At 43.5% G+C, this 72,089-nt stretch overlaps 1 protein-coding gene across 2 annotated transcripts; it reads right to left on the minus strand.

Annotated features, from left to right (window-relative positions):
* Positions 1–16,844: 16,844 nt before the first annotated feature.
* Positions 16,845–38,133, minus strand: LOC109898327 (very-long-chain 3-oxoacyl-CoA reductase-A). Of its 2 annotated transcripts, XM_031833036.1 has the most exons (12): positions 37,830–38,125; positions 37,424–37,505; positions 30,036–30,082; positions 29,295–29,370; positions 26,559–26,666; positions 25,051–25,115; positions 24,651–24,695; positions 23,972–24,006; positions 22,961–23,042; positions 21,688–21,753; positions 20,871–21,020; positions 16,847–18,485 (listed from the first exon to the last, which is right to left on the minus strand). In XM_031833036.1, exons 1-12 carry the CDS (start codon positions 37,866–37,868, stop codon positions 18,330–18,332), a joined length of 951 nt encoding a protein of 316 aa, XP_031688896.1. In that variant the 5' UTR covers positions 37,869–38,125; the 3' UTR covers positions 16,847–18,329. The 2 variants fall into 2 exon arrangements, with proteins under 2 accessions (XP_031688895.1, XP_031688896.1); XM_031833035.1 differs by lacking the exon at positions 37,424–37,505 and having other exon boundaries at positions 16,845–18,485; positions 37,830–38,133.
* Between the last annotated feature and the right edge of the window lie 33,956 nt (positions 38,134–72,089).

Here is a 72,089-nt window from a genome sequence, read left to right on the forward strand (position 1 = left end):
TCCCTCTCTCATTCCCTCGCCTCGCCTCTCCCCTCTCTCATTTCCTCGCCTCGCCTCTTCCCTCTCTCATTTCCTCACCTCGCCTCTCCACTCTCTCATTCCCTCTCCTCTCCTCTTCCCTCTCTCATTCCCTCTCCTCTCCCCTCTCTCATTCCCTCTCCTCTCCCCTCTCTCATTCCCTCTCCTCTCCCCTCTCTCATTCCCTCTCCTCTCCCCTCTCTCATTCCCTTGCCTCGCCTCTTCCCTCTCCCCGCCTCTTCCCTCTCCTCGCCTCTTCCCTCTCCCCTCTCCCCGCCTCTTCCCTCTCCTCGCCTCTTCCCTCTCCTCGCCTCTTCCCTCTCCCCTCTCCCCGCCTCTTCCCTCTTCCCTCTCCTCGCCTCTTCCCTCTCCCCGCCTCTTCCCTCTCCCCTCCTCTTCCCTCTCCCCTCTCCCCCGCCTCTTCCCTCTCCCACCTCTTCCCTCTCCCACCCTCTTCCCTCTCCCACCTCTTCCCTCTCCCACCTCTTCCCTCTCCTCGGCCTCTTCCCTCTCCCCGCCTCTTCCCTCTCCCACCTCTTCCCTCTCCCTGCCTCTTCCCTCTCCCCTCTTTCATTTCCTCGCCTTGCCTCTTCCCTCTCCTCTCCCCTCTCTCATTCCCTCCCCTCTCCTCTCCCCTCTCTCATTCCCTCGCCTCTCCCCCTCCTCTCCCCTCTCTCATTTCCTCGCCTCTCATTCCCTCTTCCCTCTCCCATTCCCTCGCCTCTTCCCTCCCCTTTCGCCACTTCCCTCCCCCCTCTCGCTCTCCTCTCTTCCCCCCTCTCTTTCCTCTCTTTCCCCACTCTCTCTCCTCTCCCCCCCCTCAATTCAATTCAAGGGGCTTTATTGGCATGGGAAACATATGTTAACATTGCCAAGCAAGTGAGGTAGATAATATACAAAAGTGAAATAAACAATAAAAATGAGCAGTAAACATTACACATACAGAAGTTTCAAAAGAATAAAGACATTACAAATGTAATATTATATGTATATATACAGTGTTGTAACGATGTACAAATGGTTAAAGTACAAAAGGGAAAATAAATAATCATAAATATGGGTTGTATTTACAATGGTGTTTGTTCTTCACTGGTTGACCTTTTCTTGTGGCAACAGGTCACAAATCTTGCTGCTGTGATGGCACACTGTGGTATTTCACCCAGTAGATATGGGAGTTTTTCAAAATTGGGTTTGTTTTTGAATTCTTTGTGGATCTGTCACGTTCTGAACTTAGTTATTTTGTTATGTCTTTGTTTTAGTTTGGTCAGGGCGTGAGTTGGGTGGGTTGTCTATGGTCCTTTTTCTATGTTGTGTTTTGTGTTTGGCCTGGTATGGTTCTCAATCAGAGGCAGGTGTCGTTAGTTGTCTCTGATTGAGAATCATACTTAGGTAGCCTTTTTCCACTTGTGTTTTATGGGTGATTATTTTCCCTTTCAGTGTTTGCACCATTCGGGACTGTTTCGGTTTTAATTTTGATTCTCTTGTTCTTTTGTATTTTGTATTCAGTCTCATTCAATTATACTATGGAAACATACCACGCTGCATTTTTGTTCCTACTACTCTTCCTCTACTCCTCCTCCTTGTCTCTAATATGGTCATACATTGGGCAGGAGGTTAGGAAGTGCAGCTCAGTTTCCACCTCAGTTTGTGGTCAGTGAGCACATAGCCTGTCTTCTCTTGAGAGCCAGGTCTGCCTACGGCGACTTTTCTCAATAGCAAGACTTTGCTCACTGAGTCTGTACATAGTTAAAGCTTTCCTTAAGTTTGGGTCAGTCACAGTGGCCAGGTATTCTGCCACTGTGTACTCTCTGTTTAGGGCCAAACAGCATTCTAGTTTGCTCTGTTTTTTTGTTAATTCTTTCCAATGTGTCAAGTAATTATCTTTTTGTTTTCTCATCATTAGCGGGTATCGGCCTAATTCTGCTCTGCATGCATTATTTGGTGTTCTACGTTGTACACGGAGGATATTTTTACAGAATTCTGCAAAATTCTCTCTCTCTTCTCCTTCCCCCCTCTTTCTTCTCTTTCCCCCCTCTTTCTTCTCTTTCCCCCCTCTCTCCTCTCTTCCACCACCCTCTCTCCTCTTCCACCCCCCCTCTCTCTTCTCGTTCCCCTCTCTTTCTCTACTCTCTTCTCCCCTCCTCTCTCTTGCCCCCCTCCTCTCTCTTGCCTCCCTCCCCTCCTCTCTCTTGCCCCCCTCCCCTCTCTTGCCTCCCTCCCTCCTCTCTTGCCTCCCCTCCCTCTCTCTTGCCCCCCTCCCTCTCTCTTGCCTCCCTCCCTCCTCTCTTGCCTCCCTCCCTCCTCTCTTGCCTCCCTCCCTCCTCTCTTGGCCTCCCTCCTCTCTCTTGCACACCCCTTCCTCTCTCTTGCCTCCCCTCCTCTCTCTTGCCTCCCCTCCTCTCTCGTGCCCCCTCCTCTCTCTCTTGCCTCCCCTCCTCTCTCGTGCCCCCTCCTCTCTCTTGCCTCCCCTCCTCTCTCTTGCCCCCCTCCTCTCTCTTGCCTCCCTCCCTCCCTCCTCTCTTGCCTCCCCTCCTCTCTCTTGCACCCCTTCCTCTCTCTTGCCCTCCCCTCCTCTCTCTGTGCCCCCCCTCCTCTCTCTTGCCTCCCCTCCTCTCTCTTGCCTCCCCTCCTCTCTCTTGGCCTCCCCTCCTCTCTCTGCCTCCCCTCCCTCTCTCTTGCATCCCTTCCTCTCTCTTTGCATCCCTTCCTCTCTCTTGCCCCTCCCTCCTCTCTCGCCCCCCTCCTCTCTGCCTCCCTCCTCTCCTTGCCTCCCTCCTCTCTCTTGCCTCCCCTCCTCTCTCTTGCCTCCCCTCCTCTCTCTTGCCTCCCCTCCTCTCTCTTGCCTGCCCCCCTCCTCTCTCTTGCCTCCCTCCCTCCCTCCTCTCTTGCCTGCCTCCTCTCTTGACTCCCCTCCTCTCTCTTGCCTCCCTCCCTCCTCTCTCGTGGCCTCCCCCTCCTCTCCGTGCCTCCCCTCCTCTCTCTTGCCTCCCCTCCTCTCTTGCCCCCCTCCTCTCTTGCCTCCCCTCCTCTCTTGCCTCCCCTCCTCTCTTGCCTCCCTCCTCTCTCTTGCCCCCCTCCTCTCTCTTGCCCCCCTCCTCTCTCTTGCCTCCCTCCCCTCCTCTCTCTTGCCTCCCTCCCTCCTCTCTCTTGCCTCCCTCCCTCCTCTCTCTTGCCTCCCCTCCTCTCTCTTGACTCCCCTCCTCTCTCGTGCCCCCCTCCTCTCTCTTGACTCCCCTCCTCTCTTGCCTCCCCCTCCTCTCTCTTGCCCCCCTCCTCTCTCTTGCCCCCCTCCTCTCTCTTGCCTCCCTCCCTCCTCTCTCTTGCCTCCCCTCCCTCTCTCTCTTGCCTCCCTCCCTCCTCTCTCTTGCCTCCCCTCCTCTCTCTTGACTCCCTCCCTCTCTCGTGCCCCCCTCCTCTCTCTTGACTCCCCTCCTCTCTCGTGCCCCTCCTCTCTCTTGCCTCCCCTCCTCTCTCTTGCCCCCCTCCTCTCTCTTGCCTCCCTCCCTCCCTCCTCTCTTGCCTCCCCTCCTCTCTCTTGCACCCCTTCCTCTCTCTTGCTCCCCTCCTCTCTCGTGCCCCCCTCCTCTCTCTTGCCTCCCCTCCTCTCTCTTGCCTCCCCTCCTCTCTCTTGCCTCCCCTCCTCTCTCTTGCCCCCCTCCTCTCTCTTGCCTCCCTCCCTCCTCTCTTGCCTCCCCTCCTCTCTCTTGCCTCCCTCCTCTCTCGTGCCCCCTCCTCTCTTGCCTCCCTCCTCTCTCGTGCCCCCCTCCTCTCTTGCCTCCCCTCCTCTCTTGCCCCCCTCCTCTCTTGCCTCCCCTCCTCTCTCTTGCCCCCCTCCTCTCTCTTGCCTCCCTCCCTCCTCTCTCTTGCCTCCCTCCCTCCTCTCTCTTGCCTCCCTCCCTCCTCTCTCTTGCCTCCCTCCCTCCTCTCTCTTGCCTCCCCTCCTCTCTCTTGCCTCCCCTCCTCTCTCTTGCCTCCCCTCCTCTCTCTTGCCTCCCCTCCTCTCTCGTGCCCCCTCCTCTCTCGTGCCCCCCTCCTCTCTCTTGCCTCCCCTCCTCTCTCGTGCCCCCTCCTCTCTCTTGCCTCCCCTCCTCTCTCTTGCCTCCCCTCCTCTCTCTTGCCTGCCCCCCTCCTCTCTCTTGCCTCCCTCCCTCCCTCCTCTCTTGCCTGCCTCCTCTCTTGACTCCCTCCCTCCTCTCTTGCCTCCCCTCCTCTCTCTTGCCTCCCTCCCTCCTCTCTTGCCTCCCCTCCTCTCTCTTGCCTCCCCTCCTCTCTCGTGCCCCCTCCTCTCTCGTGCCCCCCTCCTCTCTTGCCTCCCCTCCTCTCTTGCCCCCCTCCTCTCTTGCCTCCCTCCCTCCCTCCTCTCTTGCCTCCCCTCCTCTCTCTTGCCTCCCCTCCTCTCTCTTGCCCCCCTCCTCTCTCTTGCCTCCCTCCCTCCTCTCTTGCCTCCCTCCCTCCTCTCTTGCCTCCCCTCCTCTCTCTTGCACCCCTTCCTCTCTCTTGCCTCCCTCCCTCCTCTCTTGCCTCCCTCCCTCCTCTCTTGCCTCCCCTCCTCTCTTGCCTGCCTCCCCTCCTCTCTTGCCTCCCTCCCTCCTCTCTTGCCTCCCTCCCTCCTCTCTTGCCTCCCTCCCTCCTCTCTTGCCTCCCCTCCTCTCTTGCCTCCCCTCCTCTCTCGTGCCCCCCTCCTCTCTCTTGCCTCCCTCCCTCCTCTCTTGCCTCCCCTCCTCTCTCGTGCCCCCCTCCTCTCTCTTGCCTCCCCTCCTCTCTCTTGCCCCCCTCCTCTCTCGTGCCTCCCCTCCTCCTTCGTGCCCCCCTCCTCTCTTGCCTCCCCTCCTCTCTCTTGCCCCCCTCCTCTCTCTTGCCTCCCTCCCTCCTCTCTTGCCTCCCCTCCTCTCTCTTGCCTCCCTCCCTCCTCTCTTGCCTCCCTCCCTCCTCTCTTGCCTCCCCTCCTCTCTTGCCTCCCTCCCTCCTCTCTTGCCTCCCCTCCTCTCTTGCCTCCCTCCCTCCTCTCTTGCCTCCCTCCCTCCTCTCTTGCCTCCCTCCCTCCTCTCTTGCCTCCCCTCCTCTCTCGTGCCCCCCTCCTCTCTCTTGCCCCCCTCCCTCCTCTCTTGCCTCCCCTCCTCTCTCGTGCCCCCCTCCTCTCTCTTGCCTCCCCTCCTCTCTCTTGCCTCCCCTCCTCTCTCTTGCCCCCCTCCTCTCTCTTGCCCCCTCCTCTCTCGTGCCTCCCCTCCTCTCTCGTGCCCCCCTCCTCTCTCTTGCCTCCCCTCCTCTCTCTTGCCTCCCCTCCTCTCTCTTGCCTCCCCTCCTCTCTCTTGCTCTGATGTCCTTGTGCCAGGTTATGCGCTCTATCTTCCTCTAACCTCATCTTCTCTTTTTTGTCAAGCTGTTCTCTTTGACTGGTATTCTGACATTGATTAGGCTTTCTCTCCTCTGCTCCCTCTCCGTCTCAGCCTTCTCTCATTTTCACTTTCCTCAGATCATCTGGCCCTCTGCTTCTCTCTAATGTTCCTTCTCTAATCCATCCTCCTGTTCTCACTTCCCCCTGAGCCTCCAGACTTCTCTCTTTCTTTGACCTGAAGTCCAAAACTGACTTCCTCTCACCTGATGGGTTGAATGATGGAATTGATTAAACCCCATATTTCTGTCCATGGCCTAAACCAGTAACATAATAGCAGTATACTGTAGGCTGTCTACAATTATTAGCTATCAATGTTTTCCTTTGTCTGTATACTGCAATTTTTAGCTGCAAATGTGTACAAGATGAAATACAAGTAAATAAGTCTGCCTATAGGCCTACAAAAAAATATAGAAAAAAATAAAATATATTAAAGGGTCCAGTCACCTCTTCTGTTGCTCCTGCAACACAGCAGCCATTTTGAGTCCAGTAGCTCTTCTCTCTGAGGTTGCTCCTGCAACACAGCAGCCATTTTGAGTCCAGTAGCTCTTCTCTCTGAGGTTGCTCCCTGATAAGGAACTCCTGCCGCAGCTCACTGAAGCGGGCCTCAATGCAGGCCTGAATCAGTTTGTCCTACATCCTATGGAGCTGCTTAAGTATGAAAGCCATAGAGATCCAATTAAATTACTAGAGAAGCTATGTCATAAACCCTCAAAGTGCCATATTGGGGTGAAAATAGCAGCCATCTTGGTCAAGGAGAAATCCAGGAATGGTGTAGTTGGAATGAATGACAGTAGAGCTTTTACTGATGCAGGAAAATACAAGTCAAGTGTCATGTGATGTATCAGAAAGTGTGTAATGTAATTATAGTCAACCTATTGTCATATAATTCTAAATACAGTTTAAACAGCTTTTTCACCAATTTTCTGTATAAATAGCCTCTAAAATATACGTAAACAGACTATAATTTATTTTATTTTGGGGGGGTGGGGGATCTGTGAGTGTTATTATATGATGCAATATCAGTACCTGTGCATTCACAACTTGTCGTATCATCAACTGATTTCAGCCTCTGTATAATTGTCAATTGACTGCATCTTTTCAATCAAATCAATCAAATTTATTATGAAGCCCTTCTTACATCAGCTGATGTCACAAAGTGCTATACAGAAACCCAGCCTAAAACCCCAAACAGCAAGTAATGCAGGTGTAGAAGCACGGTGGCTAGGAAAAACTCCCTAGAAAGGCCAAAAGCTAGGATGAAACCTAGAGAGGAACCAGGCTATGAGGGGTGGCCAGTCCTCTTCTGGCTGTGCCGTTCCATCTTTTCAATGGATTGTTGGCAAATTCACAGTTCATTTGAAAAAGGAATGGAATCATTCCTCTAAAACTGGCTGGCAAGCTAGCTAACACACACAGTGCAGATACATTCTTCACATTCCTTGTTTTAAAACAGTATCTTATCACAGCACTGGCAAGCTATGGTTGACCAACTCCCTGACTAACATGGCTGATCTTAGGACCTTCGTAAGAAAGCTTGTGTTCATTCTAGTATTCAAATTCCTAATTCTATGATCCTCACTCATCCTGGATGGAGTGAACACAGGAGAACATACAGCAAACATTTATTCTCCACTAGAGAAATGAACAGTAGAATCATACATACAGGATCTGCTTGGTAATCCACACCCTAGCTTCGTTAGATTCCAAGCGTCATTGATAAAATCGCAGTTATATGAGCTTAAATGGGACAACTGAACATGTTATTTACCTGGGGTTGTGTTCAGCAGCATGTTATTTACCCGGTGTCGTGTTCAGCAGCATGTTAATTACCCGGGGTTGTGTCCAGCAGCATGTTATTTACCTGGGGTCGTGTTCAGCAGCATGTTATTTACCCGGGGTTGTGTTCAGCAGCATGTTATTTACCTGGGGTCGTGTTCAGCAGCATGTTATTTACCCGGGGTCGTGTTCAGCAGCATGTTATTTACCTGGGGTCGTGTTCAGCAGCATGTTATATACCCGGGGTCGTGTTCAGCAGCATGTTATTTACCTGGGGTCGTGTTCAGCAGCATGTTATTTACATGGGGTTGTGTTCAGCAGCATGTTATTTACATGGGGTTGTGTTCAGCAGGATACAAATAAATGAAAATTAGTCTCTCTTGGACAAGTTCAGGTTGCACCTGTCTGTTGCACGTGTTTTTCTTTTTTTACAACTGAACATGACCCTGAATGGAAAAGGCTCAGACATTCCAGTGGACCATTAGATGTACATGTACGTTTAGGCGAGGGGCTAAAGTCATGGCTACTAGGGTTGGGTTGGGGCTTAACCTAGAACTACATTGTTTTGAATAAATATATAATTTATTTTCTCTATAGAGCTTTGAATTAAGTAACGAAAAGCACTATAAACCTATTATTATTATTATTATTATTGTTGTTCCCTCAGGAAACTGCCTTTATGACATCACATGCTATATGTTCTATTTAGAAAACTCAAATTGCCATGGTAGTCTGTCTCCATGTCATGACCCCTCTGTGACATCACCCACTGTTAGCAGTAGGCCTATGTTAACGGATATTTTTATCTCCTATTTAACCAATGGCATTATCATTCCAACCTACTATAAAACACAGTGTAGTACAAATGTAGGCTACAATACATAGGCTATATATTATTGATCCTCACCCTGCCACCCAATCCTGCTTCTTCAAACTAAATGAGCTTTTACCAATTTTAGTAGCGTGCCTAACATACTTGGAAAACCTACTTTGAAATGTCTTCTACCGCAGCGGCTGCATTGAACTTGAAAAAAATCTAAATACAACATTTAAAGTGTTGGTCCCATGTTTCATGAGCTGAAATAAAAGATCCCAGAAATATTCTATCTGAACAAAAAGCATCGCTCAGATTTTGTGCACAAATTTGTTTAGATCCCTTTAGTGAGCATTTCTCCTTTGCCAAGATAACCCATCCACCTGACATGTGTGGCATATCCAGAAGCTGATTAAACAGCATGATTGTTACACAGGTGCACCTTGTGCTGGGGACAATAAAAGGCCACTTTAACATTTTCAGTTTTGCCACACAACACAATGCCACAGATGTCTTAAGTTGAGGGAGCACTCAATTGGCATGCTGACTGCAAGAATGTCTACCAGAGTGGTTGCCAGAGAATTGAATGTCAATTTCTCTACCATAAGCCACCTTCGTCATTTTAGAGAATTTGGCAGTACGTCCAACCAGCCTCACAATCACAAACCACGTGTATGGCGTTGTGCGGGTGAGTGGTTTGCTGATGTCAACGTTGTGAAGAGTGCCCCATGATGGCGGTGGGGTTATGGTATGGGCAGGCATAAGTTACTGACAACTAACACAATTGCATTTCATCAATGGCATTTAAAAAAAAAATGGGGGGGGGGGGGTATCTGTGATCAACAGATGCATATCTGTATTGCCAGTCGTGTGAAATCCATAGATTAGGACCTAATGCAGTTCTCAATTGAAGGATTTCCGCATAAGAAATCTTTGAAATTGTTGCATTAATAATTTTGTTCAGTAGAATAGGTGGAAAGCCATGTGGATGCTTTGAAATGTCTCCGATTAGACCTTTCAAGCTAAATAATTTTACCCAGTAAGATCTAGGTATTCCTCACACAACTAGACACAATGAAACATTAGCTCATATAATGTTCATGGCAGGTGTTTCATTCAACGTGTCCCTTCTTTAACATTAAAAGTTATTTATAGCAAAAAGTTCAAACTCATATCAGTTTTATCCAATTATTTTCATTTCCGTGTAAAGGTCTCAAATGAAACACAGTAAGAAGCACTAAAGTAAACTTTAAATATCCAGAGAAGTAGAGCCACTTATCATTCCTCTTGACATGGTCTCTGGTCATTCCACATGCAGACAGCTGTTGGTTAGTCTCTGGTCATTCTACATGCAGACAGCTGTTGCTTAGTCTCTGGTCATTCCACATGCAGACAGCTGTTGCTTAGTCTCTGGTCATTCCACATGCAGACAGCTGTTGTTTAGTCTCTGGTCATTCCACATGCAGACAGCTGTTGGTTAGTCTCTGGTCATTCCACATGCAGACAGCTGTTGTTTAGTCTCTGGTCATTCCACATGCAGACAGCTGTTGCTTAGTCTCTGGTCATTCCACATGCAGACAGCTGTTGGTTAGTCTCTGGTCATTCCACATGCAGACAGCTGTTGCTTAGTCTCTGGTCATTCTACATGCAGACAGCTGTTGCCTAGTCTCTGGTCATTCCACATGCAGACAGCTGTTGGTTAGTCTCTGGTCATTCCACATGCAGACAGCTGTTGCTTAGTCTCTGGTCATTCCACATGCAGACAGCTGTCGGTTAGTCTCTGGTCATTCCACATGCAGACAGCTGTTGGTTAGTCTCTGGTCATTCCACATGCAGACAGCTGTTGCTTAGTCTCTGGTCATTCCACATGCAGACAGCTGTTGGTTAGTCTCTGGTCATTCCACATGCAGACAGCTGTTGCTTAGTCTCTGGTCATTCCACATGCAGACAGCTGTTGGTTAGTCTCTGGTCATTCCACATGCAGACAGCTGTTGCCTAGTCTCTGGTCATTCCACATGCAGACAGCTGTTGCCTAGTCTCTGGTCATTCCACATGCAGACAGCTGTTGGTTAGTCTCTGGTCATTCCACATGCAAACAGCTGTTGCCTAGTCTCTGGTCATTCCACATGCAGACAGCTGTTGGTTAGTCTCTGGTCATTCCGCATGCAGACAGCTGTTGCCTAGTCTCTGGTCATTCCACATGCAGACAGCTGTTGCTTAGTCTCTGGTCATTCCACATGCAGACAGCTGTTGCTTAGTCTCTGGTCATTCCACATGCAGACAGCTGTTGCTTAGTCTCTGGTCATTCCACATGCAGACAGCTGTTGGTTAGTCTCTGGTCATTCCACATGCAGACAGCTGTTGGTTAGTCTCTGGTCATTCCACATGCAGACAGCTGTTGGTTAGTCTCTGGTCATTCCACATGCAGACAGCTGTTGGTTAGTCTCTGGTCATTCCACATGCAGACAGCTGTTGGTTAGACTCTGGTCATTCCACATGCAGACAGCTGTTGCCTAGTCTCTGGTCATTCCACATGCAGACAGCTGTTGCTTAGTCTCTGGTCATTCCACATGCAGACAGCTGTTGCCTAGTCTCTGGTCATTCCACATGCAGACAGCTGTTGGTTAGTCTCTGGTCATTCCACATGCAGACAGCTGTTGCTTAGTCTCTGGTCATTCCACATGCAGACAGCTGTTGCCTAGTCTCTGGTCATTCCACATGCAGACAGCTGTTGCCTAGTCTCTGGTCATTCCACATGCAGACAGCTGTTGCCTAGTCTCTGGTCATTCCACATGCAGACAGCTGTTGGTTAGTCTCTGGTCATTCCACATGCAGACAGCTGTTGCTTAGTCTCTGGTCATTCCACATGCAGACAGCTGTTGGTTAGTCTCTGGTCATTCCACATGCAGACAGCTGTTGCTTAGTCTCTGGTCATTCCACATGCAGACAGCTGTTGGTTAGTCTCTGGTCATTCCACATGCAGACAGCTGTTGCTTAGTCTCTGGTCATTCCACATGCAGACAGCTGTTGGTTAGTCTCTGGTCATTCCACATGCAGACAGCTGTTGGTTAGTCTCTGGTCATTCCACATGCAGACAGCTGTTGCTTAGTCTCTGGTCATTCCACATGCAGACAGCTGTTGGTTAGTCTCTGGTCATTCCACATGCAGACAGCTGTTGCCTAGTCTCTGGTCATTCCACATGCAGACAGCTGTTGGTTAGTCTCTGGTCATTCCACATGCAGACAGCTGTTGGTTAGTCTCTGGTCATTCCACATGCAGACAGCTGTTGCCTAGTCTCTGGTCATTCCACATGCAGACAGCTGTTGGTTAGTCTCTGGTCATTCCACATGCAGACAGCTGTTGCCTAGTCTCTGGTCATTCCACATGCAGACAGCTGTTGCCTAGTCTCTGGTCATTCCACATGCAGACAGCTGTTGGTTAGTCTCTGGTCATTCCACATGCAGACAGCTGTTGCTTAGTCTCTGGTCATTCCACATGCAGACAGCTGTCGGTTAGTCTCTGGTCATTCCACATGCAGACAGCTGTTGCCTAGTCTCTGGTCATTCCACATGCAGACAGCTGTTGCCTAGTCTCTGGTCATTCCACATGCAGACAGCTGTTGGTTAGTCTCTGGTCATTCCACATGCAGACAGCTGTTGCTTAGTCTCTGGTCATTCCACATGCAGACAGCTGTTGGTTAGTCTCTGGTCATTCCACATGCAGACAGCTGTTGCTTAGTCTCTGGTCATTCCACATTCAGACAGCTGTTGGTTAGTCTCTGGTCATTCCACATGCAGACAGCTGTTGCTTAGTCTCTGGTCATTCCACATGCAGACAGCTGTTGCTTAGTCTCTGGTCATTCCACATGCAGACAGCTGTTGGTTAGTCTCTGGTCATTCCACATGCAGACAGCTGTTGCTTAGTCTCTGGTCATTCCACATGCAGACAGCTGTTGCCTAGTCTCTGGTCATTCCACATGCAGACAGCTGTTGCCTAGTCTCTGGTCATTCCACATGCAGACAGCTGTTGCCTAGTCTCTGGTCATTCCACATGCAGACAGCTGTTGGTTAGTCTCTGGTCATTCCACATGCAGACAGCTGTTGGTTAGTCTCTGGTCATTCCACATGCAGACAGCTGTTGCCTAGTCTCTGGTCATTCCACATGCAGACAGCTGTTGGTTAGTCTCTGGTCATTCCACATGCAGACAGCTGTTGGTTAGTCTCTGGTCATTCCACATGCAGACAGCTGTTGGTTAGTCTCTGGTCATTCCACATGCAGACAGCTGTTGCTTAGTCTCTGGTCATTCCACATGCAGACAGCTGTTGGTTAGTCTCTGGTCATTCCACATGCAGACAGCTGTTGCCTAGTCTCTGGTCATTCCACATGCAGACAGCTGTTGCTTAGTCTCTGGTCATTCCACATGCAGACAGCTGTTGGTTAGTCTCTGGTCATTCCACATGCAGACAGCTGTTGGTTAGTCTCTGGTCATTCCACATGCAGACAGCTGTTGCTTAGTCTCTGGTCATTCCACATGCAGACAGCTGTTGGTTAGTCTCTGGTCATTCCACATGCAGACAGCTGTTGGTTAGTCTCTGGTCATTCCACATGCAGACAGCTGTTGCTTAGTCTCTGGTCATTCCACATGCAGACAGCTGTTGCCTAGTCTCTGGTCATTCCACATGCAGACAGCTGTTGCCTAGTCTCTGGTCATTCCACATGCAGACAGCTGTTGCCTAGTCTCTGGTCATTCCACATGCAGACAGCTGTTGCCTAGTCTCTGGTCATTCCACATGCAGACAGCTGTTGGTTAGTCTCTGGTCATTCCACATGCAGACAGCTGTTGGTTAGTCTCTGGTCATTCCACATGCAGACAGCTGTTGGTTAGTCTCTGGTCATTCCACATGCAGACAGCTGTTGGTTAGTCTCTGGTCATTCCACATGCAAACAGCTGTTGCCTAGTCTCTGGTCATTCCACATGCAGACAGCTGTTGCCTAGTCTCTGGTCATTCCACATGCAGACAGCTGTTGCCTAGTCTCTGGTCATTCCACATGCAGACAGCTGTTGCCTAGTCTCTGGTCATTCCACATGCAGACAGCTGTTGCTTAGTCTCTGGTCATTCCACATGCAGACAGCTGTTGGTTAGTCTCTGGTCATTCCACATGCAGACAGCTGTTGCCTAGTCTCTGGTCATTCCACATGCAGACAGCTGTTGCCTAGTCTCTGGTCATTCCACATGCAGACAGCTGTCGCTTAGTCTCTGGTCATTCCACATGCAGACAGCTGTTGCCTAGTCTCTGGTCATTCCACATGCAGACAGCTGTTGGTTAGTCTCTGGTCATTCCACATGCAGACAGCTGTTGGTTAGTCTCTGGTCATTCCACATGCAGACAGCTGTTGGTTAGTCTCTGGTCATTCCACATGCAGACAGCTGTTGGTTAGTCTCTGGTCATTCCACATGCAAACAGCTGTTGCCTAGTCTCTGGTCATTCCACATGCAGACAGCTGTTGGTTAGTCTCTGGTCATTCCACATGCAGACAGCTATTGGTTAGTCTCTGGTCATTCCACATGCAGACAGCTGTTGGTTAGTCTCTGGTCATTCCACATGCAGACAGCTGTTGCTTAGTCTCTGGTCATTCCACATGCAAACAGCTGTTGGTTAGTCTCTGGTCATTCCACATGCAGACAGCTGTTGGTTAGTCTCTGGTCATTCCACATGCAGACAGCTGTTGCCTAGTCTCTGGTCATTCCACATGCAGACAGCTGTTGGTTAGTCTCTTGTCATTCCACATGCAGACAGCTGTTGGTTAGTCTCTGGTCATTCCACATGCAGACAGCTGTTGCCTAGTCTCTGGTCATTCCACATGCAGACAGCTGTTGGTTAGTCTCTGGTCATTCCACATGCAGACAGCTGTTGCCTAGTCTCTGGTCATTCCACATGCAGACAGCTGTTGCCTAGTCTCTGGTCATTCCACATGCAGACAGCTGTTGGTTAGTCTCTGGTCATTCCACATGCAGACAGCTGTTGCTTAGTCTCTGGTCATTCCACATGCAGACAGCTGTCGGTTAGTCTCTGGTCATTCCACATGCAGACAGCTGTTGCCTAGTCTCTGGTCATTCCACATGCAGACAGCTGTTGCCTAGTCTCTGGTCATTCCACATGCAGACAGCTGTTGGTTAGTCTCTGGTCATTCCACATGCAGACAGCTGTTGCTTAGTCTCTGGTCATTCCACATGCAGACAGCTGTTGGTTAGTCTCTGGTCATTCCACATGCAGACAGCTGTTGCTTAGTCTCTGGTCATTCCACATTCAGACAGCTGTTGGTTAGTCTCTGGTCATTCCACATGCAGACAGCTGTTGGTTAGTCTCTGGTCATTCCACATGCAGACAGCTGTTGCTTAGTCTCTGGTCATTCCACATGCAGACAGCTGTTGGTTAGTCTCTGGTCATTCCACATGCAGACAGCTGTTGCTTAGTCTCTGGTCATTCCACATGCAGACAGCTGTTGCCTAGTCTCTGGTCATTCCACATGCAGACAGCTGTTGCCTAGTCTCTGGTCATTCCACATGCAGACAGCTGTTGCCTAGTCTCTGGTCATTCCACATGCAGACAGCTGTTGGTTAGTCTCTGGTCATTCCACATGCAGACAGCTGTTGGTTAGTCTCTGGTCATTCCACATGCAGACAGCTGTTGCCTAGTCTCTGGTCATTCCACATGCAGACAGCTGTTGGTTAGTCTCTGGTCATTCCACATGCAGACAGCTGTTGGTTAGTCTCTGGTCATTCCACATGCAGACAGCTGTTGGTTAGTCTCTGGTCATTCCACATGCAGACAGCTGTTGCTTAGTCTCTGGTCATTCCACATGCAGACAGCTGTTGCCTAGTCTCTGGTCATTCCACATGCAGACAGCTGTTGCCTAGTCTCTGGTCATTCCACATGCAGACAGCTGTTGGTTAGTCTCTGGTCATTCCACATGCAGACAGCTGTTGGTTAGTCTCTGGTTATTCCACATGCAGACAGCTGTTGGTTAGTCTCTGGTCATTCCACATGCAGACAGCTGTTGGTTAGTCTCTGGTCATTCCACATGCAAACAGCTGTTGCCTAGTCTCTGGTCATTCCACATGCAGACAGCTGTTGCCTAGTCTCTGGTCATTCCACATGCAGACAGCTGTTGCCTAGTCTCTGGTCATTCCACATGCAGACAGCTGTTGCCTAGTCTCTGGTCATTCCACATGCAGACAGCTGTTGCTTAGTCTCTGGTCATTCCACATGCAGACAGCTGTTGGTTAGTCTCTGGTCATTCCACATGCAGACAGCTGTTGCCTAGTCTCTGGTCATTCCACATGCAGACAGCTGTTGCCTAGTCTCTGGTCATTCCACATGCAGACAGCTGTCGCTTAGTCTCTGGTCATTCCACATGCAGACAGCTGTTGGTTAGTCTCTGGTCATTCCACATGCAGACAGCTGTTGGTTAGTCTCTGGTCATTCCACATGCAGACAGCTGTTGCTTAGTCTCTGGTCATTCCACATGCAGACAGCTGTTGCTTAGTCTCTGGTCATTCCACATGCAGACAGCTGTTGGTTAGTCTCTGGTCATTCCACATGCAGACAGCTGTTGGTTAGTCTCTGGTCATTCCACATGCAGACAGCTGTTGGTTAGTCTCTGGTCATTCCACATGCAGACAGCTGTTGCTTAGTCTCTGGTCATTCCACATGCAGACAGCTGTTGCTTAGTCTCTGGTCATTCCACATGCAAACAGCTGTTGGTTAGTCTCTGGTCATTCCACATGCAGACAGCTGTTTCTTAGTCTCTGGTCATTCCACATGCAGACAGCTGTTGCTTAGTCTCTGGTCATTCCACATGCAAACAGCTGTTGGTTAGTCTCTGGTCATTCCACATGCAGACAGCTGTTGCTTAGTCTCTGGTCATTCCACATGCAGACAGCTGTTGGTTAGTCTCTGGTCATTCCACATGCAGACAGCTGTTGCTTAGTCTCTGGTCATTCCACATGCAGACAGCTGTTGCTTAGTCTCTGGTCATTCCACATGCAGACAGCTGTTGGTTAGTCTCTGGTCATTCCACATGCAGACAGCTGTTGCCTAGTCTCTGGTCATTCCACATGCAGACAGCTGTTGCTTAGTCTCTGGTCATTCCACATGCAGACAGCTGTTGGTTAGTCTCTGGTCATTCCACATGCAGACAGCTGTTGCCTAGTCTCTGGTCATTCCACATGCAGACAGCTGTTGCCTAGTCTGGTCATTCCACATGCAGACAGCTGTCGCTTAGTCTCTGGTCATTCCACATGCAGACAGCTGTTGCTTAGTCTCTGGTCATTCCACATGCAGACAGCTGTTGCCTAGTCTCAGGTCATTCCACATGCAGACAGCTGTTGGTTAGTCTCTGGTCATTCCACATGCAGACAGCTGTTGGTTAGTCTCTGGTCATTCCACATGCAGACAGCTGTTGGTTAGTCTCTGGTCATTCCACATGCAGACAGCTGTTGCTTAGTCTCTGGTCATTCCACATGCAAACAGCTGTTGCTTAGTCTCTGGTCATTCCACATGCAAACAGCTGTTGCTTAGTCTCTAGTCATGCCGCATACAGACAGCTGTTGGTTGTTGTTCTTGGAACTATGACAATGGTGGATTACTGGTTGTGACATCATAAAGTGATAAGAGAGAGTCTTGGCCCCAAAATCTTAGTAAAGATGGAGGCTGGGAGGGGGAACACATTGGTTGTGCCCCCAAACAGTGTACTGTTTCCTATAGTATACTACTTTTGCGTAGTGCACTAAGGGAACAGGGTGCCATTTGGAATGAATCTTACAAAGGAATACCAGAGAAAAGCATACGCCATGTTTTATCAACTGTTTTTTTTAAACACAAGGAATATAAACTTTGCATTTGAATCCCTTTTAAACAGCATAGTACATGTTCATTAATAATATCCAGAAATCATACAAAAAGTTGGAGTGAAACTACAGAGCACATTGCCCAGTATTTTTTTAAGTTATAAAATCATAGAAAAGTTCTGAATATTATACAGGTGCAAAGTAGCAGGAGTTCATGGCAATTCACTGCTCAACATCCCTGATCATGTAAAACTGGTTGAGTTTCACACTGAGAACTCTTCTAAAAAAGGCACCACGGTTAAAGTCTGAACATTGGTCAGAACAAGCCAGAGAGATCCAAGGCCCTCACTGACCAAACCCCCAAACAAAACAGTCAGAAAGAGTTGTGCTCGTTGTACAAAGAGGCAATCTTGCACAATATAATACATACAATCTTTGGTATCTGCAATACAGTGTATGAGCTGTAAGCCAACAGCGTGTATGGTCAGCTTTTCAACTATTAGTGTCACTCGTTCAGAGCTCCATACAAGGACATCAATGTGCCAAAGTCCCTCGTTGGACCAAAACCAACAAGAACTGGATGAGAAAGAGAGAAAAGAATGTACTTTTGTTTCCCTCCATCAAATCCATAAAACAACCTTACAAGATTGCAGTTGGACAACTTAAAACCAGGAAACAAAACAAATCCACAAAAACAACCACAGAAAAAAAAAAGGCCAACAACTCAGCTAAAGACAAGACAAGCTGAGGCTGGAGAGAGATCCTTACATGGGCTAAGGTCTGAAACGTGTACAAGCCATCAACTCTGACTATCCGGGTTCTTGATTCCTCCCTCTGGAAGCTCATTGGAAGGTGTTCGAGGGGTGGGACCTTTGAGCCTGTCCTCCAATGAGCTTAGAGAGGTGTTAAGGAAATTAGGAATCAAGGACAGGAGGGATTAAGATCACCACTTGTACACTTTTCAGCCACAGCGTATAAACACAATTTCGTAAAGTGCCTGAAGATCTAGCTTGCTTTTACGTACATAAAAATATATTTGAGATTCTTATCACCAATTCATTTGTTTACATAGAAAAATAACTATTCCCTGTGCTGAGAACAAAGACCTTTTCCTTTCATTTATTTTGTTCCTGCCACTGTGGCCAGTTACTACTTCATTCAGAGAGACTTGCTAAAGTTACATCAATATGGACTCTGACACAAAAAAAGTGAAAATTCAACAACATTATCTAATGCAGCTTTGCCCAACCCTCTAATCAGGCTTCCCCAGACGTTTCACATGGTTTTAAACCTAAAATGGCACACTTGACACCATTAGTCAACTAAATGGAATCAGGTGTGCCAGTTTATGGCTAAAACTAAACAAACAATGTGAAACGTCTGGGGGGGGGGGGGGGGCCTGATCAACACAGACACAGTCCAGGGTAGTTCTATGGTCAGCTTCTAGTCTCCATTCGTTGCTATGGAGTTGGTTTTACTCGCTCTTCAGCCGGTCACTCTTCCCGTTGCTCTGGTTGGCCGGTTCCCTCAGCTTCCTCCTCTTCAGGTATCCGGTGCGTTGGGCTCGGTTCATCCTGGCCCCGAAGTAGATGACCAAGTTAATAGGCACCAGGACAGTGGTCAGCCAGCCCTGAAGACAGAGGACCAGGTTAATAGCCACCAGGACAGTGGTCAGCCAGCCCAGTAAGAGGTTAATTAGCACTCAGTGTGGACATACTATACAAAACATTAAGAACACCTGCTCTTTCCATGACAGACTGACCAGGTGAAGCCGGATGAAAGTTATGATCCCTTATTGATGTCACCTCTTAAATCTTCAAAAATCAGTGTAGATGAAGGGGAAGAGACAGGTTAAAGAAAGATTGTTAAGTCTTGAGACATGGATTGTGTGTGTGTGCCATTCAGAGGGTGAATAGGCAAGACACAAATATTTAAGTGTCTTTCAACGGGGTATGGCAGTAGGTGCCAGGCACACCGGTTTGAGTCCAGAACTGCAACGCTGCTGGGTTTTTCACACTCAGTTTCCCCGTGTGTATCAAGAATGGTCCACCACCCAAAGAACATCCAGCCAACTCGACAACTGTGAGAAGCAGTAGAGTCAACATGGACCAGCATCCCTGTGGAACACTTTCAACACCTTGTAGAGTCCATGCCCCAATGAATTGAGACTGTTCGACGGCAAAAAGGTGGAGGTGCAACTCAATAGAAGGTTTTTAATGTTTAGTACACTCAGTGCATTCGGAAAGTATTCAGACCCCTTGGCTTTTTCCACATTGTTACATTACAGCCTTATTCTAAAATGTATTAAATAGTTTCCCCCCGCAATGTCACAACTAAAAAAAAAAAAAAACAGGTTAGACAATTCTGCAAATGTATAATAAAAACATTTACGTAAGTATTCAGACCCTTTATTCAGTACTTTGTTGAAGCACCTTTGGCAGCAATTACAGCCTTGAGTCTTCTTGGGTATGACTCTACAAGCTTGGCACACCTGTACTTGGGGGGGTTTCTCCCATTCTTCTCTGCAGATCCTCTCAAGCTCTGTCAGGTTGATGGGGAGCGACACTGAGCAGCTATTTTCACATCTCTCCAGAGAGGTTTGATCGGGTTCAAGACCGGGCTCTGGCTGGGCCACTCAATGACGTTCAGATACTTGTCCCGAAGCCACTCCTGCGTCGTCATGGCTGTGTACCATTGTCTTGTTGGAAGGTGACCCTTCATCCCAGTCTGAGGTCCTGAGCGGTCTGGAGCATCAAGGATCTCTGTACTTTTCTCCGGTCATCTTTGCCTCAATCCTGTCTCCCAGGCCCTGCCGCTGAATAACATCTCCACAGCATAATCCTGTCACCCCCATGCTTCACCGTAGGGATGGTGCCAGGTTTCCTCCAGATGTGGCACTTGCCATTCAGGCCAAAGAGTTATATCTTGGTTTCATTAGATAATCTTGTTTCTCATGGTCTGAGAGTCCTTTAGGTGCCTTTTGGCAAACTCCAAGCGGGCTGTAATTGCCTTTTATTGAAGAGTGGCTTCTGTCTGGCCACTCTACGACAAAGGCCTGATTGGTGAAGTGCTGCAGAGATGGTTGTCCTTCTGGAAGGTTCTCCAATCTCCAGAGGAAATCTGCAGCTCTGTCAGAGTGTCCATCAGGTTCATGGTCACCTCCCTGACGAATGACCTTCCCTCCCAATTGCTCAGTTTGTCCGGGCGGCCAGCTCTAGGAAGAGTCTTGGTGGTTCCAAACTTCTTCAATTTAAGAATGGAGGCCAGTGTTCTTGGGGACCTTCAATGCTGCAGATATATTTTGAAGCCCTTCCTCAGATCTGTGCCTCGAAACAATCCTGTCTTGGAGCTCGATGGACAATTCCTTTTGACCTCACGGCTTGGTTTTTGCTCTGACATGCACTGTCAACTGTGGGACCTTATATAGACAGGTGTGTGCCTTTCCAAATCATGTCCTATCAATTGAATTTACCACAGGTGGACACCAATCAAGTTGTAGAAACATCTCAAGGATGATCAATGAAAACAGGATGCACCTGAGCTCAATTTAAAGTCTCATAGCAAAGGGTCGGAATGCTTATTTACATAAGGTATGGGTTTATTTTTTATAAATGTAAAAATAACATTTTTTTTTTTAAATCACTCATTTTCACTTTGTCATTATGGGGTATTGTGTGTGGATGAGAATAAAACATTTAAATACATTTTAAATAAGGCTACAACTCAACAAAATGTGGAAAAAGTCAAGGGGTCTGAATACTTTACGAATGCACTGTACACAGAGGGTACATTCATTATTCAGTGACGTGAAACAAAATATTTCTACATGACAAACAGATCATATCAGCTCAGAACGTTCTGCACCAAACAGAAGAAAACGTACATAAACTGGGAAGGACTACCTGGACTTGTCCAAAAAGAAACACATTTGTTTGTTTTCAAAAACATTTGAAAGAATTAAAAAACTAAGGGAGATTTGGGGGGGGGGGGGGGGGGGGGGGGGGGCAGTCCGTACCATTACAGCGTGGGGGAAGTAGCCGTTGGTCTGGCCCTGCAGTCCGATGGTGTTCAGCTCCGCGGCCACATAGCGCTCAGGGGTGGGCTTGTCCAGGGTGGGCTTCTTGATACGGGTCATCTTGGTGGCCACAAAGAAGGGCAGTACACTCTAGAAAACAAAATATGCAAGAAAAGCTGAAAATTAAACAATGTATATACACCAACAGTATCCACGTTAAAGACACGACTTGAGACCTGTTGAGTTAGTGTTTCCCAATCTGGGACCTGGGAACCCAAAAGGGGTACACATTTAGAATAGTTGAATCAAGTGTATGAGTGCTAAGGCAAAAACAAAACCGTTGGGTCCTCAGGACCAGGATTAGATTGAGTTTTGTTGAACTGCAGGGCTGCACGGTGTAGCCATAGCTAGCTTTGTAGAACTGTACGGAGAATAAGTCAGACGGAAATAAGTAGCGAACAGGGTCATGTTTTGTATGCAAACGTTGCCGAACGTGGTGCAAACGTTGCCGAACGTGGTGCAAACGTTGCCGAACGTGGTGCAAACGTTGCCGAACGTGGTGCAAACGTTGCCGAACGTGGTGCAAACGTTGCCGAACGTGGTGCAAACGTTGCCGAACGTGGTGCAAACGTTGCCGAACGTGGTGCAAACGTTGCCGCAAACGTGGCCGATAGAAATTCCATGAATAGAGCTGAGGTGATCCCTTATCCTACCTGCTAGAGAGGCATGTTTGTTCTACATAACACAATTGTACCTGAACGTTGCCCAACATGGTGTCCTGCTGAAAGGGGCCCAGGTAAACAGGGAGAGTTCCTACCTGGACAATGATTCCCTTGGCCTTATACTCCTCCTGAAGTCCACGAGAGAAGAAGTCCACAAAAGCCTAAAGGTACCAAGAGATATTATCATCATCATCAACAGACCTTCTACGCCATCAAAAGGAACATGAAACGCAACATCCCAATTAGTATGTGACAAAATATATATTTTTTATTAAATACTTAAAATCAGTTAATGAACAGGTCCACTCCCCAACCAATAATTCACAAAATGGGACAAACACCCAATTGAGACTCTACATGCAGAATTCTGCAAAAATATACTTTGTGTACAATGGAAAACCCCAAACGATGCAGAGCAGAATTAGGCCAATACCCGCTAGTTATCTACATCCAGAAAAGAGCTGTTCAATTCTACATCCACCTAAAAGAAAGTGATACACACATTGCACCACAAAATCCTCACCTACAGAGAGATGAACCTAGAGAAGAGTCCCCTCAGCCAGCTGGTTCTGGGGCTCTGTTCACAAACAGACCCCACAGAGTCCCAGGACAGAAACTATTTTAGACCAAATCAAATTTTGAGAAAGCAAAAAACTATGACACGGGAAAGTATCAATGAAAAAGAGCAAATTGGAATGCTATCTGTCCCTAAACAGAGAGTACAGTGGCAGAATACCTGACCATAGACTGACCCCAAATTAAGAAAATCTTTGACTGTCTGCAGACTGACCATAGCCTCGCTGTCTTCGAGAGCCACGTCTGCCTGTGTCCACTGCCCACAAAATGAGGTACAAACTGAGCTACACCTCCTAACCTGCCAAATGTATGACCACAAGAGACACATATTTCCCTACAGAACACAAACCCATAAAGACTTTGAAAATCAAAACATTGATAAAGTCCCATATCTGTTAGGCAAAATACCAGTGTGACATCACAGTAGTAAGATTTGTGGCCCGTTGCCATGACAAAAGGCTAACCAGAGGAGCACAAACATTTATTTTCCTTTCATACTTTAACACTGTACATGGCCAATAATATAGCATTTGAAATGTCTATATTATTTTAAAACTGAGTGTAAATGTTTACTGATTGTTTATAATTTGCTTTGTAAACATACGTTTCCCCATGCCAATAAATCCCTTAGAATATGTGAGAGAGCGCCCCCTACTGAGCTACAGCTGGAGAACCAAAAGGTTTCGCTATACGTAACAAATCCTACTATGGAACATTTTATAAACACGTGTTGTATCTGTCGGTCTGCGGGTGGTGCAGGTCTGTATATAGAGGTCTATGAGTGGCCCTTGCCTTGGAAGAGGAGTATACAGTGAGGAGTGGGACAGGGTACATGCCACTAGCAGAGGAGATGTTGAGGACCACACCTTTGGACCTGAAACACACAAAACAAAAGGGGATGAGAGGACTTTCCTCTTGTTCTGCTATGGCGCGCTGGAAGGTGCCGTGGTCTGTTTGTCAGAGTACAAGCAGACTAGTTCCACTGTAAACTGCCACACACAGTAATCAAAGTCAGTGTGGGTTGCCATGGCAGTCGCTTGCTGACGTAGTTTGTGCCCCTGTTGCTGCAGTGATGTAGTGAAAATGGGGTTGGTTGGCCCCTCACCTTTCCATTGGCCCAGAGATCCCATGTGATTCGTCCGAGCCAATCCGAGGGCGCACTTTGTGTGAATTGAAAAACAGCTGGTCAGAATGGGGAACAAAGAAAGAGGGCTAGAAAGGAGGGGAGGCGCAGCTGGGTGGTGGGGGAGCTGGGAGAAGGGGAAGGAGGGGAGGCGCAGCTGGGTGGTGGGGGTGCTGGGAGAAGGGGAAGGAGGGGAGGCGCAGCTGGGAGGAGGAGCTGTGTATTAGTGTATCCTCTGGATAACACCCTTGGTCTCCTGTTCTAAACATATCAAGTCCGTCTTCATATCATGGTCCTTCTAATAGAGCACATTTAGGCTTTTCTGATGTAGGTTCCAGCATTGGAATAGCCTGAGTGCCACAGCCCGTTTCTGCCCTCTTGCAAACTCTTTATGGAATTAGAGTGACAAGGAGTGGAATGATCTCTGACTAGTACCCACACTAGCATTAGAGGGGAGGTGGGTGAAAAATCAACCACTCAGGTTGACAAATGATTTTATTTAGAATTTATAGTTTTATGGTGAAGCACCGCATTGTCATGACAAGAATTTGACTGAGACGTAAAACCCCATAAAGAACTGCCTCAGACTACCTAGTTTGGCACTAAGGCAAATAAAAACTGAATGTACGTTTCTTTATGAAATGTGGCAACAGCACTTCTAAAAAAGGAAACCAACTCACCTCTGAACCATTCTGGGCAGGACAAGACGGGTCATCTGAAAAGGCAAAGGTCAAATCCTGAGCAACAGGTCAACGATCTGATAGAACAGGTCAGGAATCAGTGGATGCAGCATATACAGCACCATATAAATCACGGGGGACACTACAGATCACACTTTATGCAAATATTCAATTTCCAGACAAAATTGATTGGACAAGAAAGTTGTCTCTTAATTTATTTTTTAAATTAAAAGTCATTTAAAGTTACAGGACCAGCGATGAACTTTAGATCCCACTACAGATTTACCCCAGTTGCATTATGGGAGATGTATGGCACACTGGTACATTTCAGCCACATGAGAAGCAGGGCAAGAGAGAGGAAGGGTAAGAAAGGGTAGTCTATGGGGGAACAATGACAGTTGTGTAGTTCACCGATGCTCTGGGAACCTGCAGCACAGCAGCAACAGCGAAGGAGGAGAGGAAAGAATGGGTGGGTGAAGAGGACGAGAGAAAGATGGACGCCCGTCTACATGCCGTCCGTGCCAGTGATACCAGCGTGTCGCCAATACGTCGTCTTAACACTGAAATCCCTGAACTTTGCCTCAGAGACAAAGTGCACAGCGTCACTGATTTAAAAAAACACACTAGATGGTACACATGTACACTCATAGAACTTCTCCAGAAACAAGAGAACTCTTACCTGGCAAACAGAGGTCATGTTGACATTGATCATGTTGGTGATGAACTAGAATGTAGAAGAAAAACATTAGTTTAAGTGTAAAAACTCCTCTCAAACAGTTTTCAAAGTGGTTCTGAAGAGCCAAAACGGGTCCCAGTTGTGTACTACGTCATTAACCATGCGTTACCAATTTTGCAAATGGTGTGATATGTTACGAATTTGTTGTGCTTAAGATCCCAGATTGCATCTTTAAATCATTCCGAACGCAAACAGTCTTAATTTATTTTCTACAGCTAAAGTAACGCTAGGAACCTTCTGGAACTCAACTGGTTTCAAAAGGTGTCAGTCCCCCTGAAGTAACTGATGGTGAGCCCATGCTTCACTCAATTTTTTTATTTTATTTTTATTTTTAAATACTCACGTTATCCAGGTCAGGAATATGCAGGAAGTACTCAGGGTAGGGATAGGAGATTCCAACATTGTTCACTGTTGAATAATTGTTTTTATTTAAAAGCAGACGAGACCATAGTTATTGGCAATAAAGAAATTCAAAACTGCTGCTGTTACACTTGAAAGCCACCAGGGGGCAGCAGGACCTTATGAGCGCAAGGTGTTCATAAAAAGTGCACACAACCACACCTTAAACTGGAAGAGCAAGCCAAGCAGCACATGTACTTATGGGCTCTCACACAAAGAACAATGATCTCGTCTGAAAGTGACAGTCACACAGCAAGAATGTGGACTGACGGAGAGTGACATCTGAAAACGAATCAACTCTGTAGGTACATCCTAAGGCATACTAGTAGGCGGTTCATTCTGAATGACCACACTGAGAATAGAGTAACACTACTACTGTTTTAGATTTTTAGGGTCACAACTCCAGGACTCACTGCATCTTATTTTCTAAGGAGTCAAAGTACAGTCCATGGACCAGCGGCACGACCGGACAGTCAAAATCAAATGTATTTGTCACACACATGGTTAGCAGATGTTAATGCGAGTGTAGCGAAATGCTTGTGCTTCTAGTTCCGACAATGCAGTAATAACCAACGAGTAATCTAACAATTCCAAAACTACTACCTTATATATACACACACGTGTAAAGGGATAAAGAATATGTACATAAAGATATATGAATCAGTGATGGTACAGAACGGCATAGGCAAGATGCAGTAGATGGTATCGAGTACAGTATATACATATGAGAGGAGTAATGTCGTATATGTAAACAAAGTGGCAGTTTAAAGTGGCTAGTGATACATGTATTACATAAAGATGCAGTAGATGATAGAGTACAGTATATACATATATGAGATGAGTAATGTAGGGTATGTAAACATTATATGAAGTAGCCGACAGTCCCTGGCCCAGCGGCCCGACAGTCCCTGGCCCAGCGGCCCGACAGTCCCTGGCCCAGCGGCCCGACAGTCCCTGGCCCAGCGGCCCGACAGTCCCTGGCCCAGCGGCCCGACAGTCCCTGGCCCAGCGGCCCGACAGTCCCTGGCCCAGCGGCACGACAGTCCCTGGCCCAGCGGCACGACAGTCCCTGGCCCAGCGGCACGACAGTCCCTGGCCCAGCGGCACGACAGTCCCTGGCCCAGCGGCACGACAGTCCCTGGCCCAGCGGCACGACAGTCCCTGGCCCAGCGGCACGACAGTCCGTTAAACAAGTGTAAACATGCATGCAACCATAGTGTCAGTATGTGCTGCTGGGGAAAACAAATTTAACTTTTTTTTAAACTGACACGTTTACCTCGGTACAACAAACAAAATGCGCAATGTCAAAAGTGTGTTCGCGCGAGTCGTTTATCTGTGTAGATTATGAGACCGATGTCAGTATGTGAGGATGTTTTGTGAAACAGATGAGAACGTGGTGTGTTGAAGTTGTGGTACACAGAGCGAGGCTGACCAGACAAAAGGAACACCTACCCAACACTCCGATCTCCAGGCCTGCCAGTCCAGCTTCGATCTTGGGGTAGATATCCGACAGACCAAAGTCCACAGCGATGGTCTTGGTCTCCACCTTGTATTGCTCCTCTGTAAACAGTTGATGTTAACGGTGGGACATTAGTACAATATTCCATTAAATGATGAGCAGTACATATTGGAGGAGAGATTTATATGGTTGTCTGGCTGTGTTTCAATGCTTTCCTAATCAGGGGCGGCAGGGTAGCCTAGTGGTTAGAGCGTTGGACTAGTAACCGAAAGGTTGCAAGTTCGAATTCCCGAGCTGACAAGGTACAAATCTGTCGTTCTGCCCCTGAACAGGCAGTTAACCCACTGTTCCTAGGCCGTCATTGAAAATAAGAATTTGTTCTTAACTGACTTGCCTAGTAAAATAAAAGGTAAAATTTAAAAAAAGTTAGTTTTAGTGCAGACAGGAGGCAGCAAAGCTAACTTCGCGTTCTAATGTTATGTAGAGACAACCTGGAGAAAAAAAAACACGCCCATCAAGTAGTCTCCACTTACAATGGCCTACATACTCACTCATTCATACGTTATCATCAGTCAGCCCATTCACTGACTGCACTAAGTACGTTCCATGTCCCATCCAACAGGAGATCGATCCCTCTTTCAACAGAAATTCCATTGAAAAAAATAAAATAAATCAGTATGAAAATAGACAACTTTACCGACTCAAACAGGAGTGGGCGATGAATACAAACCCCCAAAAAACCTGTAAAAAAACCTCCTCTCTCTTCTCCTTTAACACTCTTGCCGCAATTAGAATGTAGAATACTCGTTTGTCTGATGTGCGCCCCGGTAAGATACGAGAGAAATTCAGGGGGATGTGCCAATCACAGAGAGGCATATTTCTGAACACAGCCAGGAGTCACTACTGCTGGATAAGGGGTGACATTTTAGTACAAGCCTTGGACAGATACCCTACATGGCCAAAAGTATGTGGACACGTGCTCGAACATCTCATTCAAAAATCATGGGCATTAATATGGAGTTGGTCCCTCCTCTGCTGCTGTAACAGCCTCCATTGATCTGGGAAGGCTATCCACTAGATGTTGGAACATTGCGATGGGGACTTGTTTCCACTTCAGTCACAAGAGCATTAGTGAGGTCGGGAACTGATGTTGGGCGATTAGGCCTGGCTTGCAGGCGGCGTTCCAATTCATCCCAAAGGTGTTCGATGGGGTTGAGGTCAGAACTCTGTGCAGGCCAGTCAAGTTCTTCCACACCGATCGACAAACCATTTCTGTATGGACCTTGCTTTGTGCAGAGGCATTGTCATGATTGTAACAGGAAAGGGCTGTCTAGAATGTCATTGTGTGCTGTAGCGTTAAGATTTCCCTTCACTGGAACTAAGGTGCCCGAACCATGGAAAAACAGCCGCAGACCATTGTTCCTCCTCCACCAAACTTTACAAATGGCACTACGCAGTCGGGAAGGTAGTGTTCTCCTGGCACCCGCTAAACCCAGATTAGTCTGTCAGACTGCCAGATGGTGAAGTATGATTCATCAATCCAGAGAACGCGTTTCCACTGCTCCAGAGTCCAACGGCGGCGAGCTTTACACCAATTCCGCTTGGCATTGCACATGATGGTGATCTTAGGCTTTTGTGTGGCTGCTCAGCCATGGAAATCCATTTCATGAATCACCCGACGAACAATTATTGTGCAGATGTTGCTTCGAGGCAGTTTGGAGTGTTGTAACCGAGGAGACTTTTTTTTACGCGCTACAGCACTCACTGGTGACGTTTGGTGAGCTTGTTTGGTCTATCACTTAGCAGGCTGAGCTGTTGTATCTCCTAGACATTCTCACTTCACAGTAACAGCACTTACAGTTGACCGGGGCAGCTCTAGCAGGGCATCCTGATGGTGCCATGTTGAAAGTCACTGAACTCTTCAGTAAGGCCATTCCACTGTCGATGTTTGTGTATGGCGATTACATGGCTGTGTGCTCGATTCTATATCTGTCAGCGATGGGTGTGGCTGAAACAGCTGAATCCACTCATTTTAAAAGGTGTCCACATACTTTTGGACACGTAGTGTACAACGCAGGCATGCCCACGCGGACATCTTCATCTTCCCACACACCGTGCCCTCAACCCGACAGCTTTCCATGACGATCTGAAGGGATTCCAGGCTTCCACAGACAGGGATTCCAGGCTTCCACAGACAGGGATTCCAGGCTTCCACAGACAGGGATTGTGTATCCCCATGTTATATACAGTTCCTGTAATTATGTACAGGCTAGCCTTTACTAAAGGCTGGGGAAGCTTTTTAAACTGCCCCCCCCCCCCATCTTACACGTCAGCAGACCTGGTGCACACACACACACTATACTCCAAATCAAATTCTCTTGGTTACATACACATGGTTAGCAGATGTTAATGCAAGTATAGTGAAATGCTTGTGCTTCTAGTTCAGACAGTGCAGTAATATTTAACAATCACACACACCTAAAGGGATGGAGTAAGAATATGTACATATAAATATATGGATGACCGAACAGCATAGGCAAGATGCAGGAGATGGTAAAATACAGTATATACACATCTACATATACACATGAGATGAGTAATGCAATATACGTAAACATGATTAAAGTGACGTTATTAAAGTGACTATAGTGATCCACCCATTAGCATTGGGGTGACTGCCAGACAGTCAGAAAGAGGTGCACACACCCCTCATCCACACACACACTTACCAAGCTGCCTGGCGACGTCATCCAGCTTGTCCTGGGAGCGACTGATGAGCATCATGGCAAACCCTTTTCCAGCAAGCTGAGGGGCGAGAAGACGAGGTATACCTGAACACCACCACTCCAGTATACTTGAACACCACCACTCCAGTATACCTGAACACAGTCCCACCAGTTACTGAAGACCATACTGATCTTGAATGGGAGACTCAATAGGAATCAAGCTGCGCTGTTGCACGGGGCCAACTACTACGTCTTGACTGGAGAGAGCTGTCGCACGGGCCGGACAACTACCACGGCTTGACTGGGAGAGAGACCTGTAGCACGGGCCGGCCAACTACAACGTCTTGACTGGGAGAGAGACCTGTCACACAGGCCGACCAACTACCACATCTTGACTGGAGAGAGCTGTTGCACAGGCCAACTACCACGTCTTGACTGGGAGAGAGACCTGTAGCACGGGCCGAACAACTACCACGTCTTGACAATAGAGAGAGACCTGTAGCACGGGCCGACCAACTACCACATCTTGACTGGGAGGGAGAGACCTGTTGCATGGGCCGACCAACTACTATGTCTGTGCTTTTACTACTACTCTAAAAACACATGGCCCAATGACAAGGGTTCTCCAACTCAACATGGAACTGTGTGTGTGTGTGAGGAACTGAGTAGAAGCCTGGGAACCACTGCTCTTGTGTGTTTTTCTATGGAGGAAATTAAATAATGGGCCCCATGCAGGAAACTCACCTTCTCTGCATAGACTTTCCCGATTCCGTCTGTGGCTCCCGTCACAACTGGAGATAAAAAATAAATAAAAAAATGGGGAGAAGTCAGTACAGGTTCTCATAACATTTCAGCCTGGTGCCAAATCACTATACACACCACACTTCAAACTGTATGGACTGCTAACATAGTGGGGAATATGACAACCAATATATTGGGGGTCTAACATACTGAACAAAAATCAACACCACATGCAACTATTGCTATGATTTTACTGACTTAAAAAGGTCATAATGATATCGGTCAAATGAACTGAATTAGACTGGGCTGGGGTGCAGCCATGGGTGGGCATAGGCCCACCCACTGGGGAGCCAGACCCAACCAGTCAGAGCTTTTCCCCACAAAAGAGCTTTATTACAGACAGAAATACTCCTTAGTTTCAGCCATCCAGGTGGCTGGTCTCAGACTATCCCGCAGGTGAAGAAGCCGGATGTGGAGGTCCTGGGCTGGCATGGTTACATGTGGTTGTGAGGCTGGTTGGACATACTACTAAATTATGTTGGAGGCGGCTTATGGCAGAGAAATTAACATTCAATTCTCTGGCAAACTCTCTGGTGGACATTCCTGTAGTCAGCATGCCAAATTGCACACTCCCTTAAAAGTTGAGACATCGGTGGCATTGTGTTGTGCAACAAAACTACACATTTTAGTGGCCTTATTGTCTCCAGCACAAGGTGCACCTGGGTAATGATCATGCTGTTTAATCAGCTTCTTGATATGCCACACCTGTTAGGTGGATGGATTATCTTGGCAAAGGAGAAATACTCACTAACAGGGATGTAAGCAAATTTGTGCACAACATTTTAGAGAAATAAGCATATGGAAAATGTCTGAAATCTTTTATTTCAGCTCATGAAACATGTGACCAACACTTTATATTTTTGTTCAGTATACATTAACATGAAGTGTCCTCATGCTATTCCGGTCAAGGCTTTCAAAAAGAAACTCATTGCAGAGAAAATTCCTTTGTCTTAACTAAATTGTGATGTCATAATTTCTGGTCAGACTGCTTTTCGGATGATCAAAAACAGCAACAGTGGAGCAACAGAGCCTTCACAGCACTGGAGCCTTCACAGCACTGGAGCCTTCACAGCACTGGAGCCTTCACAGCACTGGAGCCTTCACAGCACTGGAGCCTTCACAGCACTGGAGCCTTCACAGCACTGGAGCCTTCACAGCACTGGAGCCTTCACAGCACTGGAGCCTTCACAGCACTGGAGCCTTCACAGCACTGGAGCCTTCACAGCACTGGAGCCTTCACAGCACTGGAGCCTTCACAGCACTGGAGCCTTCACAGCACTGGAGCCTTCACAGCACTGGAGCCTTCACAGCACTGGAGCCTTCACAGGTGACTGGATGGCATTCGGTTCAAATAGAACATCTGTGTCAACAGCAAATCAGTCAAGGAGACACCCAACAACGTTATTAATCCACATGACAATGCACAAACATGGAACTGAAAGAAAATAAACTAGTAGAAATTCTACAACGTTATCAATAAGCTACGCTGACTCATTTTAAAACAAGGCCTCTTGACAAATGGTCTTTACAGTTGGCTGAAGAGAAAGGTCTATTAAACAAGTGGTTATAACGAAGACTAAAGACAGCAGAGCCCAAGCAGGATAGATGGATGTACAAGGAGTCCGGACTGATGTTCTAGTGACATTCTCTGCTCTCCTTGTCAGGAGGGAGCACTGCTATTTTTAGACAGCTTCTGCCCTTCACCCCCTAGTCCCTGCCTGACTGATCAACACACACCTCTCGCTACCCAAAGCCATCAGATGCAGGATGTTCAGGGTAGGAAGTGGGTACAAATGCTTACAATCACCCCACCCCAAAACCATCATGCACCATGAGTAGCACTGTAGCAGAGGAACCAACCCACAGATGATGAAAGATTCATGCAGGCAGTAGCCATTATTATCTAGCACCGAGCTGGAGAGGGGGGGGGGGGGGGGGGGGGGGGGGGGGGGGTGATGACGAACAAGAAGCACAAGAGGGAGGGAGAGCAGGGATCCTAGGGGTGGCTAAAAATAGAAAGAGCAGAATAATGAGAAGAGGGAGAGAGAAAGTGAACAAAAAAGGAGGGAGAGCGCAGCACAGAGTGAAAAGAGAAGCAGATTCCCTGGCCATCTTAAGTAAAACACTCCTGGGCAGAACAGCATCAATGGGCAACTTGACTGCATCACATCAGGTTGACAAAAAAAAGAAAAAAAAAGAGGGTATTCACAAGATGGAGAGGAGGAGGGTATTCACAAGATGGAGAGGAGGAGGGTATTCACAAGATGGAGTTAGAGAAAAAAACACTAACAGATCAGTCCATCCCTCTACAGGAAAAAGACAGAGAATTCAGGGCTCCCTGAAATGATGCAATGTATATTGATCCCATGTCTCAACGTATAGAGTGCAAATCAGTGTGTGTGGAATGATGTTACATTTCAGATGTACTTTTATCACCTAAAATGGTGGCCCGCGTTTGCCCTGGGTCCAATAGAGTAAGGACTGCAACAAACTGGACAGTTTCATCTCAATCTCTTCCTTCAAAAGACGCAAATCATGGAAACTCTTACTGACAGTTGTGGCTGCTTTGCGCGATATATTGTTGTCTATCTTCTTGCCCTTTGTGCTGTTGTCTGTGCCCAATAAAGTTTGTACCCTGTGTTGCTACCATGCTGTGTTGTCATGTGTTGCTACCGTGCTGTCTTGTCATCTTAGGTCTCTTTATGTTGTGTTGTCTCGTCGTGATGTTTGTTTAGTTCTATATTTTTATTAAATTAATTTTGTATTTTTTATCCCAGCCCCCGTCCCCGCATGAGGCCTTTTGGTAGGCCATCATTTTAAATAAGAATTTGTTCTTAACTAGTTAAATAAAAAGGTTAAATAAATGTAAAATATACCAAAGTAGCACACTAGAGGGAATAGGAGCCAGTTCAGACCCATTCATTCATAGACTGCTAGAGGGAAGAGGAGCCAGTTCAGACCCATTCATTCATAGACTGCTAGAGGGAAGAGGAGCCAGTTCAGACCCATTCATACATAGACTGCTAGAGGGAATAGGAGCCAGTTCAGACCCATTCATAGACTGCTATAGGGAATAGGAGCCAGTGCAGACCCATTCATAGACTGCTATAGGAAATAGGAGCCAGTGCAGACCCATTCATAGACTGCTATAGGGAATAGGAGCCAGTTCAGACCCATTCTTAGACTGCCCCATTGTGTTGTACTCTTGTGAAATGGAATAAAATAGATGAAAAAGATGCTAGAAAATTATTCATTCCACTCATCGACCCAGAAAGGAACATTGTGTCCAAACTTAAAATTCAGTCACACACACACACACCAGGGCTACAAGAAGAATGATTAATTCCCCTCACGTGAGGCGAGAGTTACAGCGGTGACAATCCTCACAGAAAGGGGCTACGCATGCAGCCGTGAGTGATATCACAGCAGCTGACGCTTCTCTACTGGGAGGACAGAAACAATGACAACCATGTGGGGGGAGGGGTTACTGTGTGTGGATCCATAGAGCCCTTTTTAAGTGTTGAATTGAAATGTAGAACGCCTCATTGGCACGAATGTTTCCCTCCCATCTTAACTACCTTCAAGATACAGAAAATTATCCTAAATGCCATTTTGGCTCAATGATGCCCCGAGCGGAAAGGGCATCAGTTGCAATCAGCGCAGAGTGCTGCACATCACATAACAGAGGTAGCTGCTGTATATCGACGTTCCCCCCCCTCGGCCGCACAGCGGAGCTGCCCCTGCCGCAACAAGCTGAGCTCTTCCCTCCACAGACCCCTTATGGCTACCCAGTCGCATCAAGCAACCTGGAGAACACATAGGGTCTCAGGAAACTGAAAACACATACTGTAGCCTGGAGCCTCATGCAACAGAGATTCTTTAGACCTCGTCAAGGAATTGACACTGAAAAGGGGGGGGGGGGGGGTAGAAAACAATATCGTGTCCGCACTCAGCAATGCATTCTCCCTAAGGGAAGACACATAGGAGCAGTGCAAGGATCCTTATTTTAGCCTCCTATTGCAGCACAGTTCATGGCTGTATACAATATAGCGCTGAAGCAAATTAAAAATGGGTACCAAACTACAAGTGGATCCCTGTCTCTGTGAGGAGAAGCGAGCCGCTCTCCTCTCATTACATAAACTGTCCCACCCCTCTTCCTCCTATCAACAATCCACCCCCTCCCGAGAGAGAGAGTGTGTGGTGGGGAGGGTGAGGGCTGCAGTAGAAGAGCCAATGTGCCCTCCATCCACCACCACCCTCAGACACACGCTGCTTTAAATAGCAGGAGAAGAAGGTCACATGGGCAAACAAACAAAACAGAAAAATAAAAATACTGCAGAGCAAAATCATCTGAGAGAAAATACATCTTATTAAAGTCTACTTCAGAGCCACCCAGGACCACCCAGGACCACCCAGAGCCACCCAGGACCACAAATAGTATCTATATTTAAGTCATAAAAATCAAGTTTATTTTTCTTCAAATCTCAACTTCTCTCTGGGGGGGGGGGGGCTTTCTAATCCCCCCCCCCATTGATACCTAGTTAGTGCATTGAAAGATAACTTATTAAAGATTGACATCACTAAATAGGATTTCATTTCAAATTATAACATACTGTAACTGAAATAAAAACCAGAACAGGCATTCCTTTAATGGTGTAACTGTAGCTGATATATCAAAACAATCAGAACAGGCATTCCTTTAAGAATGGTGTAACTGCAGATTCTTGAACACAATTCTAAATTAAAGCTACTTAAGGTCATTCAATTTGTTTTAAATATATAAAGCAACACATATTGGGCAGTCTTCTGCAGTGAATCGTATTCAGTTCACCCCCATTACAGAACAGTTACACTGCTAGGGTGGGATCTCCAAACAGAAAGACAATAGAAAAGAGTTCAGTTCAAACCATTCAGACTGACTAAACAGAACAAGTGGACAGGAACAGCACCTTGTGGGATTAGTTTTATTGTGGTGACAAAGTGTAGGTGAGGGGGGGGTGAAAAGGAGAGAAAGAGGAAAAGGAAAGAAAGAGAGAATGATAAAAAAAAGATCAAGAGCAGGACGGAGAGATGAGAGATGCTGCTGGACAGAGAAGAGTGGAGGAGAGGGGTGCTGGTGGGGGAGCTTGAAATGAGGAGCTGCAGCATTCTTTACCCGGAGCATGTTCGTCACATGAACTGCAACACTGCTCTCGCACTCTCTCTAGCACAACTCTTACACACACACCACTAGGGGGCAGCACATTCACAAGCATAGATGGAGCTGCAGACCATTCCTGAGGAACAGACACACTGGAGATGCACATATGGGAATGAAATGTATGTTCCTTACAATGAATGAAACGCTGCTCTAACCCCCCCCCCCCCCCACCGGCGTCTCCACACCCACCACAACTACCCCCCCCCCCACCACCACCGGCGTCTCGACACTCCCCCCACCGCCGCCATCTCCACACTCCCCCCACTCCACCTGCGTCTCCAACCCCCACTCCACCTGCGTCTCCAACCCCCACTCCACCTGCGTCTCCAACCCCCACTCCACCTGCGTCTCCAACCCCCACTCCACCTGCGTCTCCAACCCCCACTCCACCTGCGTCTCCAACCCCCACTCCACCTGCGTCTCCAACCCCCACTCCACCTGCGTCTCCAACCCCCACTCCACCTGCGTCTCCAACCCCCACTCCACCTGCGTCTCCAACCCCCACTCCACCTGCGTCTCCAACCCCCACTCCACCTGCGTCTCCAACCCCCACTCCACCTGCGTCTCCAACCCCCTTGCAGCTCCAGCCCCCTCTACTAGCGTCTTCACCCCCCCCCCCCCTCTACAAGCATCTCCACCCCTACGGCGTCTCCACCCCAGTGTCTCCAACCCCCTCTACTAGTGTCTTCACTCCCCCCGCATCTCCACACCTACTGGCAGCTCCACCCCTACTGGCAGCTCCAACCCTACTGGCAGCTCCAACCCTACTGGCAGCTCCAACCCTACTGGCAGCTCCAACCCTACTGGCAGCTCCAACCCCCTCTGATAGCGTCTCCACCCCTACGTACAGGTAGCCTGGTCCCAGGTCTGTTTGTGTTATTTAGACAATGACCATAAGAGTTGGCAACATTGTCTGTTTTGTGAGTCTTGCTCAACCTGGCTGCAAAACCTGCGCTTCAGGGAGAGGAACTAGTTTACCCATACCCTGGCACATAGTCACCTCTACACCGACCTCACCCCCACCCCCGCTACACATACTGAGGACTGTTATCATTGGAAATTAATGAGAAGAGGCTGAGGGTTGGTTTCAGGGCTAGGCATATTTCACATCACCACTTAAAGAAAAATTGCCAGGGTGGCATATGAAAAATGCCCCCCCCCCCCCCCAAAAAAACGAATTAAACCCTATTTATCAATCATATTAAATGTCACATGTACAGTGAGGTAGGCTAGTGGCAGCCTGCCAAACCTCAATGTGTAACAATCAATGTGGAGATTGACTACATACCTATTATAAATGGTTACATACGAACGTCCACGCAACATGAGAATGATTTTTTGAATCTATGACAAGGCAATAACCGATTACAGAGCTAGAGCGCAGACAAACCCGAACCCGGAGGCATAGAAGCCGAGAGTAGATCAAACTATGTCCTTATGCATTATATCAATGTGACACGTGTCCGATTCCTTAAACGCACATGGCATTCATTTTGTATCAAATTAAAATATAATTCCAGACCTAGGCCTTTTTTTGTGGTTTTTTGACAAACGTGCGTCATGATGCAGAGAAAGATGTGGCCGCTTTGCATATGTGAACGTCTAAGATAAAACCTATCCGGATGCTATGGAGTGCGCGCTGGGCCAATTGCGCAGCAAGACGAAAACGCGCTTCTCCTCCAGACGCAGTAGTATTCTCGAAAGAGGAGACTGGATAACTGGGTCAAGCTAGGACAAAGCTATTCCAACGAGACTAGTCTCCGCATTATGCAAAGACACGATTCTTAAAATGTCTACACAGCGAAGACAAACTTCTAGATTACCAAAACGGCGACAGAAAGCCCTAGTTTTAAACACACACACAAAAAAAATTGAAACAAGAACTGTCTGGATACGAATTAGACCAAATACAGTCAGAGGCAAAGAAACTAATAAAAGATCAATACATTTGATAACCCATTGCGTCAACAAAAAAACATGGTAACACTGTACGCATGACCAAATATATAATACTGTTGAATAACCTAACGATGTCAACATTAGGAATCTATATTTATAGAATTGGGCAGGTTATTCCTACAGCAAGTGGATGGGCAATTGTTGCCCAGTGTGCCGCTGGATGAATGCTCACCCACAACAGATCTCTGAATGAGGAGTGCACAACCTGCGCAAATTGGTTTGTGGTTCATCTGTACTGGACATCTTTGTCGATTCTAAAGGAGGGCGAAAAACAACGCTGGTTTGGGTTCTGGAACATCAGTCAGAGGTGCTGAAGTGCGGGTGTTGCGCGCACACACATTTAGCCAATAAGCATGATCTTGTTAACCAGTTAGTGCGTTTACTCGATTGCCCTGTTACACAACTCAACTTTCTAATGTCGCTGATACGTCAAAAATGATGAGAATATGGTTTTTGGGGGGAATTGCAAAGTTTCCCTGAAATATCCCAATGTTGACATTTTATTTTCGAATTCAGGGCTTACTGAAAAGCATTCGTGACTTGGGTTTTTTCGTAAGGAATTCGTGTGACCAACTCACCTGCCCATTTGCCCAATTTCGGAGAGAGCAACTGTCCATTTCCCAAGACCCAAAACCGAAAACCCTGGAGGAGTCGGTGGAGCACCCATAAAGACAGTGAGGCCACGGTGAATGTCCCGACCCAGAAGAGCGGCGTCTCGGTCATATGAAGCATGTGGTCCAACTTCAACGAATGCATTACAGCGGCTTTTCAGTGACTGTGTGGAGACCTCAAATTTAGGCAACGTGCTCTAATTTCAAGACACACGGTGAGTCCCTTTATAAGGTGGTTGTAGCGTCACACTCCCACAACTCCCCCAACACTCGTCTATCCAGATTTAAGCACACGCCCACCACCTACTCTACGGCTGCCTGCCAACCCACCTCCACTCCTGATTGGCTACAACAGCTGTCTACCAATAGAAACGGCCCACACTTTGGTGAATTTACATGTCAATCACGAAGAGTCTATTTCCATTCATGCAATTTTGTGTATGAAGGAGGGGGGGTCACATGTAGGTCCTAGGTGAGGAGCGATTGGGCGCACATTACGGCAACTTCTTTTCCGAGCCTTTTATTGGCTCTAGTCGAACAGGTTTTTCAGTTTCAGTCAGGGTTATGAAACCCTCCAAATCCACGCGTTCAAAAAAACAACTGTCCACACCACTTTATGAATGGAAGGATGCTCCGATTGGTCGAACAATAATCTATCCACCAGCCTCCCAAAGAGCTTTTGGAAAGACGCCATTCGATAAAGAAATGTCTATCATTGGTATCAGCGCGCACCCTTCTGGACATGACTCATTCGCCTATTTTAAGCACCCTGGTACCATTGTATTGATATTTACAACATGTGATAGGGTACGTGTAAGTAAGCATTTGACTATTAGTCTAAACATATTGTTTACGAAGCATGTGACGAATACAATTGTATTTTATTTGACATTTCATAGTTAAAGCTTATAAGCACACGCGTGTTTTTTTTGCTTACATTTTATGAGAGCTAGAGGTGCGCGTGAACAAGAGCCCCCCCCCCCCCATAAAAACTACAAACCCCATCTGGCCGATTTCATTCTATTCCCATGTTTCGCGAGACTACTGTCTCGCCATAGTAAATCAAAGATGGTGGATGAATAAAGATGTCCCACTCCCACAACTGTGACAAAAAAATATCTAAGTTCCGGTCTGCTTAAGTGGTCTCTCATTAGCACCAATGCATTAGCAGCTGTGTCTGGTCTGCTCAGTTGAATATGAACCAGAGAAAATGAGAGAGTGAGATGTCTCGCTTCCTCTTCTGTCTCTGAGTAAAATTTCCAAACACGTAAGAGGATGGGGAGATGTGTGATTACATAAACAGAGAGACAGTCAGTGAATTTCTAACATTTTATTCCGTTGCACTGTACATTTGTGAGCCACAATGACATCTCGAACATGATTATTGAGAGAATATGCGTCTCCTTTGCGCGATGTCACGACTGTGGAAAAATGTAGACTTGTTGTTGGGCATTTTGATGTACAGTGCGTCAGCCTGCAATCCAGACAGAGCGTCTCACAACAGTGTATCCTGGGATATTCTTGCCTTGAAGATACCCCGCTGTCGCCATAGTCTATTCGCTGTATGCCTGCACCGACATGTAAACTAAACATGAAATATGAACAAACCACAAATGCCTAAGAACATTTTACCAATGCAATGTGCTCAGCAAAATGTGCTCAGTAGGAAAAAACGATTGACTTTTGACAAGACATCATTCAACCATTTGCATTCTTTGACAGAAGTGAAGATCATTCGATATATACGTGATAAGTAGCGCCTACGTTATGGCTTGGATGAACTGGCGTTTCAGACGTTTATCTCACTTTTGTAACGTAGCCTATTTGGCATAGTAGCAAATTTACAGAATATTCTTACATTATTAATATATCTCTTCAGGTGATAGGATATTACTCAAACAGGGGTTATTCATTAAGAGGTAGCCTATTTTATTTATCATCCTGCTTAGATAGCTTATGACTTAACTTAACAACTATAGTGCCATTTTATAAAGGTCCATCAGAATTCATCTCTAAATTAAAAACAGCAACAACCAAAAAACGGGGCAAAAACATTTACAACAAATGAAAAGATATTTCAGCATTTGAGATCTTCTGAGCGTCCAAATGGACATGACTTACAGTCTATACCCATCAAATGAATACAACAATTCCACATGTAATTGTAAATTAGGATAGAAATACATTCAGCACTCTTCATATGTCACGTCCATCTGTTTTGTGAGTTACGTCAGTAGTAGTTATTCACACTGCTCTGAGCCCCCACCACGAACATCTGAAAAACAGTGATTATGCGTCAGCCCATAACATTAGCAATACACAATGACACCCCAGCCAAAAATATATTTTTTTTTAAAGGCCCAAAAATAAGAGGTGAAAACAACAATTCATCATCCCGTTCACGCACAGATATTTCAGAATGATTTCATAACAATCACATCAATGCTGAAAATATCCAACACCTCGTCTCCAATGAAGAAGTAGTTATATAACTACTCACAACAACTTCCTCAATCTGTCATTATGATTTTCTGCCATGGTTTCAAATATGACAATGCACAATAAACAAAACAATTGTAAGTAAATATTCTACACGACCGTGTCAGCTACTCAAACACCCAGCAGTTTATTGAGCAACAATTCCATACATCATGCCACACAACAACATTTTCTCTTTTAGAGAATATACACACATATATATATATATAAATATATATATGTATAAATATACATATATATATAAATATATATATATATATATATATATATATATATATATATATGTGTGTGTTTGCATATGCATTTTTGTTAATGGAACATCACGTGATGAATTCTAGACAGGTATGTATTCATAAAGATCTATACGCAGACACACACCGATTATACATCAACAGAAATAGTGTCCCCGGTAACACGTTAAAAATAAGGCATTTATTGACATTGCAACAGCCCATTTGATGGAAAATATAAAACACATTTCAGCGTTAGGAGTTCAAAGGACGTCTGTATATTCTAGTGGTCTAATCCACACACACACACCCTTCCAGACACCCCTCTTACATACTGTATACTGACACACACACTCTTGAAACAGACAAACACACCATTTTATCTCTCTCTCACACACACACACACGTGCAAACACACACACACACACACACCCTTCCAGACACCCCTCTTACATACTGTATACTGACACACACACTCTTGAAACAGACAAACACACCATTTTATCTCTCTCTCTCACACACACACACACACACACACACACACACACACACACACACCCTTCCAGACACCCCTCTTACATACTGTATACTGACACACACACTCTTGAAACAGACAAACACACTATTTTATCTCTCTCACACACACACACACACGTGCAAACACACACACATACACCCTTCCAGACACCCCTCTTACATACTGTATACTGACACACACACTCTTGAAACAGACAACACACCATTTTATCTCTCTCTCACACACACACACCACACACACACACACACACACACACACCACACACACAGCACACACACACACACACACACACACCCACACACAGCACACAACACACACAAACCCTTCCAGACACCCCTCGTACATACTGTTATACTGACAGCACACACTCTTGAAACAGACAAACACACTATTTTATCTCTCTCACACACACACACACACGTGCAAACACACACCACACCCTTCCAGACACCCCTCTTACATACTGTATACTGACACACACACTCTTGAAACAGACAAAACACACCATTTTATCTCTCTCTCTCTCACACACACACACACACACCCTTCAGACAACCCCTCTTACATTACTGTATACTGACACACACACTCTTGAAACAGACAAACACACTATTTTATCTCTCTCTCACCACACACAGCACAACACCAACACTAACACACACACACACACCCTTCCAGACACCCCGCTTGACATACTGTATACTGACACACACACGCCTTGAAACAGACAAACAACAACTATTTTATCTCCTCTCTGCTCACACACACACACACACACACACACACACGTGCAAACACACACACCCTTCCAGACACCCCTCTTACATACTGTATACTGACACACACACTCTTGAAACAGACAAACACACCATTTTATCTCTCTCACACCACACACACAATAATTTTTGGGAGTTCAAAGGCCGTCTGTATATTGTAGTGGTCTAATCCTGCATCATCTGTATAACTGGCTGTGTGAACCGGCTACGAAACACTACTCTGCTGTCAGACAGTCCCTCTAGCTCTTCAATGTCTTCAATAAATAAATGTCCTGTAATATGTTTTAACTGTCCTGTCTTCTAGTTAGGCCAAGTAGTGTGTATTTTCAGTGCAATTTGTAATGATGTAAAATTCGGCTTTTTCTTATTTTTTTTTATTTCAAGTCAAATGCATCCTATTTGACTTAAACACATTTCAGCGTTGTGTGCAGTTGGAATGGGACATACAACTCATTCAGAATTATAGAAAATATATGGACTCTCATCTTGACAATATTCTGAAACACCTGGGTGTTGCGTACATTTCCCCTGAAACACACAGTTACTCCACTAGTATCATGTGGGCTGCTACACTTTCCCCTCTCTTTTGTCCAGTGCATATACATTTCCTCCCATTTCAAACAATCACCATGTGTATGTTTATCTCTGTTTAGTACTTAAAGTTCACATTTGACATTTGTAATAAAAATATACCAATCAATAAATTCTTGTGTAAGTGTTTAAAATGGCCCCTTGAAGTCATACAAGAGAGCGCAACAGTTCAGCACCACCGTTCAGTGGACAGAGACACTCATCTAACAGGCCCCAGCTCGGCTGCTCGTTCAGTGGACAGAGACACTCATCTAACAGGCCCCAGCTCGGCTGCTCGTTCAGTGGACAGAGACACTCATCTAACAGGCCCCAGCTCGGCTGCTCGTTCAGTGGACAGAGACACTCATCTAACAGGCCCCAGCTCGGCTGCTCGTTCAGTGGACAGAGACACTCATCTAACAGGCCCCAGCTCGGCTGCTCGTTGCGCTCCAATATTATGTCCTCTCAAAATGAAAGCAATTGTTCATGATGTTTAGGGAACTTTTTCTCCACATACAAGGTATGTACAAATATGCATACAGCTGTGCGTACATTTTTCAAGCTCTTCCCTGCTGGCATGTGCAACAAAATATAACGTGAATGTACAGACCTTTTGCATTTTTTTAAATCGGATCAATTCTACCCTGGTCACAATTCCACACTGAAACTGCCATATTAAGGCAACCTAATTGCTCTTATCTTTGACAACATTTGTAATACACTATATAATATCTGTGTAAAAGAGTAAAGAACAAATTACCCTGTTTCTTGACACACGTATGATTCTGTCACAGTACCACAGTTTTCAAAATATACCATCAAACCGCCTGCTCCTTCACAAACGAGTAGAGCGTGTTCACACTGAGAAGAACAGCAATACTTTACAGAGCCCAAGCACAGTCTTACCATGTTTATATCAAGGATCTCAGCTCTAACTTCATCAAACACTCCCTAACAAAACTAACAAGCGATTTACTAATGTCTTACTTTTAGGACACAGAACATAAAGACATTTTGATAAGTAATTAACAGCTTTCTAATATTTAGAGAAATTACAGGACCGTGATAATATCTGATTAAATCAAATCAGTAGGCCACACAAGGTCCTACTTATAGGCTACATGATTTTGCAAACAAAAGAGTCTAACTATATAATGCTAAAAATGTATTACATTTCTTAGGGGGACAGAAAATCTTTTTCAATCAATATATTCATACACATCCTCTACACATATCTCTTTCTCTCTCTCACACACACACATACACACACACGTGCAAACACACACACACACACACACACACACACACACACACACACACACACACACACACACACACACACACACACACACACACACACACACACACACACACACACACACACAAAGAATGATACATTTCATTTCATCCCCTCAATGCCATGTTTTTACCCACTGGGGAAAAGACTGGTTGAAACAACATTGTTTCCACATCATTTCAATCAGAAAAATGTAATTTGATGACGCTGAATCAACGTGGAAAACTGATTTGATTTGCAAAAAGTCCTCAATGTAAGGGAATGTTGTATTATTTTTTCACCTAAATCAAATGACATGTTGAATTTTTAATAATTTTACATTGAATTCACGTTAGTTGACAACTCAACCAAATGTAAATCCAAACTAGATGTTGAATTGACGTCTGTGTCCAGTGGGTAGGTACTTAGAATAACATATTCTATTTACTGTCTCTATCCGTCTCTCACCCAACTGTCTCTCTCCATCTCTCACCCAACTGTCTCTCTCCATCTCTCACCCAACTGTCTCTCTCCATCTCTCACCCAACTGTCTCTCTCCATCTCTCACCCAACTGTCTCTCTCCATCTCTCTATCTCTCACCCAATTGTCTCTCTCCATCTCTCACCCAACTGTCTCTCTCCATCTCTCACCCAACTGTCTCTCTCCATCTCTCACCCAACTATTTCTCTCCATCTCTCACCCAACTGTCTCTCTCCACCTCTCACCCAACTGTCTCTCTCCATCTCTCACCCAACTGTCTCTCTCTATCTCTCACCCAACTGTCTCTCTCTATCTCTCACCAAACTGTCCCTCTCCATCTCTCACCCAACTGTCTCTCTCTCTCTCACCCAACTGTCCCTCTCCATCTCTCACCCAACTGTCTCGCTCTACCTCTCACCCAACTGTCTCTCTCCATCTCTCACCCAACTGTCTCTCTCCATCTCTCACCCAACTATCTCTCTCCATCTCTCACCCAACTGTCTCTCTCCACCTCTCACCCAACTGTCTCTCTCCATCTCTCACCCAACTGTCTCTCTCTATCTCTCACCCAACTGTCTATCTCTATCTCTCACCCAACTGTCCCTCTCCATCTCTCACCCAACTGTCTCGCTCTATCTCTCACCCAACTGTCTCTCTCCATCTCTCACCCAACTGTCTCTCATCCAACTGTCTCTCTCCATCTCTCCATCTCTCACCCAACTGTCTCTCTCCATCTCTACTTTTCACACACCCTTCAAATACACTATTCTTACACACACACACACACACACGCACACGCACACTCACACACACACACACACACACACGCACACTCACACACACACACACACACACACACACACACACACACACACACACACACACACACACACACACACACACACACACACACACACACACACACACACACACACACACACACACACCCTTACTTATCTTTACATGTTGGAGTTGAAAATGTTCACCTCAACTAAGACAATCATTACCAGTACAACTATTGTAAACTTGAACCTACAATTTCTCAAAGTAAATCTTAGAGCTTCAAGAACACTGACAATTCAAGAGAAAAATAAGGATTAAAGATCAGCTGCTAAAGATATTGAATGTGTGCTAACATGTCTCTTGGAACAAAGAAAAAACTATTTTCTCCTCTCACATTGAATTATCAATGGGATACTTCGCAAATGGAACAGGAAGATACAAAGAGAATACTCATTGTCCTTTTTCTGTTCTAAGAATACTCTTTGTCCTTTTTCTGTTCTAAGAATACTCTGTAATTTGTATATTCTAAGAATACTCATTGTCCTTTTTCTGTTCTAAGAATACTCTGTAATTTGTATATTCTAAGAATACTCTTTGTCCCTTTTCTGTTCTAAGAATACTCTGTAATTTGTATATTCTAAGAATACTCTTTGTCCTTTTTCTGTTCTAAGAATACTCCGTAATTTGTATATTCTAAGAATACTCATTGTAATTTTTCTGGTCTAAGAATACTCTGTAATTTGTATTTTCTAAGAATACTCATTGTAATTTTTCTGTTCTAAGAATACTCTGTAATTTGTATATTCTAAGAATACTCTTTGTCCTTTTTCTGTTCTAAGAATACTCTGTAATTTGTATATTCTAAGAATACTCTTTGTCCTTTTTCTGTTCTAAGAATACTCTTTGTCCCTTTTCTGTTCTAAGAATACTCTGTAATTTGTATATTCTAAGAATACTCTTTGTCCTTTTTCTGTTCTAAGAATACTCTGTAATTTGTATATTCTAAGAATACTCTTTGTCCCTTTTCTGTTCTAAGAATACTCTGTAATTTGTATATTCTAAGAATACTCTTTGTCCTTTTTCTGTTCTAAGAATACTCCGTAATTTGTATATTCTAAGAATACTCATTGTAATTTTTCTGTTCTAAGAATACTCTGTAATTTGTATTTTCTAAGAATACTCATTGTAATTTTTCTGTTCTAAGAATACTCTGTAATTTGTATATTCTAAGAATACTCTTTGTCCTTTTTCTGTTCTAAGAATACTCCGTAATTTGTATATTCTAAGAATACTCATTGTAATTTTTCTGGTCTAAGAATACTCCGTAATTTGTATATTCTAAGAATACTCATTGTAATTTTTCTGGTCTAAGAATACTCTGTAATTTGTATTTTCTAAGAATACTCATTGTAATTTTTCTGTTCTAAGAATACTCTGTAATTTGTATTTTCTAAGAATACTCATTGTCATTTTTCTGTTCAAAGAATACTCTGTATTTTTTCTGTTCTGAGAATACTCACGGTCATTTTTCCGTTCTAAAAATACTCTGTCATTGTTCTGTTCTAATCTCTTTATCAAGCTAGATACTAGTTTTAGAGGACAAGAGCTTTAAATCAATGATCAAAACAATATCATATGTTGAGAACAGAAGTATGTGCAGTTGTAAATGTGTGGCTTTATATGTGGATTTATATACAGTCATTGATATCAAACAAAGTTTTTGAAATATTGTCTGCTCACAAATACATGCATGATTTCCTTGGCTTGTTCTGAGTATCATCTCATAAATGGTATCTATAGCAGTAGGAAATGACCGAATCTGACACCAGAATGGCACCTACCCACGTCTGCCTGGTCCACATGAGACACCTTACTTTAACCATTGTTCATTTGAGTATTTTTCATGACAAAGCATGCTGGGTAAAATGCTCATTTTTAAAGAAGCACACACTCAACAAGATACAGTGACAATGACTAACAAGACACAGTGACAATGACTAACAAGACACAGTGACAATGACTAACAAGATACAGTGACAATGACTAACAAGATACCGTGAGAATGACTAACAAGACACAGTGACAATGACTAACAAGATACAGAGACAATGACTAACAAGATACCGTGAGAATGACTAACAAGACACAGTGACAATGACTAACAAGATACAGTGACAATGACTAACAAGATACAGTGACAATGACTAACAAGACACAGTGACAATGACTAACAAGATACAGTGACCATGACTAACAAGACACAGAGACAATGACTAACAAGATACAGTGACCATGACTAACAAGACACAGAGAGGATGATTAAGAGGACACAGAGAGGATGGAACCCTAAGCCTTGTTTCTATCCCTGACCTCTGGTACCGTAAATGTCAGAATAAGAGTGCTGATCTAGGATCAGCCACCCACCTGTCCATATAATCTTATCCATTGGGATCCAAAAGACAAAAATGAGCCTACAACAGCACTCCTAATATGATATGCATGATCTTGTTCCCCCTGACACTGAATACACTGTATTCATGGTTTTACTTCCAATGAAATGTTAAGTTCTGCTTGAGAGACTCTCCTCAGAAAACAGTGCGGTCGGCAGTATTGTCAGCCTTTGAGATTTGTTTCGGAACAGATTAGGACAAAATTTGTGCAATTTCGTTATGTATCTAGACACAATCTAGAACTCGCTCTTTTTTCCCTCCAAGTTTGTTCTCTCTCTCTCTCTCCCCATCTCTCGCTCGCTCGCTCTCTCTCTTGCTCTCTCATAGTGCATGTGCCCCGCCCAAAATGGCCGTCATTCAGCGTACCTCCTCTCTGGTTGATATCTCCTGATAACTCCTGATACCTCCTCTCTGGTTGATACCTCTTGATACCTCCTCTCTGGTTGATACCTCCTGATACCTCCTGATCACTCCTCTCTGGTTGGTACCTCCTGATAACTCCTCTCTGGTTGATACCTCCTGATAACTCATGAAATCTCCTCTCTAGTTGATACCTCCTAATACCTCCTCTCTGGTTGATACCTCCTGATAACTCCTCTCTGGTTGATACCTCCTGATAACTCCTGATAACCCCTGATACCTCTTGATAACTCCTCTCTGGTTGATATCTCCTGATACCTCCCGATACCTCATCTCTGGTTGATATCTCCTGATAACTCCCGATACCTCCTGATAACCCCTGATACCTCCTGATAACTCCTCTCTGGTTGATATCTCCTGATACCTCCTGATAACTCCTGATACCTCCTGATACATCTTCTCTGGTTGATACCTCCTGATACCTCCTCTCTGGTTGATACCTTCTGATTCCTCTTCTCTGGTTGATACCTCCTGATACCTCCTCTCTGGTTGATACCTCCTGATACCTCCTCTCTGGCTGATACCTCCTGATACCTCCTGATAACTCCTCTCTGGTTGATACCTCCTGATACCTCCTCTCTGGTTGATACCTCCTGATAACTCCCAATACCTCCTCTCTGGTTGATATCTCCTGATACCTCCTGATAACTCCTCTCTGGTGGATACCTCCTGATACCTCTTCTCTGGTTGATACCTCCTGATACCTCTTCTCTGGTGGATACCTATTCTCTGGTTGATACCTCCTGATAACTCCTGATACCTCCTGATACCTCCTCTCTGGTTGATACCTCCTGATACCTCTTCTCTGGTGGATACCTCCTGATACCTCTTCTCTGGTTGATACCTCCTGATACCTCTTCTCTGGTGGATACCTCTTCTCTGGTTGATACCTCCTGATAACTCCTGATACCTCCTGATACATCCTCTCTGGTTGATACCTCCTGATAACTCCTGATACCTCCTGATACCTCCTCTCTGGTTGATACCTCCTGATAACTCCTGATACCTCCTCTCTGGTTGATACCTCCTGATAACTCCTGATACCTCCTGATAACTCCTGATACCTCCTGATAACTCCTGATACCTCCTGATACATCCTCTCTGGTTGATACCTCCTGATATATCCTGATACCGCCTCTCTGGTTGATACCTCCTCTATTGAACTTCTGGATTCTTCTCCTTCTATTTGACCCCCCCCCCCCAGTTGTTTCGTACTCTTAGTCCATTTCTTTACTCCATCTTCCTCTTCCTCTCCTCCTCTTCTCCTCTTCTTCACCCAGGATGTACAAATCTCTCCGTTTCACCACTCACCCGTTCACAACATCCTGCCTTTAATAAATCTCCTATGACAACAAGAGAAATACACAGACGCTAGGAGACTCTGCTCATAACAATGGGAGTAATGAAGACACAGACGCCATGAGACTCTGCTCATAACAATGGGAGTAATGAAGACACAGACGTCATGAGACTCTGCTCATAACAATGGGAGCAACACACTACTATTGCTATGAGGACAAAGTGACACACACTGTAAAACTCACATGTGCAGCAAATTATATTGTGTGTGCACACACAGACACAAACACACACACACACACACAGACACAGACACACACACACACACACACACACACACACACACACACACACACACACACACACACACACACACACACACACACACCTCGCCATTCAAGCAGTTTGGGTCTTTAAAATATACACAAACAGAGCATCCGATTTGTTAAACATTTTCTCCAAAACCATTTGGGTGTTGCTGGTTGTCTTAAAGCACTCGTACCATTAACAATTATATGAAAAATACTTTAGTATAATTGGGATTGATGCCTGAAATGAAATGAAGTAAAATAGTACATATAAGGAAAGAAACAACTGCATTTCGGCCTAAGGTTCCCCAGGTTCCCCAGGTTCCCCAGTTTCCCCAGTTTCCCCAGGTTCCCCAGTTTCCCCAGGTTCCCCAGGTTCCCCAGGTTTCCCAGAAACCCCAGTTGGAAGATTCTCTGAATCAGGAGGGAATAAGCAGGAAATCTAGAAAGTTACCGGAATTTTCCAACCATAGGTAGGGCCCACACATGGTGTTGTCACACTCTGTTCACATTGCGTTAGGAACTCTGCCATTGCCCTGAGCTGAGCACATGCTACATGGGTGGACAGTAATTAACAGAGCACATGCTACATGGGTGGACAGTAATTAACAGAGCACATGCTACATGGGTGGACAGTAATTAACAGAGCACATGCTACATGGGTGGACAGTAATTAACAGAGCACATGTTCCATGGGTGGACAGTAAATAACAAAGCACATGCTCCATGGATGGACAGTAAATAACAGAGCACATGCTACATGGGTAGACAGTAATTAACAGAGCACATGTTACATGGGTAGACAGTAAATAACAGAGCACATGTTCCATGGGTAGACAGTAATTAGCAAAGCACATGTTCCATGGGTGGACAGTAATTAACAGAGCACATGCTACATGGGTAGACAGTAAATAACAGAGCACATGTTCCATGGATGGACAGTAATTAACAGAGCACATGTTACATGGGTACACAGTAAATAACAGAGCACATGTTCCATGGGTAGACAGTAAATAACATAGCACATGTTCCATGGATAGACAGTAAATAACAGAGCACATGTTCCATGGGTAGACAGTAAATAACAGAGCACACGTTCCATGGATAGACAATAAATAACAGAGCACATGTTACATGGGTAGACAGTAATTAACAGAGCACATGTTCCATGGATGGACAGTAATTAACAGAGCACATGCTACATGGGTGGACAGTAATTAACAGAGCACATGCTACATGGGTAGACAGTAAATAACAGAGCACATGTTCCATGGATGGACAGTAATTAACAGAGCACATGCTACATGGGTGGACAGTAAATAACAGAGCACATGTTACATGGGTAGACAGTAAATAACAGAGCACATGTTCCATGGGTAGACAGTAATTAGCAAAGCACATGTTCCATGGGTGGACAGTAATTAACAGAGCACATGCTACATGGGTAGACAGTAAATAACAGAGCACATGTTCCATGGATGGACAGTAATTAACAGAGCACATGTTACATGGGTACACAGTAAATAACAGAGCACATGTTCCATGGGTAGACAGTAAATAACAGAGCACATGTTCCATGGATAGACAGTAATTAACAGAGCACATGTTCCATGGATGGACAGTAATTAACAGAGCACATGCTACATGGGTGGACAGTAATTAACAGAGCACATGCTACATGGGTAGACAGTAAATAACAGAGCACATGTTCCATGGATGGACAGTAATTAACAGAGCACATGCTACATGGGTGGACAGTAAATAACAGAGCACATACTACATGGGTGGACAGTAATTAACAGAGCACATGCTACATGGGTGGACAGTAATTAACAGAGCACATGTTCCATGGGTAGACAGTACATAACAGAGCACATGTTCCATGGATGGACACTAATTAACAGAGCACATGTTACATGGGTAGACAGTAAATAACAGAGCACATGTTCCATGGGTAGACAGTAAATAACAGAGCACATGTTCCATGGATGGACAGTAATGAACAGAGCACATGTTACATGGGTAGACAGTGAATAACAGAGCAAATTTTTACATGGGTAGACAGTAAATAACAGAGCACATGTTCCATGGGTAGACAGTAAATAACAGAGCACATGTTCCATGGATGGACAGTAATTAATAGAGCACATGCTACATGGGTGGACAGTAATTAACAGAGCACATGCTACATGGGTGGACAGTAATTAAGAGAGCACATGCTACATGGGTGGACAGTAATTAACAGAGCACATGTTCCATGGGTGGACAGTAAATAACAGAGCACATGTTCCATGGGTGGACAGTAAATAACAGAGCACATGTTCCATGGATAGACAGTAAACAACAGAGCACATGTTCCATAGATGGACACGAATTAACAGAGCACATGTTACATGGGTAGACAGTAATTAACAGAGCACATGTTCCATGGATAGACAGTAATTAACAGAGCACATGTTACATGGGTAGACAGTAAATAACAGAGCATCGTTGTTTTTCTGGTAGGAGGAGTAGTGCTCCCTTTTGGGATGGGACTCTTGATGTTGGGTGTTACAGTCTCACCAGCCCATAGGCATCTCTGAACAGACTGTTCACAGTTCCTGAATGTGTTTGTAAGATTACACACTCAAAAACACAAATACATAAATGCACACGCAAATGGCTAGCTAATTTTCCTCCCAACAAAGGGACACTCCCTAACTCCACTGAAATGTCAAACATGCTAATTGCTAACCCGTTAGCTAACATTATTACGACACCAATAATCACAAGACATTGATGTCTTGATCACAAGATAACACTGTTGAAGGTAATATATTTCTTAAATAACACGAGGTGATACGCTAGCATGTTTCAACAAGAAGGGCACTGTTGAAGTGGGTAACCCACAGCACAATATCAGGTGCAGTGAGATTGGATTAAAACGTCCTATATTAGTGACATACGTGGTATTTTATCACTTCTTTTTTTTGAACAGACTATACTATCCTATGTCATTTTTCAAATCAAAGCAACAAGGCTTCAAGTTTCTCAAAAGTATTATTGAATGTTGCAGACACACTCACAACCCAGTGACTGCACAGACATTCTCTGTCATTTGTTTACGAGCGACCACATCCGTCTGGTGGAAACACACACACACACACACACACACACACACACACACACACACACACACACACACACACACACACACACACACACACACACACACACACACACACACACACACACACACACACACACACACACACACACACACACACACACACACACACACACACACACACACACAGGCACCACCGTTCATTAAAACTGTTTACAGCTCCAATTTACCTCAAAAAATAGACGTCTCCTTTTGTTTTTATACAAGCTGGTGTCCAGACACAGCATCCTGTCAGAATATTTCACGTCTCCGCTAAAAAGTACAACAACAACAACAACAAAAAACAAGACTTTTCTGAGGTTCCATTGACATTCATGGGATCTTGCTCTTAGTCTTTGACTAAAATCAAACTTAAAACCTGTAGCAATCTGTTATAGGCAAAGTAACGATTTAGAATGTTTTACCTGCCTGAAAGTCTTTGGGAACGTAACAGTTCAAATCGGTGAAAAACTGTTGAAATAGTTGAGTACACCATGTATCCCGAGGAACAGGTTCAACATCCTTTACATCTACTGTCTTTATTTGATTTCTTTACCTCTCTACATCTAAATCTGCATTCGTCTCTATCTGTATTAGTCTGTATCCGTCTCTATCTGTATTAGTCTGTATTCGTCTCTATCTGTAATAGTCTGTATCCGTCTCTATCTGTATTAGTCTGTATTCGTCTCTATCTGTATTCGTCTCTATCTGTAATAGTCTGTATTCGTCTCTATCTGTATTCATCTTTATCTGTATTAGTCTCTATTTGTAATAGTCTGTATTCATATTTATCTGTATTAGTCTCTATCTGTATTAGTCTGTATCCGTCTCTATCTGTAATAGTCTGTATTAGTCTCTAGCTGTATTAGACTCTATCTGTATTAGTCTTTGTTACTCTCTATATGTATTAGTCTCTATCTGTATTTGTCTATATCTGTATTCGTCTTTGTTACTCTCTATCTGTATTAGTCTGTATTAGTCTCTAGCTGTATTAGTCTATGTTACTCTCTATCTGTATTAGTCTCTATCTGTATTCGTCTGTATTAGTCCATATCTGTATTAGTCCATATCTGTATTCGTATGTATGTCTCTATCTGTATTAGTCCATATCTGTGTTAGTCCATATCTGTATTAGTATGTATGCCTCTATCTGTATTAGTCCATATCTGTGTTAGTATGTGTCTCTATCTGTATTAGTCTGTATTAATCTCTGTCTGTTTATTTCCATCTAATTTCTCTATTTTCATCTGGTTGCATCTTTGTATATGTTGGTTTGTAAAAACATACATTTACTTGAAATTATGTTGATTCCTTAGTGGTGGAATAATAAACTAACAATATACTGCTTTTACACACCTTCACACACACACACACACACACACACACACACACACACACACACACACACACACACACACACACACACACACACACACACACACACACACACACACACACACACACACACACACACACACAATCCAGGAGGAAGTAAGACTATGTGTATCCTGTATCACTCTTACTCCACCCATCATATTCTAGCTCTATATTACCTCACCTGCCCGGTTATTTCATTCTTCCTGTTGCTTCAACAGAACCTGTCAAAAACAACAAAACATAAAAATGGAGGTTTTTTTTTTTGGTGGCGATAGAATAAGTAACAGTAAACTAACCACAGTTTGTTATCTTCAACTATTGACTAATGTCATGTTATGTAATGCTGTATCTACAGTCTATTGGAATTTATTTTCATTGTAACAATGTCGAGCAGCTAGCAGCAGAGAACGCTTGACCTTGATTTAATACAAAGATACAATGGAATGACGAATATTCTGACATTTCATTCTACATAATTTACACAGAATTCTGCAATTTTTTTATTTTCTGTCAGAACAATTGTCTCAATAGAAATGTGATATATTGCTAATTTCAGCCTCAATGGTAAGTCAAGAATTTGATCCCTTCTACTATTTAACAATTACAAACGGATTTAATCTGAGCAAGTTTCTATTTATTGTATCCAATGAAATGATTTAGTAAGATAAAAATGTCTCAGTCCTTTAAACAAATATCTGTTTATTTTCATCTAACTTTTTTGATGACATATTTCCGAATAAGAGGAAACAGCTTATTGTTCATTTTCCATATCATACAATCTTGTTGTCTGAATTTACTGTAATGTAAAGACATATTCCCTCTCAAATGAGGCCACAAAACATTATTGTAATACAACAAAACTCCTTTCTTCGTGTGATAAAAGTAAGTCATTTGCATGAGTCCATTTTTTTAAATCTATTTTGGAAAATGGAAATATAATAATATTCAAAACTCGAACAAATGACACATCTACAGTCTAAACAAAGTTATACAAGTATCTTCTGTTCATCACTAATATTGTTAAAAGTTGAAAAAACAAAAAGGTGATAAAACAATGTTGTTCTTTCATTTAAGAACTCTTTTAAATGCTGTTTTTCAGTACAGTCATCTTTCAGAAAGATTAGTCTATAAGTTAGATATCATTTAGTGATTTTGTTTTGATAAACATTTATTTCCGCAGCAATGAGTACTTAACTATAATAAAATCATAATGAATAAATACATTAATCATACATTCTATTTTATTCTATTTGACAAATTCTGTGTGTTTGCGTGTGTGTCCAAGAGAGAGAAAGTGTGTTCTAGAGAGTGAAAGTTTGTTCTATAGAGTGTGTGCGTTCTATAAAGTGAAAGTGTGTTCTATAGAGTGTGTGTGTTCTATAGAGTGAAAGTGTGTTCTATAGAGTGAAAGTGTGTTCTATAGAGTGTGTGTGTTCTATAGAGTGAAAGTGTGTTCTATAGAGTGAAAGTGTGTTCTATAGAGTGAAAGTGCGTTCTATAGAGTGAAAGTCTGTTCTATAGAGAGAAAGTGTGTTCTATAGAATGTGTGTGTTCTATAGAGTGAAAGTTTGTTCTAGAGAGTGAAAGTTTGTTCTATAGAGTGTGTGTGTTCTATAGAGTGAAAGTGTGTTCTATAGTGTGTGTGTGTTCTATAGTGTGAAAGTGTGTTCTATAGAGTGAAAGTGTGTTCTATAGAGTGAAAGTGCATTCTATAGAGTGAAAGTCTGTTCTATAGAGAGAAAGTGTGTTCTATAGAATGTGTGTGTTCTATAGAGTGAAAGTGTGTTCTATAGAGTGTGTGTGTTCTATAGAGTGAAAGTTTGTTCGATAGAGTGTGTGTGTTCTATAGAGTGAAAGTGTGTTCTATAGAGTGAAAGTGTGTTCTATAGAGTGAAAGTGTGTTCTATAGAGTGAAAGTGTGTTCTATAGAGTGTGTGTGTTCTATAGAGTGAAAGTGTGTTCTATAGAGTGAAAGTGTGTTCTATAGAGTGAAAGTGCGTTCTATAGAGTGAAAGTCTGTTCTATAGAGAGAAAGTGTGTTCTATAGAATGTGTGTGTTCTATAGAGTGAAAGTGTGTTCTATAGTGTGTGTGTGTTCTATAGTGTGAAAGTGTGTTCTATAGAGTGAAAGTGTGTTCTATAGAGTGAAAGTGCATTCTATAGAGTGAAAGTCTGTTCTATAGAGAGAAAGTGTGTTCTATAGAATGTGTGTGTTCTATAGAGTGAAAGTGTGTTCTATAGAGTGTGTGTGTTCATTAGAGTGAAAGTTTGTTCGATAGAGTGTGTGTGTTCTATAGAGTGAAAGTGTGTTCTATAGAGTGTGTGTGTTCTATAGAGTGAAAGTGTGTTCTATAGAGTGAAAGTGTGTTCTATAGAGTGAAAGTGCATTCTATAGAGTGAAAGTGTGTTCTATAGAGTGAAAGTTTGTTCTATAGAGTGTGTGTGTTCTATAGAGTGAAAGTGTGTTCTATAGAGGGAAAGTGTGTTCTATAGAGTGAAAGTGTGTTCTATAGAGTGAAAGTGTGTTCTATAGAGTGAAAGTGTGTTCTATAGAGAGAAAGTGTGTTCTATAGAATGTGTGTGTTCTATAGAGTGAAAGTGTGTTCTATAGAGTGTGTGTTCTATAGAGTGAAAGTGTGTTCTATAGAGTGAAAGTGTGTTCTATAGAGTGAAAGTGTGTTCTATAGAGTGAAAGTGCATTCTATAGAGTGAAAGTGTGTTCTATAGAATGTGTGTGTTCTATAGAGTGAAAGTGTGTTCTATAGAGTGTGTGTGTTCTATAGAGTGAAAGTGTGTTCTATAGAGTGAAAGTGTGTTCTATAGAGTGAAAGTGCATTCTATAGAGTGAAAGTGTGTTCTATAGAGTGAAAGTTTGTTCTATAGAGTGTGTGTGTTCTATAGAGTGAAAGTGTGTTCTATAGAGGGAAAGTGTGTTCTATAGAGTGAAAGTGTGTTCTATAGAGTGAAAGTGTGTTCTATAGAGTGAAAGTGTGTTCTATAGAGAGAAAGTGTGTTCTATAGAATGTGTGTGTTCTATAGAGTGAAAGTGTGTTCTATAGAGTGTGTGTGTTCTATAGAGTGAAAGTTCGTTCTATAGAGTGTGTGTGTTCTATAGAGTGAAAGTGTGTTCTATAGAGTGTGTGTGTTCTATAGAGTGAAAGTGTGTTCTATAGAGTGAAAGTGTGTTCTATAGAATGTGTGTGTTCTATAGAGTGAAAGTGTGTTCTATAGAGTGAAAGTGTGTTCTATAGAGTGAAAGTGCATTCTATAGAGTGAAAGTGTGTTCTATAGAGTGAAAGTTTGTTCTATAGAGTGTGTGTGTTCTATAGAGTGAAAGTGTGTTCTATAGAGGGAAAGTGTGTTCTATAGAGTGAAAGTGTGTTCTATAGAGTGAAAGTGTGTTCTATAGAGAGAAAGTGTGTTCTATAGAATGTGTGTGTTCTATAGAGTGAAAGTGTGTTCTATAGAGTGTGTGTTCTATAGAGTGAAAGTGTGTTCTATAGAGTGAAAGTGTGTTCTATAGAGTGAAAGTGTGTTCTATAGAGAGAAAGTGTGTTCTATAGAGTGAAAGTGTGTTCTATAGAGTGTGTGTGTTCTATAGAGTGAAAGTGTGTTCTATAGAGTGAAAGTGTGTTCTATAGAGTGAATGTGCATTCTATAGAGTGAAAGTGTGTTCTATAGAGTGAAAGTTTGTTCTATAGAGTGTGTATGTTCTATAGAGTGAAAGTGTGTTCTATAGATGGAAAGTGTGTTCTATAGAGTGAAAGTGTGTTCTATAGAGTGAAAGTGTGTTCTATAGAGTGAAAGTGTGTTCTATAGAGAGAAAGTGTGTTCTATAGAGTGTGTGTGTTCTATAGAGTGAAAGTGTGTTCTATAGAGTGTGTGTGTTCTATAGAGTGAAAGTGTGTTCTATAGAGTGAAAGTGTGTTCTATAGAGTGAAAGTGCGTTCTATAGAGTGAAAGTGTGTTCTATAGAGTGAAAGTTTGTTCTATAGAGTGTGTGTGTTCTATAGAGTGAAAGTTTGTTCTATAGAGGGAAAGTTTGTTCTATAGAGTGTGTGTGTTCTATAGAGTGAAAGTGTGTTCTACAGAGTGAAAGTGTGTTCTATCGAGTGTGTGTGTTCTATAGAGTGAAAGTGTGTTCTATAGAGTGAAAGTGTGTTCTATAGAGTGAAAGTGCATTCTATAGAGTGAAAATGTGTTCTATAGAGTGAAAGTGTGTTCTATAGAGTGAAAGTGTGTTCTATAGAGTGAAAGTGCATTCTATAGAGGGAAGTTTGTTCTATAGAGTGAAAGTGTGTTCTATAGAGTGAAAGTGTGTTCTATATAGTGAAAGTGTGTTCTATAGAGGGAAAGTTTGTTCTATAGAGTGTGTGTGTTCTATAGAGTGAAAGTGTGTTCTATAGAGTGAAAGTTTGTTCTATAGAGTGTGTGTGTTCTATAGAGTGAAAGTGTGTTCTATAGAGTGAAAGTGTGTTCATAGAGTGAAAGTGTGTTCTATAGAGAGAAAGTGTGTTCTATAGAGTGTGTGTGTTCTATAGAGTGAAAGTGTGTTCTATAGAGTGAAAGTTCGTTCTATAGAGTGTGTGTGTTCTATAGAGTGAAAGTGTGTTCTATAGAGTGTGTGTGTTCTATAGAGTGAAAGTGTGTTCTATAGAGTGAAGGTGTGTTCTATAGAGTGAAAGTGCGTTCTATAGAGTGAAAGTGTGTTCTATAGAGTGAAAGTTTGTTCTATAGAGTGTGTGTGTTCTATAGAGTGAAAGTTTGTTCTATAGAGGGAAAGTTTGTTCTATAGAGTGTGTGTGTTCTATAGAGTGAAAGTGTGTTCTACAGAGTGAAAGTGTGTTCTATCGAGTGTGTGTGTTCTATAGAGTGAAAGTGTGTTCTATAGAGTGAAAGTGTGTTCTATAGAGTGAAAGTGCATTCTATAGAGTGAAAATGTGTTCTATAGAGTGAAAGTGTGTTCTATAGAGTGAAAGTGTGTTCTATAGAGTGAAAGTGCATTCTATAGAGGGAAGTTTGTTCTATAGAGTGAAAGTGTGTTCTATAGAGTGAAAGTGTGTTCTATATAGTGAAAGTGTGTTCTATAGAGTGAAAGTGTGTTCTATATAGTGAAAGTGTGTTCTATAGAGGGAAAGTTTGTTCTATAGAGTGTGTGTGTTCTATAGAGTGAAAGTGTGTTCTATAGAGTGAAAGTTTGTTCTATAGAGTGTGTGTGTTCTATAGAGTGAAAGTGTGTTCTATAGAGAGAAAGTGTGTTCTATAGAGTGAAAGTGTGTTCTATAGAGAGAAAGTGTGTTCTATAGAGGGAAGTTTGTTCTATAGAGTGAAAGTGTGTTCTATAGAGTGAAAGTGTGTTCTATATAGTGAAAGTGTGTTCTATAGAGGGAAAGTTTGTTCTATAGAGTGTGTGTGTTCTATAGAGTGAAAGTGTGTTCTATAGAGTGAAAGTTTGTTCTATAGAGTGTGTGTGTTCTATAGAGTGAAAGTGTGTTCTATAGAGTGAAAGTGTGTTCATAGAGTGAAAGTGTGTTCTATAGAGAGAAAGTGTGTTCTATAGAGTGTGTGTGTTCTATAGAGTGAAAGTGTGTTCTATAGAGTGAAAGTTCGTTCTATAGAGTGTGTGTGTTCTATAGAGTGAAAGTGTGTTCTATAGAGTGTGTGTGTTCTATAGAGTGAAAGTGTGTTCTATAGAGTGAAGGTGTGTTCTATAGAGTGAAAGTGCGTTCTATAGAGTGAAAGTGTGTTCTATAGAGTGAAAGTTTGTTCTATAGAGTGTGTGTGTTCTATAGAGTGAAAGTTTGTTCTATAGAGGGAAAGTTTGTTCTATAGAGTGTGTGTGTTCTATAGAGTGAAAGTGTGTTCTACAGAGTGAAAGTGTGTTCTATCGAGTGTGTGTGTTCTATAGAGTGAAAGTGTGTTCTATAGAGTGAAAGTGTGTTCTATAGAGTGAAAGTGCATTCTATAGAGTGAAAATGTGTTCTATAGAGTTCTATAGAGTGAAAGTGTGTTCTATAGAGTGAAAGTGCATTCTATAGAGGGAAGTTTGTTCTATAGAGTGAAAGTGTGTTCTATAGAGTGAAAGTGTGTTCTATATAGTGAAAGTGTGTTCTATAGAGTGAAAGTGTGTTCTATATAGTGAAAGTGTGTTCTATAGAGGGAAAGTTTGTTCTATAGAGTGTGTGTGTTCTATAGAGTGAAAGTGTGTTCTATAGAGTGAAAGTTTGTTCTATAGAGTGTGTGTGTTCTATAGAGTGAAAGTGTGTTCTATAGAGAGAAAGTGTGTTCTATAGAGTGAAAGTGTGTTCTATAGAGTGAAAGTGTGTTCTATAGAGTGTGTGTGTTCTATAGAGTGAAAGTGTGTTCTATAGAGTGAAAGTGTGTTCTATAGAGTGAAAGTGCGTTCTATAGAGTGAAAGTGTGTTCTATAGAGTGAAAGTTTGTTCTATAGAGTGTGTGTGTTCTATAGAGTGAAAGTTTGTTCTATAGAGGGAAAGTTTGTTCTATAGAGTGTGTGTGTTCTATAGAGTGAAAGTGTGTTCTACAGAGTGAAAGTGTGTTCTATCGAGTGTGTGTGTTCTATAGAGTGAAAGTGTGTTCTATAGAGTGAAAGTGTGTTCTATAGAGTGAAAGTGCATTCTATAGAGTGAAAATGTGTTCTATAGAGTGAAAGTGTGTTCTATAGAGTGAAAGTGTGTTCTATAGAATGTGTGTGTTCTATAGAGTGAAAGTGTGTTCTATAGAGTGTGTGTGTTCTATAGAGTGAAAGTGTGTTCTATAGAGTGAAAGTGTGTTCTATAGAGTGAAAGTGCATTCTATAGAGTGAAAGTGTGTTCTATAGAGTGAAAGTTTGTTCTATAGAGTGTGTGTGTTCTATAGAGTGAAAGTGTGTTCTATAGAGTGTGTGTTCTATAGAGTGAAAGTGTGTTCTATAGAGTGAAAGTGTGTTCTATAGAGAGAAAGTGTGTTCTATAGAATGTGTGTGTTCTATAGAGTGAAAGTGTGTTCTATAGAGTGTGTGTGTTCTATAGAGTGAAAGTGTGTTCTATAGAGTGAAAGTGTGTTCTATAGAGTGAATGTGCATTCTATAGAGTGAAAGTGTGTTCTATAGAGTGAAAGTTTGTTCTATAGAGTGTGTATGTTCTATAGAGTGAAAGTGTGTTCTATAGATGGAAAGTGTGTTCTATAGAGTGAAAGTGTGTTCTATAGAGTGAAAGTGTGTTCTATAGAGTGAAAGTGTGTTCTATAGAGAGAAAGTGTGTTCTATAGAGTGTGTGTGTTCTATAGAGTGAAAGTGTGTTCTATAGAGTGTGTGTGTTCTATAGAGTGAAAGTGTGTTCTATAGAGTGAAAGTGTGTTCTATAGAGTGAAAGTGCGTTCTATAGAGTGAAAGTGTGTTCTATAGAGTGAAAGTTTGTTCTATAGAGTGTGTGTGTTCTATAGAGTGAAAGTTTGTTCTATAGAGGGAAAGTTTGTTCTATAGAGTGTGTGTGTTCTATAGAGTGAAAGTGTGTTCTACAGAGTGAAAGTGTGTTCTATCGAGTGTGTGTGTTCTATAGAGTGAAAGTGTGTTCTATAGAGTGAAAGTGTGTTCTATAGAGTGAAAGTGCATTCTATAGAGTGAAAATGTGTTCTATAGAGTGAAAGTGTGTTCTATAGAGTGAAAGTGTGTTCTATAGAGTGAAAGTGCATTCTATAGAGGGAAGTTTGTTCTATAGAGTGAAAGTGTGTTCTATAGAGTGAAAGTGTGTTCTATATAGTGAAAGTGTGTTCTATAGAGGGAAAGTTTGTTCTATAGAGTGTGTGTGTTCTATAGAGTGAAAGTGTGTTCTATAGAGTGAAAGTTTGTTCTATAGAGTGTGTGTGTTCTATAGAGTGAAAGTGTGTTCTATAGAGTGAAAGTGTGTTCATAGAGTGAAAGTGTGTTCTATAGAGAGAAAGTGTGTTCTATAGAGTGTGTGTGTTCTATAGAGTGAAAGTGTGTTCTATAGAGTGAAAGTTCGTTCTATAGAGTGTGTGTGTTCTATAGAGTGAAAGTGTGTTCTATAGAGTGTGTGTGTTCTATAGAGTGAAAGTGTGTTCTATAGAGTGAAGGTGTGTTCTATAGAGTGAAAGTGCGTTCTATAGAGTGAAAGTGTGTTCTATAGAGTGAAAGTTTGTTCTATAGAGTGTGTGTGTTCTATAGAGTGAAAGTTTGTTCTATAGAGGGAAAGTTTGTTCTATAGAGTGTGTGTGTTCTATAGAGTGAAAGTGTGTTCTACAGAGTGAAAGTGTGTTCTATCGAGTGTGTGTGTTCTATAGAGTGAAAGTGTGTTCTATAGAGTGAAAGTGTGTTCTATAGAGTGAAAGTGCATTCTATAGAGTGAAAATGTGTTCTATAGAGTGAAAGTGTGTTCTATAGAGTGAAAGTGTGTTCTATAGAGTGAAAGTGCATTCTATAGAGGGAAGTTTGTTCTATAGAGTGAAAGTGTGTTCTATAGAGTGAAAGTGTGTTCTATATAGTGAAAGTGTGTTCTATAGAGTGAAAGTGTGTTCTATATAGTGAAAGTGTGTTCTATAGAGGGAAAGTTTGTTCTATAGAGTGTGTGTGTTCTATAGAGTGAAAGTGTGTTCTATAGAGTGAAAGTTTGTTCTATAGAGTGTGTGTGTTCTATAGAGTGAAAGTGTGTTCTATAGAGAGAAAGTGTGTTCTATAGAGTGAAAGTGTGTTCTATAGAGAGAAAGTGTGTTCTATAGAGGGAAGTTTGTTCTATAGAGTGAAAGTGTGTTCTATAGAGTGAAAGTGTGTTCTATATAGTGAAAGTGTGTTCTATAGAGGGAAAGTTTGTTCTATAGAGTGTGTGTGTTCTATAGAGTGAAAGTGTGTTCTATAGAGTGAAAGTTTGTTCTATAGAGTGTGTGTGTTCTATAGAGTGAAAGTGTGTTCTATAGAGTGAAAGTGTGTTCATAGAGTGAAAGTGTGTTCTATAGAGAGAAAGTGTGTTCTATAGAGTGTGTGTGTTCTATAGAGTGAAAGTGTGTTCTATAGAGTGAAAGTTCGTTCTATAGAGTGTGTGTGTTCTATAGAGTGAAAGTGTGTTCTATAGAGTGTGTGTGTTCTATAGAGTGAAAGTGTGTTCTATAGAGTGAAGGTGTGTTCTATAGAGTGAAAGTGCGTTCTATAGAGTGAAAGTGTGTTCTATAGAGTGAAAGTTTGTTCTATAGAGTGTGTGTGTTCTATAGAGTGAAAGTTTGTTCTATAGAGGGAAAGTTTGTTCTATAGAGTGTGTGTGTTCTATAGAGTGAAAGTGTGTTCTACAGAGTGAAAGTGTGTTCTATCGAGTGTGTGTGTTCTATAGAGTGAAAGTGTGTTCTATAGAGTGAAAGTGTGTTCTATAGAGTGAAAGTGCATTCTATAGAGTGAAAATGTGTTCTATAGAGTTCTATAGAGTGAAAGTGTGTTCTATAGAGTGAAAGTGCATTCTATAGAGGGAAGTTTGTTCTATAGAGTGAAAGTGTGTTCTATAGAGTGAAAGTGTGTTCTATATAGTGAAAGTGTGTTCTATAGAGTGAAAGTGTGTTCTATATAGTGAAAGTGTGTTCTATAGAGGGAAAGTTTGTTCTATAGAGTGTGTGTGTTCTATAGAGTGAAAGTGTGTTCTATAGAGTGAAAGTTTGTTCTATAGAGTGTGTGTGTTCTATAGAGTGAAAGTGTGTTCTATAGAGAGAAAGTGTGTTCTATAGAGTGAAAGTGTGTTCTATAGAGTGAAAGTGTGTTCTATAGAGTGTGTGTGTTCTATAGAGTGAAAGTGTGTTCTATAGAGTGAAAGTGTGTTCTATAGAGTGAAAGTGCGTTCTATAGAGTGAAAGTGTGTTCTATAGAGTGAAAGTTTGTTCTATAGAGTGTGTGTGTTCTATAGAGTGAAAGTTTGTTCTATAGAGGGAAAGTTTGTTCTATAGAGTGTGTGTGTTCTATAGAGTGAAAGTGTGTTCTACAGAGTGAAAGTGTGTTCTATCGAGTGTGTGTGTTCTATAGAGTGAAAGTGTGTTCTATAGAGTGAAAGTGTGTTCTATAGAGTGAAAGTGCATTCTATAGAGTGAAAATGTGTTCTATAGAGTGAAAGTGTGTTCTATAGAGTGAAAGTGTGTTCTATAGAGTGAAAGTGCATTCTATAGAGGGAAGTTTGTTCTATAGAGTGAAAGTGTGTTCTATAGAGTGAAAGTGTGTTCTATATAGTGAAAGTGTGTTCTATAGAGGGAAAGTTTGTTCTATAGAGTGTGTGTGTTCTATAGAGTGAAAGTGTGTTCTGTAGAGTGAAAGTTTGTTCTATAGAGTGTGTGTGTTCTATAGAGTGAAAGTGTGTTCTATAGAGTGAAAGTGTGTTCATAGAGTGAAAGTGTGTTCTATAGAGAGAAAGTGTGTTCTATAGAGTGAAAGTGTGTTCTATAGAGTGTGTGTGTTCTATAGAGTGAAAGTGTGTTCTACAGAGTGTGTGTGTTCTATAGAGTGAAAGTGTGTTCTATAGAGAGAAAGTGTGTTCTATAGAGAGAAAGTGTGTTCTATAGAGTGTGTGTGTGTTCTATAGAGTGTGTGTGTTCTATAGAGTGTGTGTGTGTTCTATAGAGTGAAAGTGTGTTCTATAGAGTGTGTGTGTTCTATAGAGTGAAAGTGTGTTCTATAGAGAGAAGGTGTGTTCTATAGAGTGAAAGTGCGTTCTATAGAGTGAAAGTGTGTTCTATAGAGTGAAAGTTTGTTCTATAGAGTGAAAGTGTGTTCTATAGAGTGTGTGTGTTCTATAGAGTGAAAGTGTGTTCTATAGAGTGAAAGTGTGTTCTATAGAGTGAAAGTGTGTTCTATAGAGTGAAAGTGTGTTCTATAGAGTGTGTGTGTTCTATAGAGAGAAAGTGTGTTCTATAGAGAGAAAGTGTGTTCTATAGAGAGAAAGTGTGTTCTATAGAGTGTGTGTGTGTTCTATAGAGTGTGTGTGTGTTCTATAGAGTGAAAGTGTGTTCTATAGAGTGTGTGTGTTCTATAGAGAGAAAGTGTGTTCTATAGAGAGAAAGTGTGTTCTATAGAGGGAAAGTTTGTTCTATAGAGTGTGTGTGTGTTCTATAGAGTGTGTGTGTTCTATAGAGTGTGTGTGTGTTCTATAGAGTGAACGTGTGTTCTATAGAGTGTGTGTGTTCTATAGAGTGAAAGTGTGTTCTATAGAGTGAAAGTGTGTTCTATAGAGGGAAAGTTTGTTCTATAGAGTGTGTGTGTTCTATAGAGTGAAAGTGTCTTCTATAGAGTGAAAGTTTGTTCTATAGAGTGTGTGTGTTCTATAGAGTGAAAGTGTGTTCTATAGAGTGAAAGTGTGTTCTATAGAGTGAAAGTGTGTTCTATAGAGAGAAAGTGTGTTCTATAGAGTGAAAGTGTGTTCTATAGAGTGTGTGTGTTCTATAGAGTGAAAGTGTGTTCTATAGAGAGAAAGTGTGTTCTATAGAGAGAAAGTGTGTTCTATAGAGTGAAAGTGTGTTCTATAGAGTGAAAGTGTGTTCTATAGAGTGTGTGTGTTCTATAGAGTGAAAGTGTATTCTATAGAGAGAAAGTGTGTTCTATAGAGTGTGTGTGTGTTCTATAGAGTGTGTGTGTTCTATAGAGTGTGTGTGTGTTCTATAGAGTGAAAGTGTGTTCTATAGAGTGTGTGTGTTCTATAGAGTGAAAGTGTGTTCTATAGAGAGAAAGTGTGTTCTATAGAGAGAAAGTGTGTTCTATAGAGTGTGTGTGTGTTCTATAGAGTGTGTCGGTGTTCTATAGAGAGAAAGTGTGTTCTATAGAGTGAAAGTGTGTTCTATAGAGTGGGGTCAACGTGTGAACCTGAGAGTCGTCGTCATAAGTATGAAGTTTCAAATCAATTTACACTACATGACCAAAAGTGTTCTATAGAGTGAAAGTGTGTTCTATAGAGAGAAAGTGTGTTCTATAGAGAGAAAGTGTGTTCTATAGAGTGAAAGTGTGTTCTATAGAGTGAAAGTGTGTTCTATAGAGTGTGTGTGTTCTATAGAGTGAAAGTGTATTCTATAGAGAGAAAGTGTGTTCTATAGAGTGTGTGTGTGTTCTATAGAGTGTGTGTGTTCTATAGAGTGTGTGTGTGTTCTATAGAGTGAAAGTGTGTTCTATAGAGTGTGTGTGTTCTATAGAGTGAAAGTGTGTTCTATAGAGAGAAAGTTCTATAGAGTGTGTGTGTGTTCTATAGAGTGTGTCGGTGTTCTATAGAGAGAAAGTGTGTTCTATAGAGTGAAAGTGTGTTCTATAGAGTGGGGTCAACGTGTGAACCTGAGAGTCGTCGTCATAAGTATGAAGTTTCAAATCAATTTACACTACATGACCAAAAGTATGTGGACACCTGCTCGTTGTCCAAAATCACCTGCTCGTTGTCCAACTCCATTAATGTGGAGTTGCCCCCCCCCCCCCCTTTGCTGCTATAACAGCATCCACTCTTCTGGGAAAACTTTCCACTAGATGTTGGAACATTGCCGCGGGGACTTCAGCCACAAGAGCATTAGTGAGGTTGGGTACTGATGTTGGGCGATTAGGCCTGGCCCTCAGTCCACGTCCCAATTCATCCCAAACTTGTTCAATGGGGATCTTGACAGACTATTTCTGTATGGACCTCGCTTTGTGCACGGGGGCATTGTCATTCTGAAACAGGAAAGTGACTTCCCCAAACTGTTGCCACAAAGTTGGAAGCACAGAATTGTCTAAAATGTAATTTTATGCTGTAGCGTTAAGATTTCCGTTCACTGGAACTAAGGCACCTAGCCCGAACCATGAAAAACAGCCCCAGACCATTATTCCTCCTCCACCAAACTTTACAGTTGGTACTATACAATCGGGCAGGTAGCATTCTCCTGGCATCCGCCAAACGTTTCCACTGCTCCAGAGTCCAATGGCGGCGAGATTTACACCTCTCCAGCAGCCTGGCATTGCGCATGGTGATCTTAGGCTTGTGTGCGGCTGCTCGGCCATGGAAACTAATTTCATGAAGCTCCCAACTAACAATTTTTGTGCCGACGTTGCTTCCAGAGGAAGTTTGGAACTCATTAGTGAGTGTTGCAACCGAGGACAGAGGATTTTCTCCACACTTCAGCACTGTGAGCTTGTGTGACCTATCACTTCGCGGCTGATCCGTTGTTGCTCCTAGACGTTTCCATTTCACAATAACAGCACTGACAGTTGACCGAGGAAGCTCTAGCAGAGCATAAACTTGATAAACTGACTTGTTGGAAAGGTGGTATTCTATGACGGTGCCACGTTGAAAGTCACTGAGCTCTTCAGTAAGGCCATTCTACTGCCAATGTTTGTCTATGGAGATTGCATGGCTGTGTGCTCGATGTTATACACCTGTCAGCAACGGTTGTGGCTGAAATAGACAAATTCATGGCATACTGGTGAATAATGAGGGCGCCGGAAAGGATGGCTGCCGTTTTACGGGCTTCTAACCAACTGTGCTATTTTTATATATTTTTTCACAATGTTTGCAACTTATGACCGAAAAAGAGCTTCTGGGCATCAGAACAGCAATTACTCACCTCAAACTTAACTTCCTGACTGATGTCTTGAGATGTTGCTTCAATATATCCACATAATTTTCCTGACTCATGATGCCATCTATTTTGTGAAGTGCACCAGTCCCTCCTGCAGCAAAGCACCCCCACAACATGATGCTGCCACCCCCCTGCTTCATGGTTGGGATGGTGTTCTTCGGCTTGCAAGCCTCCCCATTTTTTCTCCAAACATAATGATGGTCATTATGGCCAAACAGTTCTATTTTTGTTTCATCAGACCAGAGGACGTTTCTCCAAAAAGTACGATCTTTGTCCCCATGTGCAGTTGCAAACCATTTTTTATGGCGGTTTTGGAGCATTGGCTTCTTCCTTGCTGAGCGGCCTTTCAGGTTATGTCGATGTAGGACTAGTTTTACTGTGGATATAGATACTTTTGTACCTGTTTCCTCCAGCATCTTCCCATGGTTCTTTGCTGTTGTTCGGGGATTGATTTTCACTTATCCCCCAAAAGTACGTTCATCTCTAGGAGACAGAACGCGTCTCCTTCCTGAGCAGTATGACGGCTGCGTGGTCCTATGGTGTTTATATTTGTGTACTATTGTTTGTACAGATGAACGTGATACTTTCAGGCATTTGGAAATTGCTCCCAAGGATGAACCAGACTTGTTGAGGTCTACAATTTCCTTTCTGAGGTCTTGGCTGATTTCTTTTGATTTTCCCATGATGTCAAGTAAAGAGGCACGGAGTTTGAAGGTAGGCCTTGAAATACATCCACAGGTACACCTCCAATTGACTCAAATGATGTCAATTAGCCTATCAGAAGCTTCTAAAACCATGACATCATTTTCTGGAATTTTCCAAGCTGTTTAAAGGCACAGTCAACTTAGTGTATGTACACTTCTGACCCACTGAAATTGTGATACAGTGAATTATAAGTGAAATAATCTGTCTGTAAACAATTGTTGGAAAAATGACTTGTGTCAATGCACAAAGTAGATGTTCTACCCTGGGATGAGTGTTTCAAGTTCCTTGGTGTCAACATCACCAACGATCTATCATGGTCCAAACACACCAAGACAGCCATGAAGAGGGCACAACAACACCTTTCCCCCCCAGGAGACGGAAAAGACTTGGCATGAGTCCCACGATTCTCAAAAGGTTCTACAGCTGCAAGGCAAGCGGTACCGGAGCACCAAGTCTAGATCCAAAGGGCTCCTTAATGGCTTCTAACCCAAAGCCACAATACTGCTGAACAATTAATCAAATGGCCACCATGACTATTTACATCGACCCCCCACCCCCTCCTTTCCACTGCTGCTATTATCTGTTTAATACCTACGCATTTCCTGAACTGCGTTGTTGGTTAAGGGTTTGTAATTAAGCATTTCACAGAAAGTTCTACACCTGTTTTATTCAGTGCATGTGAATAATACAATTTGATTAGATTTGATTTGTGTGTGCGAGCATGCATGTGTGTGTGAAAGTCAAGAGTTTGTGTGTGTGTGTGTGTGTGTGTGTGTGTGTGTGTGTGTGTGTGTGTGTGTGTGTGTGTGTGTGTGTGTGTGTGTGTGTGTGTGTGTGTGTGTGTGTGTGTGTGTGTGTGTGTGTGTGTGTGTGTGTGTGTGTGTGTGAGAGAGACTTGGTGATGTCAGAGCAACCACAGAGACAGCACGGACAATGTGTAAAGTGTGTGTGTGTGTGTCAGACACCAGGCTCATAACACAGTGCTGTAACCAGCTCTAATTAGATAGAACACCAGGCTCATTACACAGTACTGTAACCAGCTCTAATTAGATAGAACACCAGGCTCATAACACAGTGCTGTAACCAGCTCTAATTAGATAGAACACCAGGCTCATAACACAGTGCTGTAACCAGCTGTAATTAGATAGAACACCAGGCTCATAACACAGTGCTGTAACCAGCTCTAATTAGATAGAACACCAGGCTCATAACACAGTATTGTAACCAGCTCTAATTAGATAGAACACCAGGCTCATAACACAGTGCTGTGACCAGCTCTAATTAGATAGAACACCAGGCTCATAACACAGTACTGTAACCAGCTCTAATTAGATAGAACACCAGGCTCATAACACAGTACTGTGACCAGCTCTAATTAGATAGAACACCAGGCTCATAACACAGTACTGTGACCAGCTCTAATTAGATAGAACACCAGGCTCATAACACAGTACTGTGACCAGCTCTAATTAGATAGAACACCAGGCTCATAACACAGTACTGTAACCAGCTCTAATTAGATAGAACACCAGGCTCATAACACAGTACTGTGACCAGCTCTAATTAGATAGAACACCAGGCTCATAACACAGTACTGTAACCAGCTCTAATAAGATAGAACACCAGGCTCATAACACAGTGCTGTGACGAGCTCTAATTAGATAGAACACCAGGCTCATAACACAGTACTGTAACCAGCTCTAATTAGATAGAACACCAGGCTCATAACACAGTACTGTAACCAGCTCTAATTAGATAGAACACCAGGCTCATAACACAGTACTGTAACCAGCTCTAATTAGATAGAACACCAGGCTCATAACACAGTGCTGTAACCAGCTCTAATTAGATAGAACACCAGGCTCATAACACAGTACTGTGACCAGCTCTAATTAGATAGAACACCAGGCTCATAACACAGTACTGTGACCAGCTCTAATTAGATAGAACACCAGGCTCATAACACAGTACTGTAACCAGCTCTAATTAGATAGAACACCAGGCTCATAACACAGTACTGTAACCAGCTCTAATTAGATGGAACACCAGGCTCATAACACAGTACTGTGACCAGCTCGGATAAAATTAATCATAGAGGTAGCTAGCCTCCCAGTCGCTGCCCCTGAAAAACATCCCAACAGCATGATGCTGCCACAACCATGCTTCACCATAGGAATGGTGTTGGCCAGGTGATGAGTGGTGCCTAGTTTCCTCCTGACGTGATGGTTGGCATTCAGGTCAAAGAGTTCAAACTTGGTTTCACCAGACCAGTGAATATTGTTTCTCATGGTCTGAGAGTCCTTTAGGTGCCTTTTGGCAAACTCCAAGCAGGCTGTCATGTGCTTTTTACTGAGGAGTGGCTTCCGTCTGGCCACTCTACCATAAAGGCCTGATTGGTGGAGTGCTGCAGAGATGGTTGTCCTTCTGGAAAATTCTCCCATCTCCACAGAGGAACTCTGGAGCTCTGTCAGAGTGACCATTGGGTTCTTTGTCACCTCTCTGACCAAGGCCCTTCTCCCCCGATTGCTCAGTTTGGCCGGGCATCCAGCTCTAGGAAGTCTTGGTGGTTCCAAACTTTTTCCATTTAAGAAGGATGGAGGCCACTGTGTTCTTGGGGACATTCAATGCTGCAGAAATGTGTTGGTACCCATCAAGTTGTAGAAACAGCTCAAGGATGATAAATGGGAACAGGTTGCACCTGAGCTAAATTCTCAAGTCTCATAGCAAAACGTCTGAATACTAATGTAAATAAGGTATTTCTGTTTTTATTTGTAAAAATTTGCATAAACCAAAAAAAAAACTGTTTTCGCTTTGTAATTATGGGCTATTGTGTGTTGATTGATGAGGGGGGAAAAAAGATTTAATCAATTTTAGAATAAGGCTGTAATGTAGCAAAATATTGAAAAAGTGAAGGGGTCTGAATAGTTTCCAAATGCACTGTATGCATGGATAAGATGCATCTACGTGACATATTTAGTGGAGCAAAGTGTGTCATGGACAAGGTGTAGTGTGAAGTTAAGTGTCCTGTCATGATAACTAGTCACAAAATCTACAGTAGGATATGAGACATGACACTCCCAAGGTGTTCATCTGGGTAGTGTTTATTAGGGAACAGTACGGAAAATGTTTGGAAACTTTATGCAACAGAAAACAAAAAAAATGTGTTTGTTATTGGACAAATCCAGGGGTGTTATTCACTAGGAACCAAACGGAACCAACATTTTTCCAATAGAAACTGTAGTTTTCCTTGCAAAACAATTTCCGTTGCAAAACATTTTGCTACGGTGTATTACTAATGAATACACACCAGGTAGTACCTGCTGCATTTCAGTACACTTTCTTCCATTTGGTGCCTAATGACCGCAGCCAAGGTTCAGTGTAGGTTGGCCACATACAGGAAGGGAATGAGTCCTTTCATATCTAATCAATCAGGTGACAGTGTAACAGGGATAGTCTGGGCTGCCCATGCTGTATTGTAAGAGTACAAGTAACAACCATTTGAACATAGTTGAATACTGGATAGCAGCCAGCCAACACAGTTGTACTACACAGGGTTGGAACCTACACTGTGGAATCATTTAAAGTACGTTAAGTTCCAAGGTATGGAACAGTAGAAATAAAATGACTTCTGTTTGGGCCTTTCAGGGCAGCAACATTTGAGGGAAAGTGCTTAATATAGTTGGACCCTTTGTAAGTACTTGAAAGGACTGGCCACCCCACATAGCCTGGTTCCTCTCTAGGTTTCTTCCTAGGTTTTGGCCTTTCTAGGGAGTTTTTCCTAGCCACCGTGCTTCTACACCT

This window comes from Oncorhynchus kisutch, linkage group LG10 (assembly GCF_002021735.2).
Source record: "Oncorhynchus kisutch isolate 150728-3 linkage group LG10, Okis_V2, whole genome shotgun sequence".
NCBI lineage: Eukaryota > Metazoa > Chordata > Actinopteri > Salmoniformes > Salmonidae > Oncorhynchus > Oncorhynchus kisutch.

What these genes read in the sequence shown, in the direction of transcription:
- LOC109898327 (XM_031833035.1), bottom strand. Translation starts at nt 38,007, where the DNA reads ATGCATTCGTTGAAGTTGGACCACATGCTTCATATGACCGAGACGCCG. An exon ending in TGACGTCGCCAGGCAGCTTG is followed by an intron (nt 26,667 to 29,294) that starts GTAAGTGTGTGT and finishes AACTGTTTACAG; the next exon opens with AGGAGCAATACAAGGTGGAG. An exon ending in CTGTATACTCCTCTTCCAAG is followed by an intron (nt 21,754 to 22,960) that starts GCAAGGGCCACT and finishes TGGTACCTTTAG; the next exon opens with GCTTTTGTGGACTTCTTCTC.